This window comes from Urtica dioica, chromosome 7, assembly GCF_054948205.1.
Source record: "Urtica dioica subsp. dioica isolate 48M chromosome 7, U.dioica_male_clone48M_v1_H2, whole genome shotgun sequence".
Classification (NCBI taxonomy): domain Eukaryota; kingdom Viridiplantae; phylum Streptophyta; class Magnoliopsida; order Rosales; family Urticaceae; genus Urtica; species Urtica dioica.
In genome coordinates this window covers 3,102,056-3,173,789 of record NC_142762.1, presented here as the reverse complement: position 1 = coordinate 3,173,789, position 71,734 = coordinate 3,102,056, and the positions used below count along the sequence as shown (strand labels likewise).

The window sequence follows — 71,734 nt, the reverse complement described above, 5'->3', positions numbered from 1 at the left end:
AATCTGGAAAAAGAAAAGGAACGATATTCGTTTGTTGGAATTATTTTCTAGTTTCATTATGGATTAATGATATTAGATTCGTTCAAAAAATACAAGTTTTGGATTTTATAGTCAACTATGTCTTTGAATCCTACGATTCTTTTAAATCGTACGTTTGAGTTTGAGTATTGCGAACTACTCATAGGATTCTGATTCAAGATCGGTTTGATTTATCATGATAGGACTCGAGACTGAAAGTCGTTTAGAGGGTTCACAGAGTAAGTGAACGTCTGGATTCTCGGTTTTAGTGAATGTTCGGGTTCACAGGACGAGCGAACGTCTCGTGGAAGAGCGACATAGACGCGTACTCTCGAGGTAGGTTATTATAACCATTCTCTCCTGATTTTATGGTTTGGCCTCAAGTATATATTATTTTCGAAATGAAAATGTTTCTGAACGTGCCACGAAACCTAGAATCGTTTTCAAAATGTGGCGGAACTTCAACTCGGGATATCCGATTATGAAGTTGAGAATATTTTCGATATAATACATATATCTCGTATTTGCGAAAGAAAATGTTTTGTATATCTTGATAGAGCCGGAAACGTATATATATGAAGCAGAGAGTGCAATCGTATATATATAAGGGTGTGGAGAGTGCACCATTCTGATCAGAGGACTGTCACGGGTTATGTTGACAGGGGCTCAGGAAATAGTATACGTTTAAATGGGCGTAGATGCACATTTAAATTCAATTGCATTTCTTGCATTTACATTTCTAGCATCAGCATCCCGTCATTTACATTTCTGTCATTTGCATTCATGCAATTTACATTCCTGCAAGTTATACTTGTGCGTGTATGGTGATTTACACGTATAAGAATATTATTATACTTGTACGTGTATGGTGATTTACGCGTGACAAGAATATTATTATTATAAAGTAAGTATTATTTTCGAAAATCTTTTTAAAAATCAAACCATTACTATAGCACCTACTAAGCCTCAGGCTCACCTCTATTTCCTCAAATTTTTCTTATAATCAGGATGTGAGAAGGAGAAGGGTTAGGAAGACCTCGTGATTAAGTGTGGTCGAGAGTTTGAAGGTTTTCGCTGGATAGACTATCAAGTGTCGAAGGTTGATTTTATTTTCGTTTTCTTTCCTTTATCTTTGGAATTGTAAAGTAATTAACTAAGTATGCACCGTGGGTTAGTTATGTAAAGTTTATTACTGTTCAGACTATTCTATAATCACACCCCACCTTTCCCGGGGCGTGACACCTCGGGAGCGTGACTGTGCCTGTTGTCGCTCCGGGTGCGATGGTCCGGCCAAGGCGCCATTCGTCCTTTCGGACCGTGATTGGGTGAGGCTAGGAATTACCTCGTCGGTTCTCGACTCCCCCCACATAGTCGGGGTCGGAGTTGCCTCGGGCGAACCTATCCTTGACGTCGTAGCCGAGAAGGTCGGCGATGAGCGTGTCGTCAACCCCGGGACGGTCTAGGAGCTCGGCGAGCCTTCGAGCCGTGTCCTCTCGGAGTGCGGCCTCGGGGTCATTCGCCGGGTTCTGGGGCTGGCTCTCGTTGTCACGAGGCTGCCCTCCTAGACGGTGCGCGAGGCTTCGGAGGCCGTATCTCGAGCTCGTCGCTCGAGTGCCTGCGGAGGTAGCGGGAACTTGACTCATCTCTCGAGAGTCGTAGAAGTAGTAAGAGAAAGGATTGGAAGGGAGAGCGTCGACAAGGTCGGGAGATCCCCTCCTTCTAGCGCCAAAATGTTGTTGCTCGTTTTCGGAGAAACGATTTAGGAACCGAAAGCGGTCAGACCCAAGGCCGGACCAAGTGATCTCGCTTCGGTTCGAGCGTATCGGACTTGGTATCCCAAGTCTTCCCTTAGCTGTTGATGACGTCTATCTCATCCAAACACCTGAAAAGTAGAAAAAGGAGTGTGAACTACAAAGGGCAAACAAAGGGGGTGCCTCTGTTTACCTCTGCGACGCTCAACATTAGTAGGATTGAGGTGGAATATAAAGGGTTTAGGTATTTAGAGGCCAAAGATGAGCGAAACGAGTGAGGTATGAGTTCGACAGCGTTTCGGGACTCAAAATTGGATTACCTGTCTCGAGGGGTCGAGCCTCGTATTTATAGGCGACCAAGGGACATTTTGAAGGCCCCTTAGCCAAGTGAAGTTGAGTCGGCATCGGCCGGGTGAGACTCGATCGGCCGATGGGCGAGTGAAATGTTGGACGCCGGGTGAGGTTCACTCGGCCATTGGCCGAGTGAAATGCTGGACGCCGGATGAGGTTCACTCGGCCATTGGCCGAGTGAAAAGCCTGGGCCGAGAGAGGATTCACTCGGCCATTGGCCGAGTGAACTGTTGGGCCGGCTGGAGGTTTCACTCGGCCCTTGGTCGAGTGAACTTGTTGGGCCGGCAGAGGATTCACTCAGCCATTGGCCGAGTGAACTGTTGGGCCGGCTGGAGGATTCACTCGGCCATTGGCCGAGTGAACTGCTGGGCCGATTGAGGGTTCACTCGGCCATTGGCCGAGTGAGCTGACGGGCCGGCTGAAGGTTCACTCGGCCATTGGCCGAGTGAACTGATGGGCCAGGTGAGATTCACTCGGCCATTGGCCGAGTGAACTGCTTGGGCCGGCCAATGGCCGAGTGAACTGGGCAGGCCATCGGTCGGGTGAGCTCGTCCGGCCGCCCGAAAGGTCGATAGCGTCGTCGGACCTCGTCGGACCGATAACACTCTGGAAAATTTGAGTGGGAGGTCTCTTCGTAGACAAGCCGAAAAATAAAGATGTGTAATCTCAAACTTTCAAGTGTTCGGGTGAGTTGAAGTTCACACTTCCCTCATGCACTTTCCCCGAATAGAAAATAGGAAAAGATCCGAGTATGTACCTTGTGCCTTTATGCACTAACACTACTCTGAACATGAACCTCTAGGATTCTTTTCTAGTTGTCCGCTCTATCGCTCTATAACTAGGAAATCCATTTCCGAACTTATAAGAGTCGATGTACCAACTCCAAAAACTAAGTGGGATGGTTATACTTGTTATTTGTAACCCAAGATCCCCAACACATGAAACAAGCTATTAACGTGAGACTAAGAGTCACTCTTGTGGCCCTCTCTTCAATGGGAGTACTCTATGGCGTTTTTGCTTCGATCATTGCTCAATGAGCTACGTCCGAGAGTGAGACGATGAAGACAAGGCCTCCTATTGGGGGACTGTTTTTTCAAAGTTCATCTTTTGGACTAAGTGGTTGGTTTCACACTTAGACTCAATCCCTAGTAATCCTCCCTTGAGGCTTTGCGAAAGGATATGAGTGATCAAACAAATTTAAAAGGTGGCTGGTCAAAATTGGTGTATTGACATCTTAGCTAAGCATTAATGATGTGTTATTTACTTATAAATGGAGATTTTTTGCGGCCTTCTCTTGAGGGAGTAAATTATCGTTTGGTTTATAACACCTTTGGATTTTATCAAGTCTTAAACAAATACGTAAATCCTAAACCAAAGACTAATCATAAACTTGTTTCAACTTAATTAAGCAACATGTCTCTCAGCCTTCTCTCGATCATCCTTTCACAAACTCGAAAACAAAAACTACGTAGATTCGAAACGTAACCTCGACATCGTCCTTACCATTAACAAGCACAAATGGGTACTCACCACCCCCTGTCCTCAAACAAATGATGATTCGACTTAAGAGGACAAAGATGCCTTAGCGGCCTGGCTTCGATCCGATGAAATTGCGAGATGCTATATCTTTGCATCAATGAACAATGTGTTGCAACAACAACATCGTGACATCAAGACTGCCGCCAACATGCTCTACAATCTCCTTGAGATGTTTGGAGGGCAAAAGCGTCAAGCAAGGCAACATGCAGTCAGACAGTTTATAAATTGTCGCATGAAGGTTGGGACTCCTATCAAGGACCATATGATGCTGATCATTAATTACCTGAATGAGATGGAAATCCTAGGATCTAAGATTGACGAGGAGACCAAAATAGATATGATCTTGGAAACTCTCCCTGAATCTTTCGATACCTTCAAACTGAACTACTCCATGAACAAGCTAAAGTACACTGTTACCGAGCTTATGAAGGAACTTCACACTGCTGAAGGTCTCACTAAGAGAAAGAGGAATCAAGGAGTGGCACATGCTACTGAGCACAAAGCCTCCGCCTCTATATCTAAGAAGATACATCACAAGACCGATAAGAAGAACAGTCATCCCTATCTCAAAGCAAAGGAACATAGTAGTGTACTAATTACCGAAGTATGCTTAGTAGCTGATAATGTATCAATATGGATTCTTGACTCCGCTACTACTAACCATATTTGTTGTTCCTAGACTAGTGTCAAGAAAACCAAAAGCTTAGAGGAAGGCGACTTTTGTTTCGAATGGGGTGATGACAGCCTGGTGTCTGCGAAGAATGTGGGATCTGTGACGCTGTCTTTTGAAGACCGTACTTTAAACTTGAATAATGTTTATTTCGTTCCTTCCTTTGGAAAGAAATTAATATCTGTTGCTCGTCTTCTTGAGCAAGATTATTGTTTAAAGTTCATTAAGAATGGAATTCATATTTCGTTTCCTGATAATTCTTTAGTCACAGATGCATGTATGAAGAATGCTCTTTTTTACATTTATCCCACTCAACCTTCCCTTATAGACACCAAAATAGATAATGATCTAGTTAGGGAGCCAAAGAGGATCAAACTATCTGAATCCTTCGATCTAATAAAATCAACATATCTTTGGCACTTAAGACTTGGTCATATCAGTCTAGATAGGATTAAGAGACTTGTGAGAGACGGTCCACTCCAAGCCTCTGCAATAGGTTCACTACCTACTTGTGAATCCTGCATAGAAGGAAAATGACTAAGCGACCTTTCTCCGATAAGGGTCGAAGAGCCACTGAGTTGCTGGAACTAGTACATTCTGATGTATGTGGTCTGCTCAGTCAACATGCACGTGGTGGATACGAATACTTCGTTACATTCACTGACGATTACTCAAGATACGGTTTTGTCTATTTGCTCAAACACAAATCCGAGACCTTTAATGTATTTAAGGTCCTTAGGACATTAGTGAAAAAGCAAACTAGCAAAGTGATCAAAACCCTTCGATCCGATCGAGGTGGTGAGTATATGTCTGGAGAGTTCGATGACTTTCTTAAAGAAGAAGGTATCGCTTCTCAGCTTACCGCACCTGGCACACCTCAACAAAACGGAGTGTCAGAGAGAAGAAACCAAACTCTTATGGAGATGGTTAGATCAATGATGAGTTACTCATCACTCCCTCTTTCTTTTTGGGGATATGCCCTCGAAACAACCGCTTACATTCTGGACCAAGTTCCGTCCAAAACGGTTCCTGGTACTCCTTATGAACGATGGACTGGCCGTAAAGAAATCTTGGCCACATCAAAATTTGGGGTTGCCCCGCACACGTGCTGAGGCAAAAGAATAGCAAGTTGGCTAGTAGGTCAAAATTGTGTCTGTTCGTTGGATATCCAAAGGAAACCAAAGGTTTTACTTTCTATAGTCCCGAGGATGATAAGACTTTCATTAGCATGAATGCTTGTTTCCTTGAGGAGGACTTTATGAAGGATGCAAAACCTAGAAGCAAAATTGTGCTTGAAGAAAAGTTGGGTGATGAAGCTTCTACCTCATATGTAAGAACTGTTCTTACCCCAACTGAAACACAACCTAACTCATCAAAATCTCGTCAAGTAGTACTTCGACGTAATGGGAGGGCTACTCAAAAGCCTGACTAGTACATGTCCTATGGATACACTCTCGTAGCCGTCTCCGACATGGATGACCCTGTTTCCTATAGCCAAGCAATGGCTTGTTCTGAATCAAACCTTTGGCTTGACGCCATGAAAGTTGAAATGCACTCGATATATGTCAACAAAGTCTGAAAATTGTAGACCTTTCTGAAGGGGTTAAACATGTAGGGTGTAAGTGGATATACAAGAAGAAAAGGGGTCCGGATGGGAACATCGAGACGTTCAAAGCACGACTTGTGGCTAAGGGTTATACCCAACAAGAAGGGATTGACTATGAAGAAACCTTCTCGCCAGTCGTGATGCTTAAATCCATCCGCATACTTCTATCCATAGCTGCAGCTCTCGACTATGAGATCTTGCAAATGGATGTCAAGACGGCCTTCCTGAATGGTAATCTTGACGAACGCATTTACATGGCTCAACCAGACGGTTGCGTGGAAGAAGGTCAAGAGACCAAGGTTTGTGAGTTGCTCAAGTCCATTTATGGATTAAAGCAAGCATCTAGGTCATGGAATATTAGATTGGATGAAACTGTGAAGAGCTTTGGCTTTGAGTAGTCAATAGATGAGCCGTGCGTTTACAAGTTAATGCACGAAGGTAAAATTGTGTTTCTGGTACTATAAGTCGACGATATATTACTCATAGGTAATGATGTGGGTAAATTATTTGAGGTTAAGGTCTGGCTGGCACATCAATTCGATATGAAAGATCTAGGAGAAGCCGCGTACATTCTGGGGATCCAAATCTTTCGAGATCGGAAAAACCGGACCCTATCGCTCTCTCAAGCATCTTATATTGATAAGGTGATGGATCGCTTCTAGATGCAAGACTCCAAGAAGAGCCAAACACCCTTTAGGCATGGAGTCTCACTCTCTAAGACTGCACAAGAGATTGAGGACATGAGAAAAATTCCTTACGCCTCAGCTGTGGGAGGCCTCATGTATGCTATGCTTTGCACTAGACCTGACATCTGTTTCGCAGTTGGCGTAGTTAGCCGTTTCCAGTCCAACATTGCACCCGAGCACTGGAGTGCTGTTAAGCATGTTCTTAAGTATCTTCGAAGAACTAGGAACTTGATGCTTACATACTCAGGTACTAACCTGACTATGACGGGATATATTGACTCCGATTGTCAAGCGGATAAGGATTCCAGGAAATCCACTTCAGGATCTCTGTTCATCCTCAATGGTGGAGCTGTTGTGTGGAGGAGTATTAAGCATTCTTGCATTGCTGACTCCACAATGGAAGCAGAATATGTGGCTGCTTGTGAAGCATCCAAAGAGGCTTTATGGCTTAGAAAATTCCTTAAGTATTTGGAAGTTGTTCCAAACGTTGACGAGCCCATGACCCTTTATTGTGATAATAGTGGGGTTGTCGCTAACTCAAATGAACCTCAAAACCCTAAGGTCTCCAAACATATTGAGAGGAAATACCACTTGATTCGAGAGATCGTGCAGCGCGGAGATGTGGAAGTGAAGAAGATCTCAACGGTGGACAACCTAGCAGATCCATTCACCAAGGCCCTAGCGAACAAGGTCTTCGACCAACATCGAGAGGGATTAGGCATGAAGGACTACACACGTCTTCTTTGAGTCAAGTGGGAGTTTGTTGTCAATGGTTCCCATAAGAAGAGTTGTAGTCTTTATTTTGTACATTTGATGTAATAAAGTCTCACAAAGACTCTTGCTTGTAATTGTTTATTCATTCAATAAAAAGTTGAAACGTTCATTCATTCTTCTTTGTCTGTTTGAAGCTTTATGATAAAACATTAGTTTTTAGTCTAGAAACAAACTTAACAACTTACGAAGAGACAAATGTAGATTTGCATGAACAAACTCTTCGTAGTTTGCTTAAAACGATATATTCGCAATCTAAGGGTCAAAGGACTATTGACCTCAGTACGATTGTTAGAAGAATCTATGATGTCTGGTTATGGGGAATTGAGAGTTGGAGACTCTATAGTTCTTCTAGGTATCTTCCGAAGGTATTGAATTGACCAGTGCACTTCTAGAGACAAGATAAGAACAAACCATTTAACCTCTTATGTCTCGAAGTCACTACGTATGAATTGCATCGTGCTTACCTTAATCCTGAAATGAGACATGCCATTTCACAGCTTACGTATTCTCACTTGAGAAAGTCAGAGTTCGGACTCACTATGTGATTTTGAATAGGACCTATTGGTGAAGTACTAAGTTCTGAAGATGTCATGAGTAACATTGTGAAGTTGTCATAGATATGGAATTCATGTACAAGATCGCTTAAATGCAATGTATATCACCTCATGCTTTGTTCCTTGGAATGTGAATAAATGAACTGGCCAGTGTCCAAATTGAGTCTTGACTCTTTTGGATGAAACAATGTGACTTGTTAGCTCCTCGTCAATACATTATTTCTAACTTATTCACAAGCGACAAAGGAGTTGAGGAAATAACAGCTAGAAGGGTAAAATGGTAATTTAGTAAATCCCGACTAGCTGATGATATTCATGAAGGGTAAACATAGATAATATTCAGTGGATCCTCTCATTACAATTAGGTTGAATTCTTGAGTAGAAAATAAATTCATTTGAACCGAGAGATTTTCAGTGTCAACTCTTTAGTGGAGTCAGTTGTAATTAAGCTAAACTTAGAAAAGGTTTGTAAACTTTTGAGTCCAAGTATTTAGCTCAAGCTTTGTTCATTTGGATCCATGAGGTCACTGTCATAAATCACATGGAGTAGGAATAGTTAAACTAGAAACTAAGTCAAAACAAGAACGAGACAAGTTTTACGAAAATTGTCAAAAGGGTAATTTTGTCTTTTTGGACATAGCATGAAATGAATGTCAATAAATTTTTTGACATGGTCATATGATGACTTAAATCACTCGGCCATGATGTGTTCATTGGGCCTTGTGAATTAATTTCATTTCATAGAATTTTACTTGAAAATTCTTAATGGGTTTTTCTTATGTTGTCATGAACAAGTAAAGAAAAATCTAGAAAGCCTTTCTAGAAGGCGTTTGGCCGTGCAACCCAAGGGAATGGGAGACTAAATTTCGTGCAGCCCTAGTATGAAAGAGAGTTTATTCTATGCATTAATGTATGAAGATACTTGCCAAAAAGACGAAACAAATTTCCTCTATGAGGAAGGAGGGAAATCGGCCAAGGCTAAAGGGGAAGCAAAAGAGGAAACAAATCCAAGCCTTCTAGAAGGTGTATTGGCCGTGTGACTCTAAGGGAGAAGGAGGGAATATTTGCCTATGAATATGTGATATTCTATAGAAGAGGAAACTACCTTATTGAAGATGAAACCTCTCCTATAAATATAGCCCTCATTCTTCACATTTCATTCATCCCAAGTTTTAGAGATTGAGAGCTTCTCTCTCTACCTTGGCCGAACTCCTCTCTCTCTCTCTCTCTCTCTCTCTCTCTCTCTCTCTCTCTCTCTCTCTAGTTTTCTTTCGTTTTTGTTTTGGTACCTAGGTCCTCATTTGACCTAGAGTTTTTAGCTCTTCGACTTTGAGACTTATTCTCGATTCGTCGTGTTTAAAAGTGCCCACTCACTAATTCCTTTTCTTTCGAGTGATCCTTGTGATAGAAACTGTCGTTGTTGCTCGAGTTGCCGAGGAAAGAAGAGAGACGTGCTGCGAGGGGAAACGAACGTTTTCAACCTTCCGAAGGCTCATCAACGTTCAAGCTTCTAAAAAGGTTAGTAAATTTTTAATGCTCATAATAGTTTTTATTTACGTGTACTTGCTCTTTGTCCAGGTTAGTAAAATCGTTTTACTCGTTTAAAAGAAAATTTTTAAATTCCGCCGCTTACCCAAAGTGTTAAATTTTTTCTTAACCCTAGATCAATTCCAACACTTTATGAAACAGTTCTAGCTTTGTGAAGGAATAGTATTTAAACGGCGAATGAGAACCTCATTTCATTTCTTTTTTTGCCATATGCCTTCTTGTACATTCTTTATTTGCGATAATTTAGAAAGGAAAATATTTTAGATTTATTCGGGTGTCCGACATTGTTTTTTCGGGTTGGTGGTGCAGCTTCATGGGATGTACCCCACTTTTTCTTGGTCGCCTGGATCTCCGGGTATAGGATGTTCCTTGGGAGAGCTCCGATTGTAAACAAGATCTTCTCGACGTCGGAGATTGAGGCTTTGATAAGGGAGTTCTTGGGAGGTTCCGCTCCTACGGTGAAGGGCTCTTTTTTCCATCATAGGCGAGGGGTTGAGAGCTCTCTCAGATGTTTTTCCTCCTCCCTTATGATATTTTGAGGGCGCCTTGAGTTTATGGCAGAGACCATCCCTTTAGCCACCTGCTCGTTCATCCCCTGTACATAACATGTCCGAGATATCTTTTAGTTTCATGTGAGGACGCTGATCCCTTGTTCGATCGGGAACTTGATCCGCATATGGTAAGTTGATGTGAAAGATCGCAGCTTGTTGAGCGTTGGTCGCCCAATGATTGCATTGTAAGGCGAGAGCTTGTCAACCACCAAGAATATTTTAGTCCCTTCTCTAATCTAAACGTGACCGGAAGCGTTATTTTTTCCATTCTGTACACCTTTTCTCTAGAGATCCGAAAAGAGGTGTGCAAACAGGAGATGTCCTAGCTCTTTCCAAGTTCATCTTATCGAAGGCCTTTTTGAAAAGGATTTCAGCGGAGCTGCCTTTGTTGATTACGACCAGCTTCATAAGGTTGTTCAGCTTGGATCGACACCACAATCGCATCGTTGTGGGAGTGTACGACCCTTTGCGCCTCCTCCTTCATGAAGTGGATGATATCATGCAGGCGAGATGGCTCGTCGTCGATGTGGGTGGCGAACTTCGCGTAGTGAAAAGACTCTCATTTTAGGATCTATCGAGCGTACTTCTTGCACTCTTTATTGGAGTCCCCCATATGTGGCCCACCGAAGATTTTGCTGACAATGTTCAAGATGGTAGTGTCGTCGTTCACATCTTCCCGATCGATGCTAACATTAAGGGTCCCTTTGGATGTCTGTCCTTTGGTGGGCCCTTTCCTCTTTAAATTTTTGGAGTCGTCGACCATCCATTTGATGAACTCCTTAAGATCACCTTTTTGGATCAGCTCTTATGTCTGCCTCTTGAACTAATAGCAGTCATGGTGATGTGACCGTGGCGATGGAAGTTGCAGAACATGAACCGGTCTTGGTTTACGGGATCTTTTTTAGGGGAGCGGGAGGCGTGAACTTTCTTAGTTAGGGAAATGGGCCCACAGGGATTCAACTGACTCACCCTCATGAGAATAGGCATTTGGAGATTCGTCATCACCTAGATCAACATTTCCAAGGCTACTTGATGACCGTCGGGTTCGTCTCCAATCGCTGCGATCTTCTCGCGACCAAGAAAAAGATCTCCACCACCTCCATCCTGATTGATCTTTTTTTAGAAACTTGAAAATTGTTACCTTTCGGTCTTGTCTCCTATTGCTCTAAGTTCTTTAGAACTAAGGGAAGTTTGCACGACGCGCGTAGCCTTCTGCTCCTACGCTGTGGAATGTTTCCACAACGGTACTCGTCCCGTTGTGGAAAAATTCTATTGTGAAATCTAACATTTGTAGTAGTGATCCAAACATTTTTTGACATACATTTTTGAATTCCGTGCAAACTAATTTATACACCAATACTAGAGGGGAAATTTTAGAAACTATGTTTGAAACTACAAAAAAAAAAAAATAATAATAATAATAATTATGTGCAATATGTTAAATATGAAAATGTAATTTCTTTATTCATTTATAATATTTTGTTTATTTGACAGAGGCATCCTAAAATGAGTTTTGTCCTTGGCGTGATCTTAAACTCAAATTCCGATGGATGGATCACATGAAATCCAGTGTGGGCTAGTAGTGATCAGATTGTACATCCACTACAAAACTGCAGATCGTTTCGCACAAATAAATAAACAAACAGGTGAGATAAGATCGTTAATCAGATCTTTCAATGCACGACATACAACCGCCTCCGATTCAAGCACGTGCCGTTTATTTAAGGTTTTATTGCTTTTCAGCCGAAAAAACGAAGCAAACCTCCATCACATGTGAATTAAGCCAATCAGGGAGTTTTGTTGTCTTACGCATATGATTAGCTTTTCAAAAGCTTTAGGAGATTAAAAAGAAAGTTATTCTCCTTTAAGTTGCAAGGGATTATCACCACAAAAATAAAAAAGTAGATTTAAAAAAATAAATTAATACTCTTATTTTAAAATTGTGGTGATGGCCATCATTTAACGTTAGAGCCGCCTGTACTGTGGTATCCTAAACACGTTTATACTATACTATATATATATATATGTATATATGTGTATATATGTATGTATATGTGTATGCATATATATATGAAATCTATAGATATATTCACAATGCGTATCAATTGTGTATATTTGCGTGTCACATCAGCTTCAACTATGGGTAAGAAGAACTATGACCAAAAAACAAACATTTTTCCGCGTTAATTTATGATGCTTATGTTTTAGTATAAGTAGCATGTAAGAAGAGCTTCCAATTTCCAAGCATACCTCACAGATAGGCGTAGTACATACATTTCTTTTTCTCCTCTCTGGTGTCTTTTTTGGGCACCCCAAAAGAGATTTAGTTACTTAAAATGAAGCCATCGTTGGCATTTGCATAGCTGCTGGTTCTCTTTTACTTGATGGGATCTGATTCTGAATATTTTATTCTTGGGATATTAGGGGACGTCGGTTCGGCTGGCTCTTACGCTCCTCCATGCTTGCGTACGTATATATGTATACATTTGCTTTACGCCCATATTTCATATTTTTTATATTGATATTTTTTCTTATTGTAATAGAATCATATATTTATATTTTTGCTCAATAAGATAAACACAGTTTAATGACATTGACACTCCGCTAAAAAGGTTGTGTGGCAATTACCTGAGCGCCTTGTTATAAAAATGTTTTCCGAGAACACCTTGCTTCTCATTTTTATTCTGAGAATGCCTCATTTTGTTCTGAAAAATACATTGCTTTAGTAATTTTTTCTTGTTCGTTAAAATTTTATGACTTATCCATTTTCTATTTTTTTATAGTTTCATTTCAATTTCTATTAGTTGTTCACATTTTCATTAAAAAATATTGGTAAATCATCTGAAAATAAATTAAACGAGGTATTTATAAAATATTTAAGAATTCGAGGTATTTAAAAATCATCATCTTTAAACGAGGTGGCTGTGAAATTTCCCCTAGTCCTGTTGGTGTTGACGTCATCTTAACGGGTCAGGCCAATCCGGTTCCTGGATTGGGCTTGAAGAATATACAGTGAGTGTGAGTCTGATCCGAGACTCCCAAGAGTCCGAGCATTGGCTCAAGGTTGTTCAACGGGAATATGCATGCCATGATTTTTGTTAATTCTGTAGCTTTTCATGATGATTTTTAATAAATAAATAAATAAATAAAATTAATCCTTGTTTTTGTAATCACTAATATTACTATTTTTTATATTTTCGCCTCACGTAAAAAAAAATTGGTCCATAGTAGTAGGCCCACCCCTAGATCCGAGCGCGTAATCCCGGGCTTAGGCATGTCCTAGCCCTTTTTGACAATCATATTGTGAATTGAATTGGAAATGGTATATGATTAATTATATTGGTATTGTGTAATGAGATGGAAATGGTTTGTAGGGTGTAGCAACAAAGTGCAAGGGGAGAGACCAAGAACAGTTACCGGAGGACGGGTATTTTGTGGCGGTGAGCGAAGGGCTGTGGGATAACGGGGCAGCGTGTGGACGGAGGTACCAAATGCTGTGCATCAGTGGCCCCAAAAGGCCTTGCAAGCTCCCCTCCATCGTCGTTCAGGTCATCGATTTCTGCCGCACAACTCCTTGCCCCGCCACCCTCCACCTCTCCACCAAGGCCTTCAATGCCATCTCCATATCTCCCCATTCCCGAATCAACGTCGAGTACGCTCAGTGAGTCACATCTCTAATTCCCACATTTTTATTACATGTCTTACTATATCTACTTTTTCTTTTTAAAATACTTTTCTTTCATTCCTGTTGTGTAGAATCTTGGGCGATTTCGGAGTATTCCGCATAGAGGACACGTTCTAGCTCGTCTTTTGCTTTTATGATTATTTCTTTCTCATTTTTCCTTACCATGAGAAAACAATTAATCAAAGCTTAATACATTAGATTAAGAAAAGAGAAATGAAGAAAGAGAAATATATAAGCCACGTGAGATTATTCTTGCCACTACCCTGCCTGTTTATTAGCAGAAAATGTATAATGATGGTAATCAAGGTGTAGAATAATAAATAAAAATCTATGATTCGTTGCATTTCGTTCTTCTTTGCTTTATCAGACTAGTGAGTTCTGCTACACAAATCATAGTTCATATTATCTCTACATCTCAGAATCAGGCTCTGAAAGCTTTAGTCAGCAGATGAAACTTCAATTTCTCTTTATTACATCAAATTAATAAAAATAATAGATCCCCCATCAATTTAAATAGTACTATACGACCATAAAATATACCTGAAGACAATTGTAATTGTCATTCTTTATTTGTTGTAATTTCGGTTGATGACTGTCCAAAACAGCTAGCATGAAATGACTTGTTAGTAATTGCACTGCCTCTGGAAATAAGGATGAAGTGTACGGACTTGCTCCAAATACAACGGCGCTTGCATTTCAATCAAACGGGAGACCTGGGAATAGACAATTATATTTCTGGTAATAATGCGTCACACATATACAGTGTCTGAATCACAGTCTTGGTTAGTCTTATTGTTGTATGACAAGTTGGAAAAAATATAACCACTAGTCAGTTTTCATGGATCAAGAAAATAAAAATAATTTCCAAAAATCATAATGTAAAAAAAATATTTGCATTGTCACAAAATTATACTGAAATGTTTTAGTCAGTAGTGGTTAATTACAACTGGCAAGGATTAAAGAACTGCAAAACCCCTGTGAAATTATGCTTTTTCGGTAATTCGTCACCTACTAGCCAGCAAATATCCATTATTTTTTATCGGTGCCATATTAATTTTAGCGAAAACACGGAGTTCCAGAAAAAAAAAATCTTTGGAAAATCCAAATTTCCATCAAATGTCTAAAATAAGAAATTTCGTCGAAAACCGAAGAAATTTTGGATTCTGGAAAAATATTTCTAGTCGACGGTTTATATTTTGGTAAAACTTCTGTTGACATTCCATCGTCCATCAGCACCCACAAAGTAAAACCCTCGGCAATTGGGATATTAATCGTTGATAATGAGATAATTATAAATCAAAGGAGACTTACTGCTCGACGGAAAGCAAACTGTTCTTCTTCACCGGACATCATGGATACAATGCTGGTCGAATGACCTCCTGACCCCACATTTCCGACTGCTAACACATCTCGCCTTAGCTTTGCACCTTCAGTCTCTGTTTCAAATTGGAAACTGCACGCAAACAAATTTACATACTGTTGTCAGTCGTTCTCGAAAAACCCGAAACATTATATTCCACGCGACTTGCGTCAGAAGTCCGAATCATAAGGCCCAACGGACCGGGCCACTAAAAAGCTTATTAAGGCCCACGAAGGCCAAGGCTCACTCAAAACGGCCCATCAAGTTCATTCACGAAGCGAAGCTAACCCACACACCGCGCAGTAAAGCACGCGGCGAAGGGCTTGGCGCACCGCGCCATCCCTTCAGAGCGCCGTGCCCATGCATCAGGGACTTCTCCTCGTGTGCACTCGTGAAATCGCACCGCGCGCGCTCCAAAAATTGTGCGGGCGCGCCAGCGCATTTACACGAGCGCAGATTATCTGCATCCGCGCTCTCAAAATCGCGATGCGACTAGAGGCCCTCTTCGGCCTCCCAAACTACTGTAAATACCCCTCCTTAGAGAGGGTCAAGTACACTCTTTCTCTGGTGAACATATTCATTCACACACAATTCTCTCAAGATAATTCGATTGTAGAGTTGTGAAACATTGCCAAAGACCCTCCATACTCCGTTTCCTCAGTCGAACATACAATCTTCCTAAATATTCACTAACGGATATCGGCCCCCACCTCACATAGCAATCAGACTAATGTTGAGCGTCAAACCGCATGCCAGAAGTACCGTCTCTGCGCCCATCTAAGCTTCATCTCCCTTCTTCTTACTCTCAAGTCTCCAGGAAGAACGAAGAACGCTTGCTCGCTAGAGGAGCGACAACTCGTGACTTTCGAGTTTTCCCCAGTTGGCTCGGGTGCGGCCACTTGGTCCGGCCTTGAGTCGAACTGCCCGAAGCATTAAATAGTTGTTCATTTTCGTGCGACAACACATACTAATAAGCGTGATTTACATACAGAGTCCACTGTAATTGAAAATAATAAAAAAATTAAAGCACAAACAAAAAGAACGCCAACCTTTCCATATCAAAGAGTGTGCCCTCTTCGGTTCCCTGAAATAATTCATCGATGGAAGAAGCCGCCGAACACACCAGACGACAATGGTGATTGTACAACTCATCAATCAGGGTGATGAACCTCCGAGCCTGAAGCGTAATATAACTCATTATAATTATTCAGATTTGTGATATATTCTTGACATTCATAGCAGGTGCACATATAAATTCAATATTTTTTACTGTAATCAAAATATCAAGACTAGGAAGATCACTTGTTAGTATTTGAATTGTTAAAATGAAAAGTAAGAAGCGTAGTCACTTCCTTGTAAAACGCTCATAGCGCAACAGGCTACGGATAAGCTTGTTAATCATGCTTTTACATTATGTAACAGAAATTAATCCACACACATTAATGAATCTCTTATGCTACTGTTACATATGCTTTCCTCGGTAAAACTTACCATCGAAAGCATCCGAACATGCAAGCCTTAGGGGACTAGCAACTTCTTTTTATTTATTGTTTAAGAGAGTATTATTTATTGCTTTATTTAATTTCGTTTTTAATGTCTTTATATAATTAAGTCCATTAGGGTAAGTTAGTCTTTATGTTTCTAAGGCCCAGGCCCAGTTATTTAAACCTAAACGTAACCTCAGACCTACCTATAAATAGGTATTTTCTTTTCAATGAAGATTATCATTCAGCACAAATCTAATTTAGGGTTAGTCTCTAAATTGGAGAGGCTGATCGACTATCAAACACGGCTACACACACGAATTCGGCTTACACATGCCGAATCACGAGATCACGATCCCGGGGTTGTAACAGTTTGGTATCAAAGTTGCTCGTGATGGAGAATCAGTCAAAAGACACTCTGGCTGAAATCAAGGAGCTGCTGGCAACTCAGACAGCGAAGCTTGACATCCGATTCGCTGATTTCGAGGCACGACAAACGGCCACGGACCAGCAGTTGGAAGAATTGGCGAGGGAGAGGAGCCCTTCGAGGGCGGCAAGCGCAGCGGAAAAGGATGACGTCGACATCGAACGGTTTAGTGATCCTGAAGGTGAGCCGTGAGCACCCGGAGTTGGCCGTGGGCGAGGCGAACTCCCAGGAGCAGGGACTGGCGGAGGCTCAAGGCGTGGAAGGGCTCTGGGTAAAAGAGGCATGCTGCGTGAAAGCGTGGACATTCGGAACGGCGACCATCATAGTCACAACCATGGAGGCATCGGTGGCCCGGAATTGAGCGGACTTGGGGGCGGGCATGTGGGGCGAGGCAACGGGATTGTAAACCTTGGATTCGGACTTCAAGGCTGTGGGGTATCGGGCGGGGGTGAAAGTTCTGCCTATCATCCGTAACACGGTGGCGAAACCGGTCCGATCCATCCCGAGCGTGACTGAGATGACTATCGAGGTGATCGGCAAGAAGACTGGTCATAGAGCAATTCAAGGGACGGTGGGCAGAGAGCAGGCGGAGGCTCAGTTCCCCGATTTCGGAAGATGGATTTCCCATCCTACGACGGAAAAGGGTATCTGATTATGTGGTTGCGGCAGTGCGAGGATTTCTTCAAGGATCAAATGACCCCGGAGGACGCGAAGGTGGGCCAAGCCACTTTTAGCTTGATGGGACGAGCACAACTATGGTTCCATACTTTTCGACGAAAGGTAACCCAACTATGCTGGAATGAGTTTGCTAAACGGGTCAACGTTCGATTCGGACCTCCGATGAGCACCAATCCCTTGGGCGAATTAACTCATTTTGCGACAACTTAGGTCGGTGGAAGACTACTGTGACCAATTTGAACTCCTGTTGGGTCGAACAACGGCCGTACCTGTCGAAGCCAAAGTGTGGTACTTCTGCGCCAGGCTATCCGACAATCTCCGTCGACACGTGGACGTACAACGACCTATCGACTTTTGTCACGCCATGAATTTAGCCTGTCAATATGAGCTGGTGTTTTCGGATGACCGTCGAACCCGCACGTTGGGGGGCTTCCACTCCAAGCAGCTCGACAATCAGGTCCTCCGGCGAGCAACGGTCCACGAGGGGGGACCGGAGGGCCTCGACTGACGAGCAATGACCCAAAGTCGTCGTGGAAGAAACTCACAAGTCAAGAGATGGCTGAGAGACGAGTGAAGGGGTTATGCTTTGATTGTGACGAGGCTTTTTTCTGTAGGGCATAACTGCAAGCGGCTTTTCCACATCGTCTTAAGCGAAGAAGACGAAGCCGACGACCTGGACGAGATACTCGAGATATCGTTGAACGCCATTAAGGCGAGCGCATGGCAACCACATACCAAGTCCAGGCGGAAGTGGCAGGAAGTATTATATGGGTGCTACTCCACACCGATAGTACCCCACAACTTCATTCAAAGTAGCGTCGCAACTCGCCTGAGCATTCCGCTCACCTTTCGACCGGGGTTGTGCGTTGCCCTACCCGATGGGGACATGTTGAGCAGCAACGGCGTGTGTCGCAACCTAGCTACGTCGGTCCAAGGGCACACTTTTGGTGCCGATTTATTCCATTCCGTTGAAAGGGTTCGACGCGGTACTTGGGATTCGTTGGATGAACAGAATGGGCCGCATCATGTGGGACTTCATCGCCCGCGAAGTGGAGTTCTCTTTGAACGGAGAAGCTGTAGTATGGAAAGTGGAGGTTCCAAAACCATCGGTCCAGATGGCTGCTCTACTGGGACAAGGCGACCCAGAATCGTCTATGCACCAGCGGGGCTTCTTCAGCCACTTCCGGTCTCATCCTCAATTTGGTCTGACATATCGATGGATTTCGTGGAGGCTTTACCTAAGGTATCGGGCAAAACAGTCATCCTCATCATTGGTAGATCGCTTCTCGAAGTATGGTCATTTCATTCCTCTTGGCTACCCCTACATTGCTTCTTCGGTGGCTAAGGTGTTCTTTTGGAGGTGTTCCGACTCCATGGGCTGCCTAGATCTATTGTCTCAGACCGCGACAAGGTTTTCTAGAGCCAGTTTTGGCGTGAGCTTTTTCGTCACCCAAGTCCGGACTTAGCCTCTTCGTCAACATATCACCCTCAGTCCGACGGTCAAACAGAGGTGGATAATCGCGCATTAGAGATGTATTTGCGGTGCTTGACGGTTGAAAGCCACACCATTTCTATTGGTGTGGCCAAGAACCACCACGATTACTCGATTATGTAACTGGTAGGTCGAGTATTGCGGCGGTCGAGGATGCATTGGAGGAACGCACGTCATTCCTCAACGAAGCACGAGACAGACTGTTACAAAGCCCAACAACGCATGAAGTCGATCAATGATGGGCATCACCGACAACTCAACTTCCAAGTGGGCTATTGGGTTTGGTTGAAGCTACATCCCGATCGACAGTTGACGGTCGCTCGGAAAGCATTGACCAAGCTCTCGCCAAAGTTCTATGGGCCATTCCAGGTGCTCGTGCGAATAGGCGAGGTGGAGTATCATCTTCAGTTGCCAGAGGAGAGACGAATACACGACGTATTTCATGTGTCTCTACTGAAGCCACACCAAGGAACTCCTCCGGAGCAGATCACCGAGCTTCCCCCGACCCATGACGGGCAAACATTGCTCATTCCGCACTCCATCAGACCTCGGTGGAGTCACGGACGGCGTGAGTCTGATCCAGTGGAACGCCGAAGCTGCCGAAAACGCCAAATGGGAAGAATTCAACACCATCAAGGAGGCTTATCCAGAGTTTGAGCTTGAGGACAAGCTCGCAGAGGAGGAGGGGAGTAATGTTACAGATGCTTTCCTCGGTAAAACTTACCATCGAAAGCATCCGAACATGCAAGCCTTAGGGGACTAGCAACGTCTCTTTATTTACTGTTTAAGGGAGTTTTAATTACTGCTTTATTTAATTTCGTTTTTAATATCTTTATATAATTAAGTCCATTAGAGTAAGTTAGTCTTTATGTTTCTAAGGCCCAGGCCCAGTTATTTAAACCTAGATATAATCTCAGACCTACTTATAAATAGGTCTTTTCATTTCAATGGAGATTATCATTCAGGACAAATCTAATTTAGGGTTAGTCTCTAAATTGGAGAAGCTGATCGACTATCAAACACGGCTACACACGAATTCGGCTTACACAGGCCGAATCACGAGATCACGATCCCGGGGTTGTAACAGCTAGCTGCGAAGAAAGAAAAAAAAACCTTGTCACGAATGCGCATACTCATCAATGGAATGTCGGATAGGAAGACTGTGTGATAGTTTTCTGCCACTGCTATGTAATCTGCTGCTCCGAGCTGAATCAATTATGAATAGCAGAGTAAATTAGCAATAGAGTCAGGTTGAAAATCCACGAGCATTGATAAAGAAAATAATCTTCAACAATTTTCCATGATTTCTTCTTTGAGCTGAGGCAAACAATAATAAATAAACAAAACTCATGTATTCAGACATTATTGAGAATGCGTTTTTCCTTTCCAAATATATATATAACAATCCTTTTTACATTTCCCTAAAAAAATCATATGAAGTAAATCTCCCTTTACTTTGGCTCAGGCTGCTGCTACTGAGGTATTTATAAGAGCTTTTACCTTGATCATTTTACACAAAAAGTCAGATAGATTTTTGCAGTAAAGATCGGAAGACTCTATTTTAATCATATACTAACCTACATAAAATCGGCTTGATAAGATCAAAGTGACAATTTATAGAAGATTGAAATAGTACCGGCCGACCGCATAAATATTCAAATGTGAACCTTGCAGCTCCACGACAGCTTTCTGTAACCTCCAGGGTTCTGATTCACAAAAGCAACGTTTGTAATTGGGTAAACATGCAATCAGAAGATTGGAAGCCATCTCGGATTGTCCTTTAGAGTACCTTCCGAACATTACTGATATAGTAGTAGAGACAATTTCTACCCTCACTTGATCTGTGACCTCATGCCACATCTTCTCATAATTCGACAAAGCAACACTATCCAAAGGCCAGAAAAAGTGAACCTGTATGCAGAAATCCCATTTTTTAACCTAACAACCTCAATGCTTATCAATCCAGAAGAGTCTTAATACAAGAGTTGATCCCCAAACCAATTCAGCATATTTAAGTTGTTAGTTTTCTTTCATTTCTCAGGGATACAGATTACAGTATCTCAAAGTGTATACACGTTACAGTGCCTCCTTAAAAATTGTCCAAAAAGGAAACGCATATACTACAACAAGCAACATAAGTAAAGTGCTGAGCTCTTTAAGAAAACAAACATGACGTGATGTGTGAAGAGAACAGTAGAAAAATTTTAAGACTAATCACGTGGTCATTGTCAAATACAAAATGATTAAAAAAATTGCTAATTAAAAGATTTTACGCTAGATCATTCACAAGGAAAAAATGCAATATTTGGAAAACTGGAATTTCTTAACCCACACCTGGTCTAAAGGATTTTGGGCTATTTGACGACGGTAGTCGATCTCACTTCCAATGAAAACAATCTTACAGTGTTTATCCAATTTGGCAAGAAACTTGTCAAAGATCTCCCGCTGCATACCGTCCTGCATTGAGATTCAACTAATCTAAAATCAAACTCCACTCCCATTCATCATTTATCCTCTTATTTTTCTAGCAGTCTCCTTCATGTCCATTTAAGAAATATAACCAAATAACTGTCTTTTCATGTGAGTTGGGGAAAAGCTGCAAACTTACAACATTTGATTTGTTAAACTTTGTGATTTCCTTGATGATGCGTTTACAATCAGGATTTACCAATTAAAAAAAAAAATAATGAATGTTATCGCTGATGGTTGTGCGGTATTAATGTGGCACAATATAACTATACTCTCACCTGATTTAACTCCTTTGGTGCTCGGTTACTGGTGGCCACAAGGACAGTTCCGGTACTCAGTAATCTGCCTAAAATCCCAGATAAAGCCACAATCGCAAATACATCAACAGTCTGTAACAGGAAGCATAAAAGTCTTTTTAAGTCATGAAAGAGGAAACCCATTTTTCTCTACTGCGTCTGTGTGCATGCGTTGACATTTCTAGAAACTCCACCAGAAAGGAATTATAATAACAAAGATATGCAAGATGAAATTAACCACATGACTCGGCAGATTCGGCAGCTATATTGCCAATGGTTCAGCTTAACCTGGATCTCATCAAAGCAAAGTATGCTTGCTCCTTTTCGATTGGCTTTCCAGTCGATAAGAAGCTTATCTGCTACGGCTGGAAGAATGTTTTTCATCTGAATCTCTTGTTTGTATTGTTCCTCTGCCGCCAACCACTTCTTAACTTTTATATCAATCGGAAGATTTACAATCCAATCAGATATAATTGACTGTAATGGCTTTTCTTGCACTTGAATTTTCCAGATCTTGTGCATCTCCTCGTTAATTTTGAGCATAGCCTGTGCATATAAGAAAAGAAAATTAAAAAATTATATATCTTGCAGATATCTTTTGTCTTAACTTTTTATACATTTTAGCCATCAAAATCGAAGAATAAAAAGGCCAACAACTGCAAATTGAAACGCTCTAATTTTTCAATTTAAAGCTCAAAATATCACCTCATGAAAGTGGTACCGCTTTCGATGCCTTACGATTCCTTGGGTGGAACCATAGCACATATCCATAAGCATCGTCTTTCCTGTGTATCGATATCACTCTGTGGGTTACATAAAACTGTGACAACTATAAAATTTACCATTCCATATGTGCCAAGTGGTCGATTTGTGATCATGTGGGAATATACCGCTTCCGACATTTCCCCAAATGTAAAGTCCTTTAGGAGCCGGAGGAGCTTTTGGCCTAGAACCAACAAGTGAATCCAACTTCCTCTCTCGATTAAGGTACGAGACCCATTTTCCAACTCCAGGTTCAACGTGTTTGTTTCTTCTCCTGAGTTTAAACACCCATTTAAGACAGGAAAAAAAATGGAAAGAAATACCTGATGCTGAAACTGATTTGTTTGAAAACTCACACTACCGGTGATAGGTTGAATTGTGATTTACCTGTACATCCATCCTCCGAAGATCGTATTGGAATTCTTTCGATCACCGTTGTCATTTATCTCCTGATTCTCAGCTTCCCCCATCAAAAGTTTTCGACGCTCATTTTCTCTCTTTTCCTCCCAATTCCGCAGTTTCTCCTGAGAAGGAGAAGAAAACTATAAAATTGAAAAAACACACTCACATATCACTCGAAAATCAAGCGAGCGAGTTCGCTCAATCGTACGTGATAACCTTCCATAGCTGTCTCGTAGCGCTCCAATCTCCCGACCAGTTCCTCGAGTTCCGAAGCAACTCTTTCCTGATTCGCATCTTGTTGTAGCTTCCCTTGTTCTACAAGAATCCTATACTGCGCAAGCGGACCTGAATAAGAGCATCCGTATCTCAATCTTGTGCAAAAAAAAAAAAAAAAAATACAAATACAAATTGCATTGTATAATATGTGTATATATATATATATATAGCGAGAGACACCTGGAGGCCTGGTTTGAGAAAAATGGCGCGTATCAGAGTACGAGCGAAGGGCACCGAAACAGAAATGTCCTAAAGAATTTCGACATCGAACAAGCCCTAGACGTAGAAGAGCAGAGATCGAAGACGAAGAAGATCTCCTCAACATTTCTTTTACGTTCCCGAATAGCGTCGTAATTAAGAAAAACAAAAAAACAAATTAATAATAATGTTTTGGACGAAAAAAACGCCGTAGCTCGTAAGTCGATTTATGTGAGATACCAGGTCACGTGGCAAAAAGCGAGCCGTGTGAGAACAGACTGGCTATTAATTTCTTTGGATGACTTTGGATGTTTATGCCAAATTACTCTCTTCTCTCACTCCGTAGTCGCTAAAAACATCTGTAATTTCTAATGCGATTCCAAAACATCAAAACCAAGCTCGTCGTGTGGACAGCAACCCGAGTCGCAGAGCAGAGTTGTATGTCGTTTCTCGACTCGTGCGACTGCATTGCTAAGCTCAAGCAAATCCACGCTTACGTCATCAAGTCTGGCGTGCGAAACAACCCTCTCGTTCTCACCAAATTCGCGACAGTGTCTCACGGCCTGAACTCCATCGACTACGCGTCGTCGTTCATCTTCGAATCCGACGCCGATCACCGCCTCTACGACGCCTTTCTCTACAACACCGTGATCAGGGGTTATGCCCACACGAACGGCTCAAAGGTCAAAGCTTTGACCGTCTACAGAGCAATGCTCGCCAATGGAGTCTCGCCGAACAACTTCACGTACCCGTTCGTCCTCAAAGCTTGCGCCGGGATCGGAAGCCTAAGGCTGGGTCAGTCGGCGCACTGCTCCGCCGTGAAGTTCGGCTTCGGCGACGACGGTCGCGTCGGAAACACGACGGTCCACATGTACGCCTGTTGCGGCGACCGTGGAGGAACTGAGTACGCACGGAAGATGTTCGACGAGATGCCTGAACGAAACCTGGTTTGTTGGAGCGCTATGATCGGCGGTTATGCCCGAGCCGGAATGTCCGCGGAGTCGATCGGACTGTTCCGGGAGATGCAGATCTCCGGGGTGAGCCCCGACGAGATCACGATGGTCTCGGTCCTCTCGGCCTGCACCGACTCGGGAGCGCTTGAGCTCGGGAAATGGATCCAGTCCTACATCGAAAAGAAAGCCATTCCCAATTCCCTAGAGCTTCAAAACGCCATGATCGACATGTTTGCAAAGTGCGGCGAGGTCGAGAAGGCTATGGCCCTCTTCAGAGCCATGGGAGAGAAGAAGACCATAGTCTCGTGGACGTCTGTGATTGCTGGGATGGCGATGAACGGCCACGGCTCGGAGGCGGTCTCTCTGTTTGAGGAGATGGTCAGAGCCGGGATGAAACCCGATGCGGTGGCTTTCATCGGCCTTCTCTCGGCTTGTAGTCACTCGGGCCTCGTCGAGAGAGGGAGATTTTACTTCGAAAGAATGGAAAACGAATACGGAGTTGTGCCGAGGATCGAACACTACGGCTGCGTGGTCGACATGCTTTGCAGGACTGGGCTCGTCCGAGAAGCCCTCGACTTCATCCGGGAAATGCCTGTCGAGCCGAATCCAGTGATACTCCGGACGGTTGTGAGCGCGTGCCGGGCCCACGGAGAGCTTGAGCTCGGAGAGGCGGTCGGGAAGACACTAATCGCCGGAGACCCATCGAGGGATTCGAACTATGTGCTCCTCTCAAACATCTACGCGAAGATGTCACGGTGGGACCTAAAAGCGCGAGTGAGACGTGAGATGGGGCAGAGAGGTGTGAGTAAGAGAGCTGGGAGCACGATGATAGAAATTGGGAACGAGGTCCACGAGTTCGTCTCGGGCGACCGGTCCCACGCGCGGCAACGGGAGATCGAGGAGATGGTGGATGAGATGGGGAGGGAGATGAGGAAAGACGGTTACGTCCCTTCCACGTCCGAGGTCTTGCTCGACATCGACGACGAAGAGAAAGAGAACTCCGTGAACAGGCACAGCGAGAGGCTCGCCATCGCTTTCGCGCTGATAAGCACACCGCCGGGGACCACCATTCGGATCGTCAAGAACTTGAGGGTGTGTGCCGATTGCCATTCCGCCACAAAGCTCGTGTCCAAGATCTATGCCCGGGATATCGTGGTCCGGGACACAAACCGGTTCCACCACTTCAAAAATGGTCTCTGTTCCTGCAGAGATTTTTGGTGACCCCTTTTTACTTGCCTAACTTCGTCTTCAGTAGCAAATACTGGTTGCCGATGCTTTACTTTACTCTTGTTTTTGTTCTCTTTCTAACAAAAACAAAAAAAAGCTTCAATAACTGCCCCATTATATTTATCGACGCATCAGCGTGTATGCGTTTACAATTCACATAGATTCGACTCCCTATAGTGAGATCGTCAGCGTGCTGATGGTGATGAAAATCATTGTTTCGTTTCGAAATTAGGATTCCGATAGGCAAGTCAATAAGCGAGATAACGATGGTGATTCGATTTTACGGAGATATCACCTATGGACGAGTAGATCGATAATTATATTTTTGTTTATTCTATTTCTTATTTTTGTTCTCTCTCTCTCTCAAAAAAAAAATAAAAAAATAAACTGCCCCCATTGTGATTGAGAAATTTCATTAAGTGGACTTAAAAATTGATTAAATATTAAGATTAGACCCTAACTTTTTAAAATATCTAAAAATGGACTTTTGGACCCAAAACGGACAAATATACCCCTGTCCTCTATTTAAACTCATTCGCGCCTCTCTCCCTCTCTATTTCACTCGTTCACTTCCAAAACAAAGAAAAACTGAGAACTCCTACGATATTGTACGACGGCATACGATCTTGTACGAACCAGTACGATATATTACGATAGAGGACGATGGCGTACGATGGAAACGCTTCAATCTTCGGCGGCGGTGAAACACAGAAATCCCGAGCTCAAAAGTCATCTAAAAAGGTAAGTTTTCAACTAATTTGCTGTTAAATGTCTTTGGAAATAGTTAGAATAGGGTTTATGAGTTAGTATTAATCTTATTTGAGTTGATTTGAGTTGATTTGGGTCGGATTTAGAATGTTAGGGTTTGAAATTAGGGCCAGTGTACGATGAGATTGATGCATCGTACGATGTCGTACGATGTTGTACGATGTCGTACGATGAAATGCATAGAGCTGTACGATGCGATACGATGGTGTACGATGGGTTTATGTTTTCTCAAAAAATTGTCGTACGATGCTGTACGATGTCGTACGATGTTGTACGATGCTATACGATGATGTTTTAAAAAAATTTAATTTCTTGTTTTACGATGATATACGATGTTGTACGATGCTGTACGATAGTTTTTAAAAAAAATGAATTTTTTGTTTTACGATGCTATACGAGTCTGTACGATTCCATACGATGAATTGTGATTCTGATCTAATTTTGTTGTTTTTTTAGGACAATTTGAACTACATATACAACGTCTCATTCCCGGGGCGTATCACCTACGGTGGGATGGGGATCTTGAAGCTGGTACGGAGTAGATTCGATGAGCTCGGGATAAAAGAACGAATCCTCGGGACTCCGTTCGAGCAATTTTTTACGGAGAGCGAGCTTGGTTTCTCACCGGTGCTCGTACATACTCTCCTTCAGAAGAAGATCGAGGCGACGGTACGGGGGGAGATACATTTTGGGATCGGAGGCAAACGAGTACGATTTGGACGCCTCGAGTACGCACTCGTCTCGGGGATGAGCTATGAAGACGGTCCGACCAAAGCCGAACAAGACGAGCGAAACAACGATCGATTGATCACGGATCACTTGAACGGCGTTGCCGGAAGCAAGTTGAGCGCGTTGATCAACGCGTTCACCATATATCGAAGCCCTGACGATGCGTTCAAGCTCGGGCTGCTCGTATTCGTCTATGGGTATCTTCTGGGGCAGCCGGCCAACAAAGCCATCGAAGAAAGGTGGCAGAAATTTATATACATCGTTCAAGACCTCCCCTTCTTCTTCAAGATGCCTTGGGGAAATTTGAGTTGGGCAGAGACGTATTCCAGCCTCTCGGTGAACCTACGGCGTTATCACGAGACGCTGCAAAAGAAGTTGAAGGACAAGCCGGACGTGGCACAGAAAGAGGCCAAGTACACATTGACGGGTAATCTCCATACCCTTCATTACTGGGCGTACGAGGCTATCCCAGAAATCGGGATGAGGTTCGGGTCGAACCAGGGGATTCGTGTGCCCAGGATGCACTCGTGGTCTAGTAATGTGATCATCATGGGCAAAGACATCGAGGCCGTCCTGAATAAAAAAAATGGTAACTTTTTATTATTTAACGTTTATTAATGTATTTTACATTATTTTGGAAGGTAACGTTTATTAATGTATTGTAGGTGGGTGTTCTTCAAATGCTGAGACCAAGGGCACCAGAGAAAGAATTTTTCACTCTCCTCGAGACACAGACGAGCAAATGTCTGTATCCCATAGACGTCGAGGGAGAAGATGCGACAGAGCCGCGAGATATCGAAGAAGAAATAGATCGAGTCGCGACTATTGCAGAAGATGTCATCGTCGGAGACTCCGACGACGAACACGTGTCAGACACTCCCGCAATGGGATCATGGTCCACACCGACCACTCCCCCAATGGGATCGAGGCCCACACCGACCTCTCGCGCCGACATTCCCGAGCCCTTTGTCATAACACGGGAAATGTAGGAAGAAATGCGAGCTTCCCAAGAACAACTGCGAGAATCTCAAGAACAACTGCGAGCATCCCAAAAACAAATGATTCAGTCACAAGGGATAGTCTTACGTGCTCTTAGCACGACCGGCCGTAGAGTTGAGTGCATGAGTGTTAACCAGGTTAGATTTTGTGACAAGTTATATTTAAATCAATTTGACGTTTTAGAGTTGAGTTTAAATTTAATTTAACGTTTTAAAGTTGAGTTTAAATTTAATTTAACGTTTTAGAGTTAAGTTTAAATATAATTTAACGTTTTAGAGTTAAGTTTAAATATAATTTAACGTTTTAAAGTTGAGTTTAAAATTTAGAGTTGAGTTTAAATTTTATTTTAACGTTTTAGAGTTAAGTTTAAATTTTTGTGACAAGTTTAAATTTTGTGACATATTTTATTACTTTGACTTTCAGCTTTCTATGTGGAAGAGGCTGAACATTTTGTTCGAGGACGCAACGGGCTTGCCTGGGGGTGATATTCCCACGACCCAAGCTGATGGTCGTAAACGCCGGACCCTTCCTCCTCCTCCTCCTCCGGCGGCTAGTCAAAAGCCGGCGTCTCCATCGCACGAGGCAGAGCCGTCTTCTACGCATCGCGAGTCATTGAAGAAGTCAGAGCCGTCTTCTACGCATCGCGAGTCATCGAAGAAGTCGAAGAAGCAGTCTTCAACGCATCGCGAGTCGTCGAAGCGATCGGAGATCAGGCCGGTGACTTCTCCCAGGTTGTCGACGTCTTTGTCGAGTCCTCGTAGAGAAGACATTTCGGATAAGCTACGCCCGCTCACAACTCCTCTAAGGAAAAGACAGAAGGCACAGCTTACTCCGGCACGTCCAGATCGGTAAGTGCGACAGAAGTCGTCGCGTTGGGCCGAATTCACTGATCCGACGAGGCCCAAGTATTTGGAAAAGCCGATCCCCAAGTTCAAGCCGTTGAAGGACACGAAGCAAAAAGAGTTTGATAATTTCGTTAAGTGGGTGCGGACAAAAAAGTGGGACGGCAAGTTCATGGAGTCTGCTCGACTGAAGACGTGCGACGGAGACACGAATTTCTTCGACACGATATTGACAGAAACCAGATGGCTACATGATTCGGTACGTTATTATATAATTTCACTTTCCCTATCAATTTAAAATAACGCTATATGTTTGTAATGTCTCAGCATATTGATGCTATGATTCACATGATTCGGGCTCGCCAACGAGCTCTCGACGGATATCGGCAAGACGTCCGAATCATGGATTGTCGGTGGGTCCAACACGTGTACGGCCGATTCACAACGGAAGAAGCGAACATCAAGAAGGCCATCGAGCTAGGAGCAGAGCCCGAACCCGTGGACTGGGACATGAGGGCAACTATTAGCCCGATCTCTTTGCATAGAACATACCATCTCTTTTTCGAAGAAGATTTCACTCTAAATTCGAAATTATGTTTCAATGCGTACAGGTGGATATGTTTCTTCAGTTCATGTTTGTTTTCAAATTGCTGCCCAATATATATTTGTTCTGAGCTACCTGTTAGTTTCAAAGGTTAGTTGAACAATAGGTGGTTTCATATTATACTTGAATATCATTTGAATCCACTTAAATTACCTGTAGAAGAATGACTTGGATAATGACTCGGGTTTTCCTTCACAACATCATCGGCGGTGAACTCGGGTGCTTTCCATGAATAAGGAACGATAGGTGATCCGATCATTGGAGGCTCACGCTGACATTGACCCGATGCTTCACAATGACCCCGTTGGTACTGTAAACGTTTCCACAAATTCTTCATATTCTTCGGGATTGGCGAATTCTTCAAATTCTTCACCTTCGCCACCGTCGTTTTCATCACTTTCGCCACCTTCGTTTTCATCACCTTCGCCATCTTCGTATTCATCACCATTGTGTCCATCATATTCATCACTGTTGTGATTAGAATCTCTATCACGCCTGTATACTTCGTCACCGTTTCCGGCACCCTTGTACTCGTTAAACAAGTCATCGTCACAGCCACCGTCTTTGTTTTCAATTATAGGATCATTTTGTCGATCCTCGATAACAAGAGTATTCCGTCTCTTCTTCGGTTCATTGCGAGACACCATTCCAACTTCCACATCTTTCCCTTTACATACTCCTCGATACGCAATAGGTGCATTGACCTCGATCTGTTTCGGTACCAAACTTACACAGAGTGGAAATCTATTACGATATTTGTGCTTCATAAAATGCGAAACATCACCATTGTCCTTCAATACGGCAGGACCTACTGGAATTGTACCGACTGCGTATGGGACTTCGAGTTTTAAGTCGAACGCGAATCTGTCTAACTCGAACTTCTCGTATAAGAAATCTACTAACTCCGTGTACGTTACCTCTTTCGAAATTACGAATGCACGAAATTCTACATTGGTGAAAACCCATTGGTGTCCTTCCTTCTCCCAAGTGCCGTTAATCATGACAAAAACTGCAAAAAACAGTCAAACTATGCAAAATAAGCTTCTATATCGTACATCATCGTACAGAATCGTACAGAATCGTATACCATCGTACACCATCGTACATCATCTTACAGAGAGGCATCGTACGGCATCGTACAGCATCGTACAACATCGTACAGAACGCAATTTTTATTCTAAATTTCATCGTACAAAAATTTAAATTTCATCGTACATCATCGTATACCATCGTACAAACAAGTTAAACCCAGATTTTGGACTTTGTTTTCAGATCTGATCGATTTTTTTTGCTACATTCTATCATATACAATCATAAACTTTGTAAAAATGATTAAGTTAGTAATCTTACCCATGATTCTTTTGAAACCCGCTTAAGTAGAGAGGATTTGAGTGGATTTGAGTGTGATTGAAATGATAAAAATGAAGTGTGAGAGATGTATAGGGTTCAGAGGGGTATTTTTGTCCGATTTTGGGTCAAAAGTCCATATTTATATATTTTTAAACATTAGGGTCTAATCTTGATATTTAATGGCTTATTAAGCCCACTTAATGAAATTTCTCTTGTGATTTTCGAAAGGGGAGTGCTACTCAGTAGCGTGTATGCGTTGGTGCAGTCACACACAATTGTGAGATTGTCAGCCTGCAAAATCATTTTTTTTTGTTCGAAATTGATATTCGAATAAGCAAGCCAATACCCGAGAAACACCAGTGGTTTTTTAATTTTATAAAAATACTAGTTTCGAGTACGCGTTACGCACATATGATTTATGAAATGATAAATAATAATTTTGAGTAAAATTTATAATTTAGCATATAAATTTGGCATGAGTCTTTAAAAACTATTGATGAAAGATAATAATTCTAAGTACTAAAAAAATAGCAGGATAGTTACTTTTTAATAAAATATTGAGACATAAATGTTAAGTAAAATTTCAAAAGATAAATATACACTTTGACATTATGATGATCTAAAATTACTTCAAAATACAATCAACTTTTACATTTTGATTTTTTTTTTCTAGTCTAAATCTCTGCAAAATCTAAATTAATACACATAGTTTCTTAAAAAACGACCTTCAAAAACTTTAAAAATAGCTCACATATTATATATCTATAATCAAAAGAGTGTAGTATATGCCAAATCATTGAAAACAAAATTACTTGGTCTCAACAAAATAAGCATCAAAGCTAGCTAATGCTTTAACGTAAAACAAAGCTGCTTGGTTTTTGATTCATTGACAATTACAAATAGGATGACTTCTTCGCTAAAGTTGACAGAATAACTTGTGTCATAACTTCTTTTGTTGTGAACCTATGATTTCTTTTTCGGGTTTTGTATACGGTAATTGTGTATGTATAGCTTTTGTGTTTGGTCAGAACTTATTCTGGACACAACTGCTTGAAACAATTTCATATTATTATACCTTGTTGAGTTGTTTCCGGTGTCTTAAAAGCACTGTGGGAAGTAATAGCGATGCACTCCGCACGAATTATTTTATGATATTAATTTTTTTAACAATATTAAAAAAAACTTTGTAGAGGTTAAATGGTATTATTAAGCTCCTAAAACAATAGGCACTAAAGAAACCAACAACTAAGAAACTAATAATGATATATGAGACTATAAATATGAGATTGAAGGTTAAATAACAAGGTAATAATAAAAGTTTTATCTGTTTAGCAAGGAAGGCAAGATGTCGTTCACAATGTTGAGTCAATGTGTCCGACAACTTGCTTCAACACAAGTAATGAATAGATAACAAAGAGTATGAAAGAGTAAGAGACATACAAATTGGTTCCCCAGTTCGGTGCAACGTCACCTACGTCTGGGGGCTCACAAACAGTGGAAAGGATTTCACTATAAGGTAGTCAATAGGACAAATACGACTTATATGAATACAACAAATATAAATGCCCTACAAACTATTACCACGAGTGATTACCAAGACCAGGGACTCTCCCCTGAATTTGAGGCCCCTCTCAATTCCACTCTTCAACTACTCGCCTATGCTTGGTCGACTTTAGTCTTCAACGCACGTGAAACTTCAATCACGTAAACATAAAACCCAAATCTCACAAACACTCAGTCTTCTGGAATAGTGTTTGAAGAATAACACCGGTCTTAACCAAAAACAATTAGTTTCCCAATCCGCCAATCGAGCACGTCTAGGAACCCTAATTCTTATTGTTTAGCGTCAAGACTGCTAGGGGGGAGCGCATGGCTTTATAGCAGTTATACATCTTTGTAAGTAAATCTAGGATTTCCTTACCCATACACGCAAGAAGATCACCAAGGAAAGTCTTCTGCAAAGCAATCTGGAAAAACAGGAAACTTGCCAGAAAAACAGTCTGCGCACAAGAAGAAGGATGTCTCGTTAAATGCTGAAACATGAAGACCGACATCTTTCCTCAACGACTTGCACTAAAAAATAATGTCAACTCGAACGTACCAACAATCTCCCCCTTTGATTATTTTTTAGACAAGCACTTCCATAGCAGTTCTCAGTCAGACAACGTCATGAGCAGAATAAGTCAAAATAAATGACCACGAGACTACCTCTCCCCCTGATTGCCTCAAAAACATACCAAAGGCAAGGAAATACAAAAACAAAGGGAGGAACCAAACAGCCTGAGCATAGAGTGAGAACTAAAATAGCAGATAAACAACATGCCACAATTCGAACATAGTCTGAACAAGTACATACCAGAGTAGTGGAGAAAGCTGAACACTAAAAACAGTAAGGGTGTTTCAGCCAGATCACACACCAAAAGAAAATAAAAACCATAATACAAGAGGTTACAAACCACATATAAAACAGACTGGGATTCTCGGTAGAATCATCATCGCCTTGATCTTCAAAACCCTCAGAGTCACTGCCATCATCATCCTCTTCTTCATCATCATGACCATTGTTAGCAGGACTCCCGTCCTGGCTCGGCTGAGAAGAGGAGGCACCATCTGTGTCAAGAGAAGAAGTCATTACCTTGATAAGCCTTTCACATATAGCCTTCCTGCGAGAGGAAGTCTCGATGATTTCCTTGAGGGCAACAACTTCTTCACAAAGCCTCTTGAGAATGTCACTCTGAACTTCTTCAGAAACGGGAGCAACCTTTAGAGTACTACCAAAGGCGACAGATGTCGCGACAGAAGGCATGAAAAGATCTCTGGCATGTTTTCCCTCAAATAAATTGCAATTGAAGGAGAGCTCACTAGGAGGTTTTCCAGCAATGTCATCGGCCCTAAGTAAATCTCTCTTTTGAGCCAGCATCATTCTAGATATAAGAGAGGGAAAGCCAATCGGGAGCTTCACATCATAGGACTTAGCATGCTTGACCAAGTGACTAAAAACGAATTTCCCAAAATCAAAGGCAGAACGCGTACCTATCTGGTAAATGAGGCAGGCCCAGTCAGCCTTGATGCTTGACCCATAAGAGGATGGAGTCCAATTAGCAACCCCAATCTTGTACAGAACATAATATTTTGCCAAGAGGGAACATCTTTTGGGAGTTTTTGACCCCCCACAGATTTCCTGGAAGAAAGGGATAGGCTCTCTAGATGAGCAGGTTCTTCCTCTTCTTCCTCCATGTCTCTCAGACTGTCCGAGACATCTTTCTCAACAGGTTTCGCTTTCAACTTCTTCTTATTCAAACCTATTTTCACACGTTTCTTCTTCTTCTTCTTCTTCTCCAAGACTTTGGTTTTCACTGGTCCTTCTTCTTCCGCGGAAGCTTTGTCCTTCACACGTTTCTGTTGTCAATGGTGCCCACAAGAAGAGTTGTAATCTTTATATTCTACATTTGATGTAATAAAGTCTCATGAAGACTCTTGCTTGTAATTGCTTATTCATTAATAAAAAGTTGAAACGTTCATTCAATCTTCCTTGTTTGAAGCTTTATGATAAAACCTTAGTCTTTAGTCCATAAACAAACTAAACAACTTACGAAGAGACAAATGTAGATTTGCATGAACAAACTCTTCGTAGCTTGCTTAAAACGATATATTCGCAATCTAAGGGTCAAAGGACTATTGACCTCAGTATGATTGTTAGAAGAATCTATGATGTCTGGTTATGGGGCTTTGAGAGTTGGAGACTCTATAGTTCTTCTAGGTATCTTCCGAAGGTACTGAATTGACCAGTGCACTTCTAGAGACAAGATAAGAACAAACCATTTAACCTCTTATGTCTCGAAGTCACTATGTATGAATTGCATCATGCTTACCTTAATCCTGAAATGAGACATGCTATTTCACAGCTTACGTATTCTCATTTGAGAAAGTCAGAGATTCGGACTCACTATGTGATTCCGAACAGGGCCTATTGGTGAAGTACTAAGTTGTGAGAATGTCATGAGTAACTTTGTGAAGTTCTCATAGATATGGAATTCATGTACAAGATTGCTGAAATGCAATGTATGTCACATCATGCTTTGTTCCTTGGAGTGTGAATAAATGAACTGGCCAGTGTCCAAGTTGAGTCCTGACTCTTTTGGATGAAACAATGTGACTTGTTAGCTCCTCGTCAATACATTGTTTCTAACTTATTCACAAGCGACAAAGGAGTTGAGGAAATAACAGCTAGAAGGGTAAAATGGTAATTTAGTAAATCCCGACTAGCTGATGACATTCATGAAGGGTAAACATAGATAATATTCAGTGGATCCGCTCATCATAATTAGGTTGAATTCTTGAGTAGAAAATAAATTCATTTGAACCGAGAGATTTTCAGTTTCAACTCTTTAGTGGAGTCAGTTAGCATTAAGCTAAACTTGGAAAAGGTTTGTGAACTTTTGAGTCCAAGTGTTTAGCTAAAGCTTTGTTCATTTGGGTCCATGAGGTCACTGTCACGAATCACATCGATTAGGAATAGTTAAACTGGAAGCTAAGTCAAAACAAGAACGAGACAAATTTTATGAAAATTGTCTAAAAGGGTACTTTTGTATTTTTGGACATATGATGAAATGAATGTCAATAAATTTTTTGACATTGCCATATGATGACATATAGTCAGTCGGCAAAGTTGAATAATTTGGGCATTGTGAATTAATTTCTTTTCATGGAATTTTATTTGAAAATTCTGAATGGGGTTTTCTTATGTTGTCATGAACAAATGAAGAACAATCTAGAAGCCTTCTAGAAAGTCTTACACGGCCAAACCTAAGAGTAGAGAGACCAAATTTTGTGCATTAATGTATCAAGATACTTGCCAAAAGAAAAAGAGGAAACAAATTTCCTATATTGGGTAAGATAGAATTCGGCCAAACAAGTCAAGGCAAGGCAAGGGAACAAAAGAGGAAACAAATCCAAGCCTTCTAGAAGGCTCCCTTGGCCGTGTGACTCATGAAGGAATAAGGCAATATTTGCTCATGAATATGTGATATTCTATAGAAGAGGAAACTACCTTATTGAAGGTAAAGCCTCTCCTATAAATAGGGGCTTTTTTCTTCTCATTTGATTCATCCCAAGTTTTAGAGATTTGAGAGCTTCTCTCTCTAGCTTGGCCGCCCACTCCTCTCTCTCTCTAAGTTCTTTTCGTTTTTGTTTTGGCACCTAGGTCCTCATTTGACCTAGCGTTTTTAGCTCTTCGACTTTAAGACTTGTTCTTGAGTCGTAGTGTTTAAAAGTGCCTACTCACTAATTCTTTTTCTCTCGAGTGATTCTTTGATAGAAACCATCGTCGTTGCTCGTGTTGCCGAGGAAAGAAGAGAGACGTACTGCGAGGGAGACGAACATTTTCAACCTTCCGAAGGCTCAAAAGGTTAGTAAATTATTAATGCTCATAATAGATTTTATTTACATGTGCTTGCTCTTTGTCTAGGTTAGTAAAATCGTTTTACTTGTCAAAAGAAAATTTTTAAAATTCCGCCGCTTACCTGAAGCGTTAAACTTTTTCTTAAACCCTAGATCAATTCCAACAAATGGTATCAGAGCTATGGTCAAAGATATGCATGTACATGTATTTAAAATTATGAGCTTGAAAATCGTTTTCGAAAGTTTACTAATTTTGTGACAAGTTAGAATTGTTATCTTAGTTTTTTTTTTTAATTTATTGCTCTTGCCTTTAAATTAAAAATCATGATGATTTTCTATGATTTGGGGATGTTATTAAAACACATTAGAATCAGTTCTAAAAGTTTTTATTTTTTATATTGAAAAACGTGTTTTAAAAGTTTGAGAAAATTTCGAGTAAATTTTGTGACTAGTTTTCTTGTCTTACTAGTTTCTTTTATTTGCTTGAATTTTTTTATGGATGTTGTTATTTCTTTTATATCTTGTTATTACCATGTTAATAAAACTAAAATAAAAGGCTTAACAACTTCCTAAAACGTTCTGTTACACTCGATTCTTTTTACGCACTAAAAGACCGAACTTTAATTATTTCTGTTTTCTTCGAGCTGGAGTAAAACCCTCAGTAAAAGGGGCATAACTCTCTGCTCAGAAGTCGAAATTTTAATGATTCTTTAATCAAATTAAAGGTATATCTGTCCTCTTTCAGACGCCACTGGTTTTGGGTCAAATGAACATCGGAGCCACCAGTTATGGCGATTTTACTCCGAGGTGCGCGGCTGTTCCGAAAGTCCAGTTTTTTAGAAATCCGGATTTTCAGCCCCACTACCATGAGTTATAGAACTCTAATGAGAAAATTTTCTTGAGCAAAAATATTTTTTTATAAGATCATAAATATAATGTGAAAGATTAAAATGTTTTGATTTTTGAAAGTTTAATTGAAATTGAATTTTTACAAAACTAGTTTGAATTTTGAAAAACTGTTTTCGTTTTCAAACTTGAAAAAATTTTGTCATCCAAATCAAATAAGTTTTCAAAATGTTTTCAAAACTATATATATATATATATATCACATATGTTCAAAATCTATATGCTCTTGAAAATTTGAGTGGGAGGTCTCTTCGTAGACAAGCCGAAAAATAAAAGATGTGTAATCTCAAACTTTCAAGTGTTCGAGTGAGTTGAAGCTCACACTTCCCTCACGCACTTTCCCCGAATAGAAAATAGGAAAAGATCCGAGTATGTACCTTGTGCCTTTATGCATTAACACTACTCTGAACATGAACCTCTAGGATTCTTTTCTAGTTGTCCTCTCTATCGCTCTATAACTAGAAAATCCGTTTCCGAACTTATAAGAGTCGATGTACCAACTCCAAAAACTAAGTGGGAGGGTTATACTCGTTGTTTGTAACCCACGATCCCCAACACTTATGAAAGAAGTAATTAACGTGAGACCAAGAGTCACTCTTGTGGCCCTCTCTTAAATGAGAGTACTCTATGGCGTTTTTACTTCGATCATTGCTCAATGAGCTACGTCCGAGAGTGAGACGATGAAGAAAAGGCCTCCTCTTGGGGGATTGTTGATCAAAGTTGACCTTTTGGACTAAGTGGTTGGTTGCACACTTAGGCTCAATCCATAGTAATCCTCCCTCGAGGCTATGCGAAAGGATGTGAGTGATCTAACCAGTTTAAAAGGTGGCTAGTCAAAATTGGTGTATTGACATCTTGGCTAAGCATTACTGATGTGTCATTTACTTATAAATGGAGATTTTTTGCGGCCTTCTCTTGAGGGAGTAAATTATCATTTGGTTTATAACACCTTTGGATTTTATCAAGTCTTAAACAAACTTAAAACCTAAACCAAAGACTAATCATAAACTTGTTTTAACTTTTATAGGCAAAATGTCTCTCCACCCTCTCTCAACCATTCTTTCATCGAATAAACTCGAAGGCGACAATTACGTCGACTGGAAACGTAACCTCGACATAGTCCTTACTGTCGACAAGCACAAATGGGTTCTCACCACCCCTTGTCCTCAAGCGAATGAAGATTCGACACAAGAGGAAAAAGACGCGTTGACGGCCTAGCTCCGATCCGATGAGATTGCGAGGTGCTATATTTTAGCATCTATGAACAATGTGTTGAAACTACAACATCGTGACATCGAGACTGCCGCCGACATGCTCTACAATCTCCATGAGATGTTAGGAGGGCAAGGACGTCAAGCTAGGCAACAAGCAGTCCGACAGTTTATGAACTATCGTATGAAGGTTGGAACTCCCGTTAGAGACCATATGATGCTGATCATTAGTTATCTAAACGAAATGGAGATCCTTGGATCTGAAATTGATGGGGAGACTAAAATAGACATCATCTTGGAAACTCTCCCCGAATCCTTCGATACCTTCAAGCTGAACTACTCCATGAACAAGCTAGAGTACACTATTACCGAGCTTATGAAGGAGCTTCACACCGCTAAGGGACTCACTAAGAAAAAGAGGGCTCAAGGAGAGGTACACGCTACTGCCTCCACCTCTGGATCTAAGAAGAGACCCCGCAAGGCCGAGAAGAAGAACCAACCGAAGGTTCAAAAGAAGAAGAAGACGCCAAAGGCTCCGAAGGTGGACAAGTCTAACGACAAGTGCCACCACTGCAATGAGCCTGGTCACTAGCCTAGGAATTGTCCTGCCTACCTCAAGACTAAGGAAAAAGGTATTGTACTTATAACCAAAGCTTGTTTAGTAGCTGATAATGTATCATCGTGGATTATTGACTCCACTGCTACTAACCATATTTGCTGGTCCTTAACTAGTTTTAGGAAAAGCAAAAGCTTAGAGGATGGCGACTTCTGCTTCAAGTGGGGTGATGGGAGCATGGTGTCTACGAAGGCTGTGGGATTCATGATGCTATCTTTTCAAGATCGAACTTTAAATTTGAATAATGTTTAATATGTTTCTTCCTTTGGGAAAAACCTAATATCTGTTGCTCAACTTTTCGAGCAAGATTATTATTTAAAGTTTATAAAGAATGGAATTCGTATTTCTTTTTCAAATTCTTTTGTCACTGATGCATGCATGAAGAATGGTCTTTTTTAAATTTAGCCCACTCAACCTTCTCTTTTAGACACCGAAATAGATAACGATCTAATTAGGGAGCCAAAGAGGATCAAATTTTTTGAATCCTCCGATCTAACAAAATCAACATACCTATGGCACTTAAGACTTGGTCATATCAGTCGAGATAGGATTAAGAGACTTGTGAGGGACGGTCCACTCCAAGCCTCTGCAATAGGTTCACTACCTACTTGTGAATCCTGCATAGAAGGAAAGATGACTAAGCGACCTTTCTCCGATAAGGGTCGAGAGCCACCGAGTTGCTGGAACTAGTACATTCTGATGTATGTGGTCTGCTAAGCCAACAGGCACGTGGAGGATACGAATACTTCGTTACCTTCACTGATGATTACTCGCGATATGAATTTGTCTATTTGCTCAAACACAAATCCGAGACCTTTAACGTATTAAAGGTCTTTAGGGCTTTAGTGGAAAAGCAAATTGGCAAAGTGATCAAAACCCTTCGATCTGATCGAGGTGGTGAGTATATGTCTGGAGAGTTTGATGCCTTTCTTAAAGAAGAAGGTATCGCTTCTCAGCTTACCGCACCTGGCACACCTAAACAAAACGGAGTGTCAGAGAGAAGAAACCACTCTTATGGAGATGGTTAGATCAATGATGAGTTACTCATCACTCCCTCTTTCCTTTTGGGGATATGCCCTCGAAACAGCTGCTTACATGCTGAACCAAGTTCCGTCCAAAACGGTTCCTGGTACTCCTTATGAACGATGGACTGGCCGTAAAGTAAATCTTGGCCGCATCAAAATTTGGGGTTGCCCTGCACACTGCTAAGGCAAAAGACTAGCAAGTTGGCTAGTAGGTCAGAGTTGTGTCTGTTTGTTGGATATCCAAAGGAAACCAAAGGTTTTACTTTCTATAGTCCCGAGGACGATAAGACTTTTGTTAGCACGAGTGCTCGTTTCCTTGAGGAGGACTTTATGAAGGGTGCAAAACCTAGAAGCAAAATTGTTCTTGAAGAAAAGTTGGGTGAGGAAGCTTCTACCTAATCTGTAAGAACTATTCTTATCCCAACTAAAACACAACCTAACTCATCAGAATCTCGTCAAGTAGTACTTCGACGTAGTGGGAGGGCTAGTCAAAAGCCTGACAGGTACATGTCATATGGAGACTCTCTCGTAGCCGTCTCCGACATGGATGACCTTGTTTCCTATAGCCAGGCGATGGCTTGTTCTGAATCAAACCTTTGGCTTGACGCCATGAAAGTTGAAATGCACTCGATGTATGTCAACAAAGTCTGGAAACTTGTAGACCTTCCTGAAGGGATTAAACCCGTAGGGTGTAAGTGGATATACAAGAAGAAAAGGGGTCCGGATGGGAACATCGAGACGTTCAAAGCATGACTTGTGGCTAAGGGTTATACCCAACAAGAAGGGGTTGACTATTAAGAAACCTTTTCGCCAGTCGCAATGCTCAAATCCATCCTCATACTTCTATTCATAGCTGCAGCTCTCGACTATGAGATCTAGCAAATGGATGTCAAGACGGCCTTCCTGAATGGCAATCTTGAAGAGCGCATTTATGGATGTCAACCAGACGGTTTCGTGGAAGAAGGTTAAGAGACCAACGTTTGTGAGTTGCTTAAGTCCATTTATGGATTAAAGCAAGCATCTAGGTCATGGAATATTAGATTCCATGATTCTGTTAAAAGCTTTGGCTTTGAGCATTCAATAGATGAGCCGTGCGTTTACAAGTTAATGCACGAAGGTAAAGTTGTGTTTCTGGTACGGTATGTCGATGATATATTACTCATAGGTAATGATGTGGGGAAGTTATCTGAGGTTAAGGTCTACCTGGCAAAGCAATTCGATATAAAGGATCTAGGAGAAGCCGCGTACATTCTAGGGATGCAAATATTTTGAGATAGGAAGAACCGGACTCTGTCGCTCTCTCAAGCATCTTATATTGATAAGGAGATGGATCGCTTCTCGATGCAAGACTCCAAGAAGGGCCAAACTCCCTTTAGGCATGGAGTCTCACTCTCTAAGGACCAGTCTCCCAAGACTGCACAAGAGATTGAAGATATGAGGAAAATTCATTACTCATCTACCGTAGGAAGCCTCATGTATGCTATGCTTTGCACTAGACCTGACATCTGTTTCGCCGTTGGCGTAGTTAGTCGTTTCCAATCCAACCATGGACCTAAGCACTGGATTGCTGTTAAGCATGTTCTTACGTATCTTAGAAGAACTAGGAACTTGGTGCTTACATACTCAGGTATTGACCTGACTATGATGGGATATACCGACTCCGATTTTCAAGCAGATAAGGATTCCAGGAAATCCACTTCGGGGAATCGTGTTCATCCTTAATGGTGGAGCTCTTGTGTGGAGAAGTATTAAGCAATCTTGCATTGCTGACTCCACAATGGAAGCAGAATATGTGGCTGCTTATGAAGCATCCAAAGAGGCTGTATGGCTTAGAAAATTCCTTAAGTATTTGGAAGTTGTTCCAAACGTCGACGAGCCCATGACCTTTTATTGTGATAATAGTGGGGCTGTTGCTAACTCAAAGGAACCTCGAAACCATAAGCGCTTTAAACATATTGAGAGGAAACACCATTTGATTCGAGAGATCGTGCAGCGCGGAGACGTGGAAGTGAAGAAGATCTCAACGGTGGACAACCTAGCAGATCCATTCACCAAGGCCCTAGCAAACAAGGTCTTCGACCAACATCGAGAGGGATTAGGCATGAAGGACTACACACATCTTCTTTGAGTCAAGTGGGAGTTTGTTGTCAATGGTGCCCACAAGAAGAGTTGTAGCCTTTACTTTCGTACATTTGATTTAATAAAGTCTCACAAAGACTCTTGCTTGTAATTGCTTATTCATTAATAAAAAGTTGAAACGTTCATTCATTCTTCCTTGTCTGTTTGAAGCTTTATGATAAAATATTAGTCTTTAGTCCATAAACAAACTTAACAACTTACGAAGAGACAAATGTAGATTTGCATGAACAAACTCTTCGAAGTTTGCTTAAAACGATATATTCGCAATCTAAGGGTTAAATGACTATTGACCTCAGTACGATTGTAAGGAGAATCTATGATGTCTGGTTATGGGGCATTGAGAGTTAGAGACTCTATAGTTCTTCTAGGTATCTTCCGAAGGTACTGAATTGACCAGTGCACTTCTAGAGACAAAATAATAACAAACCATTTAACCTCTTATGTCTCGAAGTCACTACGTATGAATTGCATCATGCTTACCTTAATCCTGAAATGAGACATGCCATTTCACAGCTTACGTATTCTCATTTGAGAAAGTCAGAGTTCGGACTCACTATGTGATTCTGAACAGGGCCTATTGGTGAAGTACTAAGTTGTGAAGATGTCATGAGTAACTTTGTGAAGTTCTCATAGATATGGAATTCATGTACAAGATTGCTGAAATGCAATGTATATCACCTCATGCTTTGTTCCTTGAAATGTGAATAAATGAACTGGCCAGTGTCCAAATTGAGTCTTGACTCTTTTGGATGAAACAATGTGACTTGTTAGCTCCTCGTCAATACATTGTTTCTAACTTATTCACAAGCGACAAAGGAGTTGAGGAAATAACACTTAGAAGTGTAAAATGGTAATTTTGTAAATCTCGACTAGCTGATGATATTCATGAAGGGTAAACATAGATAATATTCAGTGGATCCACCCATTACAATTAGGTATAATTCTTGAGTAGAAAATAAATTCATTTGAAACGAGAGATTTTCAGTGTCAACTCTTTAGTGGAGTCAGTTGACATTAAGCTAAACTTGGAAAAGGTTTGTGACACTACTACAAATATGGGCATCAGGTGCGACAAAAGTCGCACCTGATGCCCAAGAAGTCGCACCTAATAGTCCGCAGCTAATACTATTGGGTGCGACATGTCGCACCCAATACTATATACTATTAGGTGCGACACTATTGAGTGCGACTTATCGCACCTTACGTCGGACCTATTTTTCCGTGGGAAATCAAGAATAAGGCGGGAATTCGACTTTTGGATGCGACATGTCGCACCCAATAGTCTTCCCACCAAAACACCAAACAGTAGTTTAGACGTCGCTTTTTAAAAAAGCGACGTCAAATCTTTTAAAAGAGCAATTTTTTGGATGTCAGTTTATTTAAAAGTGACTTCATTTCTTATTTCGTTTTTGAAAAAAAAAATCAGCCAAGATTTAATCAAAACTTTTCCTTATAAATCTAGATTTCAGAAATTGATTTCACAAAAGAAGATAGAGTACATGCAACTTATGATAAATTAAAAAAATCACACAGGTAGGAGCTTTAAGTTCACTCAATTAATTATACAAGTGATGTCAAGTATACAACAAATTAAATTAAGCAAGTAATATGCACTATGAATTAGCAATGTCAAAGAATTAGCAAACAGATACTAATCAAATAAATAATAACCTTGTCCTCTTGCTCCTTCTCGGGCTCAGCAACAGGCTCTTCCTTGCTGGCCTCCACAGCTTCACCTTCTCCGGCGGGCTTCTCAGCATCAACAGCCTTCTCGGCTTCCACCACCGGCTCCTCAACATCCCTAAATTTAATAAAAAAATTATGTTTCTTTAAAAAAAAAAAACAATTTTGTATTAATGATTCAACTAGCTAGTATGAAAGCTAGTTCCAAACAGATTCAAATTTCAAACCACACAATCCAACGGGAAATTCAATTCGGTAAATACCTATGTATTCACATTCTGTCCTACATGGAAAAAGACTACGATGGCTGAGAAGAAATTCTCATTCTTATCATAAACTTGCCTACCAAATTGAGCTGGATGCTTGGCTCTACATCAACTATATAAACCACATTAAAATCTAATCTTTTTTACCTATCTTCTAACCATGCATGACTAGTAATTCACCACTAAGTTGGATTAAAAACATTAATCATATGATAAGACAGTCATAACTACATACAAGATTTGGAGCATGCCTCTACCGACCCAATACTCCAACACCTGAAAAAGGGCAAGTGAAAAAAGAAAAAAAAAATCAAATGGCATTGGATATCAAAGCCGATTTTCAAGTCTTGAGATGATCATATCTAAATGGCCTTAACAAAATTCGAAAGCCTTAAACACGAAGGAATTTAGCACAACATTGTTGAATACTTTGCATCAACATTACCATCGATAGAACGAAAAAATCAATGGATAAATAGAAAAATAAATTCTAATTGATTTTCAATCTTGCTTTAAAGTCTCAATCATAGATTGAATAATATAACAATATAAATTCATGTTCTTCCTTAATCACCATCATGCCGACACAATAATATTTTTATTAAAAATATAAAAAAAATTCCAAATGAAGAAACTCAGTGTAAGCCTCATAAAAAAAATGAAAAAAAGGAATTAAGTGTGAAAAGGAAAGAACCTTCCAGAACTTCATGATGAATTCCCATTCTGTCTGAGCGCACGGCGAGGTTCGGAGGGGCTCGGGACGACGACGGAGAAATACCGGTTGATAGCACAACTCACGGCCAAGCACAACTCACGGCCAACATCACAAAATTCAAACCAACCTCGTCCAAAAATCCAAAACGAACACAAACTCAACCTCAAATCAAACCAATAATCATGAAAATAGCCTCAAAATCTCCATACTACGTTCAAAATAAAAAACCCCCAATTTCAAACATTCATAAACCATTAAGTCACAAGAATCGAACGCTCGACAAACATAAACAAGTCAAAAGAATTCCCGACAGCCTGACCCACTAGCGCTTAAGCCATCATAACTCGAGCTACAAAACTTGAAATCAATTGATTCTAGAGGCAAACGAAAGTAGACTCATGTAGCTTTCTAACGAGATATTACAAGCATATATACGACAAGAATAGCTATCTCAAAAACAGCCCGTAATTCACTGTTACAATTCTGGAAATCCCGTTTTACTGCTGCGAAGCACAAACTTTGGAAATTCATAACTCATTCAATACTCAATGGATTTACATGTTCTTGGTCATTTTAGAAAGCTCATACAGTCTACTATCCATGAAAAATATCCAAAAATAAGAACTCAGATCATATTGGTCTGTCCACGTCGATTTACAGAGGCAGTTCAAACAGTTTTTCTTTTTCAAAAATTCGGCCAAATTCAAACCACAACCAAGAAATCCGAAATCAATCACCAATTTCAAGTCCTCAACATCAATAATCGGGTCCAAAGATCAATATTTCATAAATACCTTAAATTTTAAAACATTTCATAAATATCTCTTTTCTAATGAAATTGTGAACAACTAATAATAAGTTATATGAAACTAGGAACTAGAAGAAAAAAAAAATTAGGTCAAATAAATTTGCAAGCAACAAGGGAAAACCTATTTAATGACTTACAAAATAAAAGCGAGGTATTGTCATAATAAAAATGTAACGCAAACTACTAAAAAAAAAAGTTTTCAAAAATGAGACGGCTTGAATAATGTCAACTATATCTACATACAGGCTATTTTGAAAACGTTATTGGAGAGTGCCAAGTTGTTCGTTTTCATTCTGAAAGTGCCTCATTTTATTACAAGAACACCCCCAATTTACTGATTTTTCTTTTGTTTTCATATATTTTTTTTAGCACAAAATGGATCAAAGTTTTATTACCCTCTATGGGGATCGAAAGGCGAGTTGGACTCTACATATGCCTCCCTAGCACAAAATGCATCAAAGTTTTATTACCCTCTATGAAAAGTGCTCGCACCTGAAAGTGCTCGCACCTGAAAGTTTTCAAAACTATTTGGTGCGACAAGTCGCACCCAATACCACTTAAAATCAGCGAAATTATTTTCTTTTCTGGAGCCCTTTGGGTGCGACAAGTCGCACTTGATGCCCAATTAGGTGCGACTTTTAGGTGCAACTTGTCGCACCTAATGCCCCTCCGCACCAGAAAGGCTTATTTGTAGTAGTGTGAACTTTTGAGTCGAAGTATTTAGCTCAAGCTTTGTTCATTTGGATCCATGAGGTCACTATCACAAATCACATCGAGTAGGAATAGTTAAACTAGAAGCTAAGTCAAAACAAGAACGAGACAAATTTTATGAATATTGTCTAAAGGGTATTTTTGTCTTTTTGGACATATGATGAAATAAATGTCAATAATTTTTTTGACATTGTCATATGATGACATATAGTAACTCGGCCAAGTTGAATAATTTGGGCCTTGTGAATTAATTTCATTTCATGGAAGTGTATATGAAAATTCTTAATGGGCTTTTCTTATGTTGTCATGAACAAATGAAGAAAAATCTAGAAGCCTTCTAGAAAGTCTTACACACCAAAACCCAAGAGTAGAGAGACCAATTTTGTGCATTAATGTATCAAGATACTTGCCAAAAGAAAAAGAGGAAACAAATTTCCTATATTGGGTAAGAGAGAATTCGGCCAAACAAGTCAAGGCAAGGCAAGGGAACAAAAGAGGAAACAAATCCAAGCCTTCTAGAAGGCTCCCTTGGCCGTGTGACTCATGAAGGAATACAACAATATTTGCTCATGAATATGTGATATTCTATAGAAGAGGAAACTACCTTATTGAAGGTAAAGCCTCTCCTATAAATAGGGGCCTTATTCTTCTCATTTGATTCATCCCAAGTTTTAGAGATTTGAGAGATTCTCTCTCTAGCTTGGCCGCCCACTCCTCTCTCTCTCTCTCTAAGTTCTTTTTCGTTTTTGTTTTGGCACCTAGGTCCTCATTTGACCTAACGTTTAAAAGTTCCCACTAACTAATTCCTTTTCTCTCGAGTGATTCTTTGATAGAAACCATCGTGGTTGCTCGTGTTGCCGAGGAAAGAAGAGAGACGTGTTGCGAGGGAGACGAACGTTTTCAACCTTGCGAAGGCTCATCCACGTTCAAGCTTCTAAAGAGGTTAGTAAATTATTAATGCTCATAATAGTTTTTATTTACATGTGCTTCCTCTTTGTCTAGGTTAGTAAAATCGTTTTACTTGTCAAAAGAAAATTTTTAAAATTCCGCCGCTTACCCGAAGCATTAAACTTTTTATTAAACTCTAGATCAATTCCAACAGCGACACCCACAGGCTAATGGCCAAGTGGAAGCCGTCAACAAGACGATTAAAAGCAACCTCAAGAAAAAGCTCGAAGCCAAAAAGGGCGCCTAGGCTGAGGAGCTACCATTCATCTTGTGGGCCTACCAAACGACTGTTCGAAATGCCACCGGAGAGACCCCCTTTTCCCTAGCTTTTGGGATTGAGGCTGTGGTCCCCATGGAAACGGAGGTCCCCACCTACCGAGTCGACACTTTCGATGTGAAAGAAAACGACGAGGCCATACGCCTCGAATTGGATCTAATCGACGAGAAAAGATCCGAGGCCCTCACCAGACTCGCTGCACAAAAGCAAAAAGTTGAGAGATACTACAATGCCAAAGTCAAAATGCGGATCTTCGCCGTCGGCAGTCTCGTACTCAGGCGCGTATTCCAAAAAACCCAAGTACAAGGCGCCGGGGTCTTGGGCCCAAACTGGGAAGGACCGTATAGAGTTCGACAAGTCATACATGACGGAACCTATTACATCGAACACACGAACGGAACTCCGATCCGGCACCCATGGAATGCCGAACACTTGAGGCAGTACCACCAGTGACTAAGCCTCCCATTTTACTGCTTTGATTCCCCTTATTCAATAAGGCCCATGTGCCAATGTTTGAGGATGTTATCTGTTAGCAAAAAATAATAAAGTTCGAAGTTTTTTCTCTCTTCAAAAAATCCGCTTTATTAAAGTTTTTAGTCATCAAGGCACGACCTGTAAACTAAAAACTTGGGGGGCTAGTGATTCCTGCAGCGTACACTCAAAAATTCACGGCCAAAAAGAAAAAACCCCTTAAGCCCCCCACTCATGGGATACAGAGGCTTAAGAAGCTCGAACCCCGACGGCTCATCAGGCATACGGGTTTGAGAAAAATCGTCGGCCTAACCCTGCGCAACATATACGTTCGGTCGCTCCATAGCACGAACCCAAAAGACGCCGGCCTAACCCGGTGTAACATATACGTTCGGTCGCTCCATATCACAAACCCAAAAGACGCCAGCCTAACCCGGCGCAACATATACGTTCGGTCGCCAAACATACGTGCTATAGAAAATAAATAAAGAAAGCCGCAAGGCTCACACAGAACCCTCATCTAGTAGGGAAAACAAGGTGTCGAAGAAGTCGAAGGTGACCCCGCGGGCCTCGTTCTCGGCCACGGTCACCTCCCGACACTCCACCGCTCCGGTTCGACGGGCCTCCTCGGTCCCTATGTCGTAGTCATCTTGTAAGTCAGACGCTCTTCACTCCACCTCGGTAAGCTGGGAAGAGAGACGAGCATTCTCCTTCGCCAGAGAGTCACGCTCGCGCTCCGCCCGGACACGTGCCGCTTCACTGGAAGTGAGCTGACAGTGAGACGTCTCCAAGGCGTCGAACCGGGCATCTAGATGTCTCCGAAGGTCGGCAACCTCAGTGCCAAAAACCTCCGCCGATCGGGACGCCACCTCGCAAGCTCGCCTTTCCTCGTTAGCTCCCCCGCCATATTGGCCACCGACATCTGGGCTCCATCGCACTTATCTCGGGCGATCTGGAGTTCCACCTTTGCCTCGCGAAGTAGGTCTCAAAGTATCTCGGGTTCCGCCCCCGGGTGCGAACCTCGCTCGACCTGAACCAGCCAAGACCTCAAACGCCCTTGAGAAATTAAAGTTCACAACTCACACCTCATGAGCCATGAACTTGGGGGGCTAATGTTGTCGATCATTTTCGGTAAACTGGAAATTTAAAAACAATTCGAGGCCGGCCGGGCATCGCCGGCCGGATCACGCGACCGGCCCCGGCCCACTAGGCCCTTGCGTGCCCTAGCGCAAATGCGCCCCTGGCCCAATGGGCCCATGCGCGCCCTAGCGCACCCGAGTACTGGCCCGTACGCCCCGCGCCCTGCCAGATGTTGTCGCACGAAAAAGAACAACGATTAGATACCTTAGGCAGTTGGATCCAATGCCTGACCAAGTGACCGCGCCCGGGCCAAAAATGGGAGCTCGTTAGCCGAGCTGCACCCTCCAGACCCTGAGGTGTGTTTTGGGGGGTGTGACCGTGCAAAAGGTTGGCTGCCTACGTACCCTTTAGTCGGGATCAGGTCAGAACATAGTTCAATTTGTGTATTGAGGGCTATCTTGGGCTCAGAGGCTTTGAGAATCCAAGGCTTTAGAGTAGGACCCGGCTCGTAGCTTCTAGTGAAGACTTTAGAGGGGTCGCTTGCTCGTAGCTCAGAGTTCTAGCTCAAGGGCCAAGAAGCAGGAGAGCAGTGTGTACTGCAGAAGCTCGGGTTAATGAAGAGGAGCCCGCTCCCTCTCGTGGAGGGGGGTCCTTGTGTTTCTGAGCCGAGGGAGGAGGAGTGCGCGCTCTTGGAATATCACAATAGCACGAGAGAGAGTTCTCGAGAGAAGAGAAGTAGAGATGTGTTGGTATGAACCAGGATGATTTTTCCTTCCCCAAGTGGGGGAGGGGTATTTATAGTTGTGGAGAGAGGCCTTGGGCCGGCCCCTTGAGGCCCACCGGGTGGCCGAGAGCGGGGCACGCGAGGCATCACGCCCAGGAGGGCGCAGGGCGCGCGGGACGTGTCGCCTAGATGGGCGCGGGACTTGGCCGGACGCGGTGTGCCCGGCAGCAGGCGTGCCCGGCCGAGGCGTTGGGATTGCTCGGCTGGGGCAGCAAGGATGCTCGGCGAGGGCAGCAGGGGCACCTGGCCGAGGCAGCAGGAATGCTCGGTCGGGGTAGCAGGGGCACCCGACCGAGGCGGCAGGGACACCCGGCCGAGGCTGCAGGGGCGTCCGGCCGGGGCAGGAAGAGCATCCGGCCGAGGCAGCAGGGGCGCTCGGCCGGGGCAGCAGGAATGCTCGGCCGGGGCAGCAGGCGCGCCCGGCCGAGGCGGCAGGGACACCCGACCGAGGCAGCAGGGGCGCTCGGCCGGGGCAGCAGGAGCACCCGGCCGAGGCAGCAGGGGCACTCGGCCGGGGTGCCGGGGCGCGCGCGGGCCGGGAGGCCGGGGGCGCGGGAGCGTGCGCGGGCCGGGAGGCCAGGGGCTTGGGAGCGCACGCGGGCCGGGAAGGCCGGGGCGCGGGAGCACGCGCGGACCGGGACGGCCGGGGCGCAGGGTGTGCGCGAGCCAGGCGCGCTAGGGCGCGCTGAGGCCCATTGGGCCGGGGGCCCCAGGGCCGGGTGCGCGCGCGCCGGCCGTGCCGGGCCGTGGGTGCGTCAAGGCGCTCGGGCCTGGTGGGCCGGGGCCCGTTGGGCTTCCGGCCGGGCCTTGTGTTGCGCGCGCAGAGGGGGGGGGGAAGGAGCAGCGTTTGCTCCTTCCTCTCCTATAAATAGGAGAGCCCCCCTCCATTTCTATTCACACTGGCAGCCTGTGGGTAATAGGAAAATTCCTTTGAGTTTGAAATTTCCCCTGGGCAGCCGACTTTTTTTTTCCTTTTTTAATGGGGAGTGAGCTTGTTTCCCACGTTGATGATCCTGAGGTTGACTCTTCCTGCCCTCTCCCAAATTTTGGGGGGGCGGGCAAGGGTCCCTTTGAGGAACTCGACGGGATTCCCATCTTTGTCGAGGAAGACTCTGGTGCGGCCGACAAATGGCTCGCAGAGTTGGACACGGACGCCGCGGCGATTGCCGAGCTGGCGGGGCCCGGGAGCGGCCTACCTACAAGGTGCGGCCCCGAAGGGGAGGACGAAGGGTCCAAGGACCCGCGTTCGTCACGGTTGGTGATGAACCTGGTTTCCCGCGAGGCGTCCTTTGACGCCACCCTGCTCAAGCAGCGGGGTGAAGCGACGGTGAGTGCTGAGCTCCCCCGGGAGTCTAACTTGGATGCCTCGGGTGTTGAGCTTGCGATAGTGCCGTCTGAATCTTTCCTGGACGAAATTTATTCCGACGATCCCCTAGGGTCGGGCTCAGAGGGCCCTGAAGAGGACTTGGAGGCTCCTCCCGCGAGGGGGAAGGAGAAACGCAACGGGAAAGTGTTGGCGACGGCCTAGTCGGCTTTCGAGTCCGCTGAGGCTTCGGGCTACACTTATGCCAGGTCACTGGAGAGGACTCGTATGTACGGAGTAGGCGACTCTGTCGCCCCCGTCGGCTTAGACTGCATGGGAATCGATGCCGCGAGCACGCTCACTTCTCGAGTCTTCAGCACGCTTTGGGAGACGTATAACATCCCTCCCTCGGTGGGATTGCTTAGACCTGCCCCTGAGGACATGCCCTATAGTCCCAGGGACGGGTATGCGGCCGTGACGATCGGGAGTCTTGTCTGCGGGTTGCGTCTCCCGTTCCCCACGATCGTCCAGCAGATCCTGACCCGACTAGGGGTCCACGCATGTCACATGAGCCCGGCGTTCTACCGCCTGTTGGCTACATGCTTCATGGAGTGGCACTGCCAGACGCAGCGTGCCATGACCGTGGACGACTTCCGTAATCTGGTCACCGTCTTCCCGGTGCCGGGGCAGCCGGGATTTCATATGGCCCGTGCTCAGGGCAACGTGAGGCTGGTCGAAGATTGTGACCCGCCTAGCCGCCGGGCGTGGGTGTGGGTCACCTCGGACGCCTTTGGCGAGGCGCCCCTTCGCTTCAGTCGTCTGGCCGATTTTCCAGCGGATGAGGGGGCAGCGGAGCTCCCTTTTGTGAGAGAAATATCGGGGATGTCGGAAGCCCGCAAGGCTGGCGAGCGGTTTCGTTCCCCCGAGTTGATGGCGCTCACCGGGTGGTTCCTGCCCTTTGCTCCGGGCACTGAGGAGGCGCGCCGGGCGAGCAGGCCCCCGAGTCCCGTGGCTCAACCAGTCGCTCCTGCTTCTCGAGGTAACTTTTCGGTTTTGTAAAAAAAAATTTGTTTTGACAATAACCTGACCTTCGTTGCTTTGTTTTGTGTAGCTGCAAAGAGGTGATCTAGGAGGCTGGCTTCCGCGTCTCGGGACCCTGCGTCGATGGCGGAGATCCGCTCTAGGGTCGGTGACCGCAAGGCGAGGAGGGAGCGTGTCGAGACCGCTACGGTAGCTGAACCAGAGCCCCGTGCTTCTTTGAAGAGGGCTTCAACATCGGCGCCTCCTGAAGAGCGTTCCGAGGTCAAGAGGGCGAACTCGGCGGTGGAGTTGGAGGCGATAGAGGCTCGAGGGGATTGCTTCCACCACCTCGAGGGATCCCCGTTGTCCTGGTGGAAGGGCGTGGTATCGAAGAACGATATTGCCTTCTTCCAGGCGGGGGTTACCGACGCTCAGAGGGTCAGTATTTCTGTTTATTCTGTTGTAAGCGTAGGTTTTAGTTTTGACCCTTGCTTCTTTGTCGTCGCAGGCGTACGCGAGGGCCGTGCGAAGCGACAGGATTTTGCACGACTTCATCCGGCGCTTAGGGGCATCCCAGGAGGAGCTTGCTCGGACGAAGGCTAGGCTGGCTCAGGTCGAGCGAGGTTCGCACCCGGGGGCGGAGACCGAGGCGCTTCGAGACCAGCTTCGCGAGGCTAAGGTGGAACTCGAAATCGCACGGGATCAGCGTGACGGAGCTCACCAAAGAACGGCGAGCTTGCGAGGTGGCGACCCGATCAGCGGAGATCTTTCGCACTGAGGTTACCGACCTTCGGAGGCAACTGGATGCTCGGTCCGATGCTTTGGAGACGTCGCACCGCCAGCTTACTTCGAGCAAAGCGGCGCGTGTTCGGGCGGAGCGCAAGCGCGACTCTCTGGCGGAGGAAAACGCTCGCCTCTCGTCCTAATTTGCTGAAGCGGAACGAAGAGCGTCCGACTTGCAGGATGACTACGACATAAGGACCGAGGAGGCCCGTCGTGCCAGAGCGGTAGAGTGTCAGGATGCGACCGCGACCGAGAACGAGGTCCGGGGGGTCACTTTTGACTTCTTCGACACCTTGTTTCCCCTGCTAGATGAGGGTACTGTTTGAGCTGTGTGGCTTCTTTTTAGCGCGTATGTTTAGCGCTTTGCTTTCTTTTCCTTTTCTAGGATTTTATTTATTTTTCACGCACTTTTGTTCAGCACGTGTTTATTGGATTCAGAGCCGTGGCTCTTTTATTTATGAGATTTTTTTTGTCGCTTTCGTGTTGAATGCTTATCTCAATTTTTGAGGAATTTTACTCGTATATGCCTTCTTTGTGGGCTAACGTGGCCCGAAGGGCTTGCATCCTTACCAATAGTTTTGGCAGGTTTTGCGTCCTTAACTAGGGTTCGTCCTCCGCTCATTTCGTCGTTACGACTCGTCGTCGTTTAAACGTTCGATGTGAGGGGGTGTTTGTGCCCAGTTAGGCGATTGGCCGACCCGTGTTTGAACGGTGGTATCGGCCTGTCGGGTTAGGCCAACGATTCAGCGTGCCTAATGCGGCCGTGGCCCAGTGACTTCGCTTCGTGCTTTTCGGCGATCGAAGAGGTCGTACCGGGTAGTTCCCGGGGGCTCCGTATCCGTGCCATTTGCGACCGGACGTGTATGTCGCGCCGGGTTGGGCCGGCGTCTTTTGAGTTCGCGCCCTAGAGCAAGCGAACGAAAACCGCACCGGAGTTAGGCCAGCGTCTTAGGAGCTCGTGCTTTTGAGCGACGAGCGTAGGTTGCGCCGGGTTAGGCCGGCGTCTTTTTGGGCTCGCTTACCCTGGGGCAAGCGAACGCGGGTGCGTCGGGTTAGGCCGGCGTCTTTTTGGGTCCGCTCACCCTGGAGTAAGCGAACGCGGTTGCGCCGGGTTAGGCTGACGTCTTTTGGGCCCGCTTGCCCTGGAGCAAGCGAACGCGGTTGCGCCAGGTTAGGCCGACGTCTTTTGGGCCCGCTTGCCCTGGAGCAAGCGAACGCGGTTGCGTCGGGTTAGGCCGACGTCTTTTACTCAAACCATATTGCGCCGGGTTAGGCCGGCGTCTTAGGTGTTCGTGCCCTGAAGCTAGCGAACCTTTGTTTGGCTCAAATTTGGCCTTTTCAGGGTTTGAGGCAACGCCTTTACGCGACTTACATGCGTCCCGGAAGACGTCTTTCACCTACGCCTTTACGCGTCTTACGGCACGCCGGGAAGGCCGACGTTTTACTCGAACCCGTATGCACGAAGGGCCGTCGGGATCCGAGCTTCCTAAGTCTGTATCCACGTGGGGGACTTAGGCCTGGGTAGAAGTGTTCGTGTTGTTTGAGCGACCAAAATTTTGCGTCGGGTTAGGCCGACGTCTTTGAGCTCGTGGGTTGAGCGACCGAACTTATGCGTTGCGCCGGGTTAGGCCGGCGTCTTTTCCCGGACCCGTATGCCTGATGAGCTGTCGGGATCCGAGCTTCTTAAGCCTTTGTATCCCGTGAGTGGGGGGCTTAAGGTTTTTTTTTATATGCCGTAATTTTTCGAGTGTACGTCTCAGGACCCATAGCCCCCCGAGTTTTTAGTTTACAGGTCGTGCCATGATGACTAAAAACTGTGATAAAGTGGGTAAAAAGACCGCAAACTTTATTTCTTATTAAGTTTTGCTAACAGGGAACATCCTTGAACAGTGGCGCGTAGGCCTTTTTGAATAAGGGAAATCCGAGCAATAAATGGGGGGACTTGGTCACTGGTGGTACTGCCTCAAGTGCTTGGCGTTCCACGGGTGCCGGATTGGAGTTCCGTCCGTGTGCTCGATGTAGTAGGTTCCGTCGTGTATGACTTGTCGAACTCTATATGGTCCTTCCCAATTTGGGCCCAGGACCCCGGTGCCTTGCACTTGGGTGTTCTGGAACACGCGCCTGAGTACAAGGCTGCCGACGGCGAAGATCCGCCTTTTGACTTTGGCGTTGTAGTATCTCACAACCTTTCGCTTTTGTGCAGCGAGTCTGGTGAGGGCCTCGGATATTTTCTCATCGATTAGATCCAGTTTGAGGCGCATGGCTTCATCATTTTCTTTCTCATGGAAAGTGTCGACCCGGTAGGTGGGGACTTCCGTTTCCACGGGGACCACAGCTTCGATCCCAAAAGCTAGGGAGCAGGGGTTCTCTCCGGTGGCGTTTCGAACGGTCGTTTGATAGGCCCATAGGATGAAAGGCAGTTCTTCAGCCCAGGCGCCTTTTTTGGCTTCGAGCTTTTTCTTGAGGTTGCTTTTAATTGTCTTGTTGACGGCTTCTACTTGGCCATTAGCTTGTGGGTGTCGCGGGGACGAGAATGTCTTGCTTATCCCTAGCTGGGCGCAGATCTCTCTAACCCTCGCGTTGTCGAATTGCGCGCCGTTATCGGTCACGATCGACGCGGGGATGCCATGGCGGCATATTATGGACTTCCAAATGAAGTTTGTAGTGTTGGCCTCGGTGATACTGGCCAGAGGCCCGGCTTCGACCCACTTAGTGAAGTAGTCAATAGCGACGATGGCGTATTCGTATTGCCTCGGGGCTTTGGGAAGTTTGCCGATAATGTCTACGCCCCATTTTGCGAAGGGGCGTGGAACAACGATGCTACTCAGGGGAGATGGCGGCTGTCGTTTAACGTTGGAGAAACGTTGACACTTGTCACACTTTCTCGCCCAGTCGTAGGCGTCTTTTTTCATCGTTGGCCAGAAATAGCCTTGTCGAAGCGCTTTGAGCGCGAGGGAACTCCCAGCAGCGCGGTTCCCGTAGAGGCCTTCATGGATTTCGCGGAGGACCTTAGTCGACTCGACGCTGTTGAGACATCGGAGCAGCGGGGTTGAATACCCGCGCTTGTATAAGGCTTCGCCTCTCAACACGTATTTGGATGCGAGGGCTTTCAGCCTTTCGGCTTCTCTGCGGTCTTCGAGAAGTACCCCTCTTCGCAAGAAGTCCGTAAGCGGGGTCATCCAAGTTGGATGAGCGGCGCTCTCAATCGTTCCAACCTCGTCACGTGAGATGGATGGTCGCGAGAGAGACTCGATTGGGATAGTTCCCAACCCTTCATCGGTGAAACCGGATCCGAGGCGAGCTAGGGCGTCAGCCTCGGAGTTCTCTTCTCATGGGATCTGGATGATCTCGAACCAGGAGAAGGCATCTAGCTTGGCATTTGTCTTAGCCAAGTAGGCGATCATGTTAGGTTCTTTGGCAACGTAATCGCCTTTAACCTGATTTACGATCAACTGCGAGTCACAGTGTATTCGTAAATTCTGTACGTTGAGCTTTTGAGCGAGCTCTAGCGCTACGACGAGGGCTTCGTACTCGGCCTCATTATTGGAGGCCTGGAATCTGTAGTGGAGGGCGTAGCGTAACTTTTCTCGATCGGGATTCGTTAGAATCACGTCGGTGCCAGCTCCCTGGGCATTAGATGCCCCGTCTACGTGTAGTTCCCAGATGGGACCCGTAGGGTCGACCTTTCTCTTTCGAGCCGACAAGTCGTCGGTCGAGTCGTCTTCTGCTCTTCCCATGTCGGGAGTGTAGGAGAATTCTGCTACGAAATCCGCTAAGGCTTGAGCCTTTATTGCTGGTCTCGGGTGAAACTCAATCCCGTACTCGCTCAATTCTTGGGACCAGATCGCCATGCGAGTCGATGTTCCCTTTTGAAGAGCTTTACCGATTGGGTGTCCGGTTCGGACAACGATTGGGTGAGCCTGGAAGTAGGGGCGTAGCTTTTTGGCGGCTACGAGGAGAGCGAGAGAGAGTTTCTCTATCTCCGTGTAACGCGTTTCGGCGTCAAGTAGGGCTTTGCTTATGTAGAAGATAGGCCATTGAGCCTTATCTTCTTCGCGGATTAGCACAACGCTCACGGCTCGTTCGGAGACGGCGAGGTAGATGTAGAGTGTCTCGCCTTCTTTTGGCTTGGAGACGAACGGAGGTGTCCCGAAGTAGGCCTTCATTTCTTGAAAGGCCTTTTCGCACTCGTCCGTCCATTCAAAGCCGTCCGTCTTCTTAATTGCTTTGAAGAACGGTTGACACTTGTCGGTTGCTTTGGCCACAAAACGTGAGAGGGCGGCAACCCGATCGGTCAGACTTTGGACTTCCTTGACACGTCGCGGAGACTTCATGTCAAGGTGTGCGTTGATTTTCTCGGGGTTCGCTTCGATACCTCGACGGCTAACTACGTAGCCTAGGAACTTCCCGGATTCGACCCCGAACACTTCATTTTGTACCGGCGGAGGATTAGTCTACGTGATTAGTAGCTCCTGCATTTTTAAGGCCGAAAGGCATGACCTTGTAGCAGTAGAGGCCGCGATCAGTGAAGAAGGTCGTCTTGATCTGATCAGGCTCGTGCATTCGTATCTGGTTATAGCCCGAGTAGGCGTCCATGAAACTTAGCAGTTCATGTCCTGCCGTGGCGTCGACCAGTTGTTCGATGCGCGGGAGTGGAAAGCAATCTTTTGGGCAGGCTTAGTTAAGATCTTTGTAATCTATGCAAATGCGCCACTTCCCATTAGGCTTTTTTACCATGACCACATTGGCCACCCACTTGGGGTACTTGGCTTCTCGGATGAAACCGGCGGAGAGAAGTTTTTCGACTTCCTCGTTTATTGCTAGGTATCGTTCAGGGTTGAACGCGCGTCTAGCTTGTACCTTTTCAGCGATAGTTTTATCGTCATTCAATCGGTGCACAATCACATCGGGGTCTATACCAGGCATGTCTGCATGTGTCCACGCAAAGACATCCTTAAACTCCCGAAGGAAGGACGCGAGTTGAGTTTTGATGGCGAGAGGGAGTTATGCACCGATCTTCACTACCTGGTCAGGTTTAGCTTCGCCGAGAACGATCGAAGTGAGATCATCGGGGGTGTCAACTTTCAACCTCTCGATATCGTCGCGGGGGTCTAATTCCTCGAGCTGCCGTGCATCTTTTTGATCACACGGGTAGTCGTCATCTAGCTGGTAGACCGTGTTAACCCTTTTTTCAGCGGGCTTGCCGTCCACGCCTTGAACATAGCATATCCTCGCTTGGGTTTGATCACCAGCCATGACGCCGATCCCCTCCTCGGTGGGGAATTTCACCAGTAGGAGATATGTCGATGTGATGGCCCTTAGTCTGTTCAACGTGGGTCGCCCAATGATAACATTGTAGGGTGACTCCTGGTCAACCACAAGGAAGGGGACCATGTGAACGACTTCGATACCCCCGGTAGTCCCGAAGGTGACTGGCAAATCAATGATTCCTTCAGTCATGACCTTTTCTCCCGTGAACCCAAACAGAGGTGTCTGAGTCGGGACAGGGCGGAGCCCCCCGAGCTTCATGCGCTCTAGGGTGGTCTTAAAGATTATATCGGCTGCGCTGCCGTTATCAATAAGAACTCTTTTTACCAAGTTGTTGGCCACCTGGGCCTTAAGGACTATAGCGTCATTGTGCGGGTGCACAACTCGCTTGGCCTCTTCATTGGTGAATTGTATCGTCTCGTGAGGTACGGACGGAGGTTCCTCATAGGTGAGGTTAACCTGCCCGGCAAGGCCTTCTTGAGAGGCAGCTCTGAGGAGCTTTTTCCTTTGTCGGGCCGAGTCCCCGTCTTGCAAGCCACCTAGTATGGTGGTGACGACGTGGAGTTGCGCATCAACCGTAGCTGTGACCGTTGTGCGGTCGATGTTTGCGTTGGCCCCTCCACCTTTCTCAGGCTGCGGCCTGTTGCTGGCGGGGGCTGCCGCTCTTACCATGCGAAGGACAAACTCTTTGAGTTCTCCTTTCTGGATTAATGTCTCAATTTGCTTCCTAAGATGGAAGCATTGAGCGGTCGTGTGACCGTAATCCCGGTGGAACTCACAATAACGGGACCGGTCGCGAGATGCGAGGCTGCCCTTTATCGGAGCCGGAGCGACGAACTTGTCACGCGCCACAGCGTAGATTTGCTCTACCGGGGCGTTCAAGGGAATGTAACCCGAGTAGTCTCTAAAATTGCTCGCAAGACGCGGCTTCTGAGACATAGGGGGTCGGCTATCGGTAGCTTTACCTCCCTTGTTTATCCTCTTACGGGGGTTGCCAGGCTCGTTGCCGGACTCATCCCGACGGCGGGAGCTTTGGTTGCTGCTCCTGCGGCCGTCGAGGTAATCCTCTACCCCCATGAAGGTTTTGGCTCGGTTCATTAGCTCGGCCATCGTAGAAGGGACTCTGCCGACGAAGGACTTTAAGAAGTCTCCGGTGCGCAAGCCCTCGATGATGGCTGTAATTGCGTCACTGTCGTCAAAGCGGTCAACCTTATTTGATTCTGCGGTGAATCGGGTGGGATACCTGATCGACCATAGGTACATCTTGGTCTTCTTTTGGACCATGGATGTAGCAAATCGTGCCAGGAATATGTCTTTCAGGTCTTTGAACGATTGGACGCTCCCTGGTCTTAAATTCTTAAACCACTCAAAACCGGGTCCGGTAAGGGTAAGACTAAAAGCTTGGCATAGAGCCCCAGGTGAAACGCCTTGCATCGTCATCCAAGTTTCGTAATGTTGGATGTGGTACGTGGGATCAGTTTTCCCATTGTATGGAGGGAGATTCGGGAGCTTGAAGTTTCCCGTGCACACCTCAGCAAGGATTTGGGCGGTGAAGGGAGAGGAATGTTCTTCTACGACCCCGTATGTATCACCGGCCAAGCCTCCTTCACGCAGGTCACGTACTTCATTACGAAGATTGTGAATCATGGTGACGACGTCGAGGTCAGTGTTGGGGGTCACTCCTTGTTCAGGAGGAGTCACCTGTCGCTTTTCATTCGACCCTTGAGTCGTGCGAGGGTCCCCATTGATTGGGGCCGCAGGGTTGCGACCCTTGCGAGCACTTAGCCTCTCCCGGAGGTCTTCACCACGGTCGTTCCGTTGGGCGGTAAGTCGATCTCTAAGATCCGGCCCGGCGGTATGGGGGCGTGAGCTTCGAGCCACACGCCTTACTCTCCGAGTTGTTGGACCTTCCCTGACATTGCCTCTTTGACCGAGCCGGTCATGGACTGAACGTCGGGAGGTCTCTTCTTGAGAGGAGACTGGTATTGCTTTTATTTTCGACGGACCGGCTTCGATCTCAACAGGGAGTTCCCCGTCTTTGGTGAGAGAAGTTTCGACGTCCGCCGAAATTTCCAAGCCTTCGTAGTCGGGGTCATAATCATGTCCCTCGTCCATGAGGTCCTCAGACTCCCCGTGGGGGGCACCGTGTGCAGGTGCCTTGCCCGCCAGTTGGCGGTGGTACCTTGCATTGGCTATCTTCAGTTGACGTATTTTCTCCTCCATTTCAAGGATGCGATCGTCCCGACTGTCCTGAAGAGGAGGGGGCGAGGGAGTGTGGCTCTCGTCGTTTAGAGACTCCTCGTCGCCTTGCGCTCGGGAGCGCAAAAAGTATTTCGTCACCGCGGTTGCGTTTTTGGGGTTATTCACGCCCTCAGAACGAATGGGTGGTTGACCACTCATGTCTTTCTCAAGCCGAGAAGAAAGGGGTCGAGCTGTAGAAGGGATTTCGGGCTGTGTAAGTCGGGAAGTCCCCTCCTTCTAGCGCCAAAATGTTGTCGCACGAAAAAGAACAACGATTAGATACCTCGGGCGGTTCGATCCAAGGCCGGACCATGTGACCGCGCCCGGGCCAAAAATGGGAGCTCATTGGCCGAGCTGCACCCTCCAGACCCTGAGGTGTGTTTTGGGGGGTGTGACCGTGCAAAAGGTTGGCTGCCTACGTACCCTTTAGTCGGGATCTGGTCATAACGTAGTTCAATTTGTGTATTGAGGGCTATCTTGGGCTCAGAGGCTTTGAGAATCCAAGGCTTTAGACTAGGACCCGGCTCGTAGCTTCTAGTGAAGACTTTAGAGGGGTCGCTTGCTCATAGCTCGGAGTTCTAGCTCAAGGGCCAAGAAGCAGGAGAGCAGTGTGTACTGCAGAAGCTCGGGTTACAGAAGAGGAGCGCGCTCCCTCTCGTGGAGGGGGGTCCTTGTGTTTCTGAGCCGAGGGAGGAGGAGTGCGCGCTCTTGGAATATCACAAGAGCACGAGAGAGAGTTCTCGAGAGAAGAGAAGTAGAGATGTGTTGGTATGAACCAGGATGATTTTTCCTTCCCCAAGGGGGGGGGGGTATTTATAGTTGTGGAGAGAGGCCTTGGGCCGGCCCCTTGAGGCCCACCGGGTGGCCGGGAGCGGGGCGCGCGAGGCATCACGCCCAGGAGGGCGCAGGGCGCGCGGGACATGTCGCCTGGATGGGCGCGGGGTGCGTCGGGCGCGGGACTTGGCCGGGCGCGGCGTGCCCGGCAGCAGGCGTGCCCAGCCGAGGCGTTGGGATTGCTCGACTGGGGCAGCAAGGATGCTCGGCCGGGGCAGCAGGGGCACCCGGCCGAGGCAGCAGGAATGCTCGGCCGGGGCAGCAGGGGCACCCGGCCGAGGCGGCAGGGACACCCGGCTGAGGCTGCAGGGGCATCCGGCCGGGGCAGCAAGAGCATCCGGCCGAGGCAGCAGGGGCGCCCGGCCGAGGCGGCAGGGACACCCGACCGACGCAGCAGGGGCGCTCGGTCGTGGCAGCAGGAGCACCCGGCCGAGGCAGCAAGGGCGCTCGGCCTAGGAGCCGGGCCGCGCACAGGCCGGGAGGCCGGGGGCGCGGAAGCGCGCGCGGGCCGAGAGGCCGAGGCGCGGGAGCGCGCGCGGGCCGGGAGGCCGGGGCGCGGGAGCGCGCGCGGGCCGGGACGGCCGGGGCGCGGGAGCGCACACGGGCCGGGACGGCTGAGGCGCAGGGTGTGCGCGAGCCGGGCGCGCTAGGGCGCGCTGAGGCCCATTGGGCCGGGGGGCCCAGGGCCGGGGGCGCAGGTGCGCGTGCGCCGGCCGTGCCGGGCCGTGGGTGCGTCAAGGCGCACAGGCCTGGTGGGCCGGGGCCCGTTGGGCTTCCGGCCGGCAAAGTCTGGCCGGCCTTGAATCGTTTTTTAATTTCTGGTGTCCCGAAAACGACCGGTAACACCAGACATGCGCGCCCATGCCCTACCGGCCATGCGCGCCCCGTGCCCTGCCGGACATGCGCGCCCGCGCCGTGCCGTCCATACGCGCCCCGTGCCCTGCCAGACATGCGCGCCCGCGCCCTGCCGGCCATGCACACCCCGCACCCGGCCATGCGTGCCCCGCGCCCTGCCGGCCATGGGCGCCCAGCGCCCTGCCGACCATGCATGCCCCCCGCCTTGCCGGGCACGTGCGCCCCGCTCTCTGATGGCCATGCACGCCCCGCGCCCTGTCCTTCTGCGGGCTTCGAAGAAGGTCGGCCCATGGCCTTCCCCACACCTATAAATACACCCCCTCACTTTAGGGGGGAGGGACACAACTTTCTCTCTGGATTCTCTCCTCCGGCATGCGCGTGCTCACCGAGCACTCCCTGCGCCGCCGGCCGTGCGCGCCCTGCGCCGCCGGTCGTGCGCGTCTCGCGCCCCCGGCCGCGCGCCCTGCGCAGTCGGCCACTCGCGTCCTGCGCCCCGCACAGTTGGCTGCGCGCGCCCTCACGCCCCCGGCTCTCCGGCCCGCGCGCGCTCCCGCACCCCGGCCCTCCGACCCGCGTGCGCTCCTCGCGCCCCGGCCTGTGTGCAGTCCCTCGCCTCTGGCCGCCCCGGCTTGTGCGCGCACCCGGGCCCCCGGGCATCCCGGCCCACGCAAGCTCCCGCGTCCCGGCCTGCGCGCGCTCCCGCGCCCCCGGCTGCCCCGGCCGGTGCGCGACCCGACCTGTGCACGCTTCCGCGCCCCCGGGCATCCCGGCCCGCGCGTGTGCTGCGCTCCCCTCGGTCGAGCGCCCTATTGCCTCGGCCGAGAACTCACGCAGCCCCGGCCGAGCGCCCTGCTGCCTCGGCCGAGCGCCTCTGCAGCCCCGGCCGAGCGCCCTGCTGCCTCGGCCGAGCGCCTCCCCAGCCCTGGCCGAGCGCCTCTACTGCCTCGGTCGGGTGCTCCTGCTGCCCCAGCCGAGCGCCCCTGCTGCCTCGGTTGGACGCTCCTGCTACCCCGGCCAAGCGCCCCTGCCGCCTCGGCCGGGTGCCCCTGCTGCCCCGACCGAGCGCCCTTGCTGCCTTGGCCGGGTGCTCTCGCTGCCCCGGCCGAGAGTTCTTGCTGCCTCGGCCGGGTGCCCCTGCTGCCCTGGCCGAGAGCTCCTGCTGCCTCGGGCGGGTACGCCTGCTGCCTCGATCGGGCACCCCGCGCCCGTCCAGGCATCACGCCATGCGCGCCCTGCCCCCGTCCAGACAGCACGCTCCACGCGCCCTGCGCTCGTCTGGGTGTTGTGTCTCGCACGCCCCGCTCCCGGCCACCCGGTGGGCCTTGAGGGGGCCGGCCCAAGGCCTAATTCAAAGTTATAAATACCCCCCCCCCCGCCTTGGGGGAGGAAAATTCATTCCAAAAAACCATCCAAATTCACACTCATTCATCCCAAAATCCATTCAACACCACACTCTCTCTCGAGAACTCTTTCCTCACCCGTGCTCTTGTGACATTCCAAGAGCACACGCTCCTCCTCCCTTGGCTCAGATATTCAAGGACCCCCATCCACGAGAGGGAGCGCGCTCCTCTTCTGCGGCCCGAGTCTCTGTGGTGTACACACTTCTCTCCCGCTTCTTGGCCCTTGAGCTAGAACTCCGACCTATGAGGCAAGCGACCCCTCTAAAGTCTTCACTAGAAGCTACGAGCCGGTTCCTACTCTAAAGCCTTGGATTCTCAAGCCTCCGAGCCCAAGATAGCCCCCAACATTCAATTTGAACTACGTTCTGACCTGATCCCGGCTTAAAGGTACGTAGGCACCCAACCTTTGGCGCGGTCACACCCTCCAAAACACACATCAGGGTCTGCAGGGTGTAACTCGGTCCACGAGTTCACATTTCTGGCCCGGGTGCGATCACTTGGTCCGGCCTTGGATCGAACCGCCCGAGGTAATTAATTGTTGTTCTTTGTCGTGCGACAACAAAAACCTGTGGTTTCCTTTGGATATCCAATGAACAGACACAATTCTGACCTACTAGCCAATTTGCTAGCCTTTTGCCTCAGCACATGTGCAGGGCAACCCCAAATTATGATGCGGCCAAGATTTACTTTACGACCAATCCATCGTTCATAAGGAGTACCAGGAATCGTTTTGGACGGAACTTGGTTCAGAATGTAAGCGACTGTTTCGAGGGCATATCCCTAAAAGGAAAGAGGGAGTGATGAGTAACTCATCATTGATCTAACCATCTCCATAAGAGTTCGATTTCTTCTCTCTGACACTCCGTTTTGTTGAGGTGTGCCAGGTGCGGTAAGCTGAGAAGCGATACCTTCTTCTTTAAGAAAGTCATCGAAATCTCGAGAGATATACTCACCACCTCGATCAGATCGAAGGGGTTTGATCACTTTGCCAGTTTGCTTTTTCCACTAAAGCCCTATAGACCTTAAATACGTTAAAGGTCTCGGGTTTGTGTTTGAGCAAATAGACAAAACCGTATCTTGAGTAATCATCCGTGAAGGTAACGAAGTATCCGTATCTGTTGTCGCTCGTTTTCGGACAACTATTTAGGAGCCCCAAACGGTTCGACCCAAGGCCGGACTAAGTAGTCGCGTTCGGGCTCGAGCGTGTCGGACTTGGTATCCTAAGTCGTCCCTTAGCTGTGGATGATGTATGCCTCGTCTCAATACCTAAAAAGTAGGAAAAGAATGTGAACTACAAAGAGGAAACAGAGGGGGTGCCTCTGTTTACCTCTCCGATGCTCAACATTAGTAGGATTGAGGTGGGTAAAAGAGATTAGGTGTTTAGAGAGCCGAGACTTGAGAGAAACGAGCGAGTTACGAGTTCGACAGCGTTTCAGTACTCAAACTCGGATTACCTGACTCGAGGGGTCGAGCCTCGTATTTATAGGTGACCTAGGGACGTTTTGGAGATCCCTAGGCCGAGTGAAAATTCAAGACCGGCCGAGCGCCGGCCCTGGGCCAGCCATTGGCCGAGTGACGGCCCAGGGCCGGCCGAGCGACTTCTCAGGCTCGGCCAATGGCCGAGTGCCGGCCCTGGGCCGGCCATTGGCCGAGTGAAGGCACAGGGCCGGCCGAGCGACTTCCCAGGCCCGGCCAATGGCCGAGTGCCGGCCTGGGCCGGCCATTGGCCGAGTGACGGCCCAGGGCCAGCCGAGTGATTTCCCAGACTCGTCCAATGGCCGACTGCCGGCCATTGGCCGAGTGACGGACCAAGGCCGGCCGAGCGCCTTCCCAGGGCCGGCCAACGGCCGAGCGACGGCCCTGGGCCGACCGTGCGCTGAGGGGAGTCCCAAGGGCGACCGCTATCGCGGCCGTCGTCGTTTCACCGGGCCGGGATGGACCGGTAACATTAGCCCCTCGAGTTTATCACCGAGTATAACTCGCGTGGTCAACTCAAGGTCTTTTGTTGTCGTCGCCCCACCGGAACAGCCCACCGCCAAAAGGTACGTTCCGATCGTCTTAAATTATTATTTTTTCTTTTCGTCATTCTATCTTCTACTTTTCGTCTCGTTGTCTGCACCATGGACCACACTGACCACCTATCGGGGTGTGGGACCATCGAAGAAGATTTGTTCTACTTGCTCGGGAACCAACACGTGGATTTGGACATCCCCCCCCAACTATTCCCAATGCATCGCATTCATCAAACTCGATCAATACCGTAGAGATGACCGGGGAAGACCTTTCCTTGGTTGAAGCATGGCTGGCCGGCGAGGGAGAGGTCGTGCATGCCGGAGACAGCCAGCGCCGGCAGGTGGACGCCGGGGACGATGTGCGCGCGGGTTTGTTCGCCCAGGGGGTCGCCGGAGGAGACACGTTGGCCCAGGGTGGCGCAAGTCTCGTTGCAGGCGTCGGGGAGGGCCCCTCCGGCCGGGAGGCGATGCCCGGCCATCCAGAGACGGCCTGGGTGGCGCGCGCGTGCTGGCCGAGGCCGCGCCTGGTGTGGTCGGCGCTGAAGGAGGCGCGTCGGTTGAGGACGGCGCCAGGGAAGGTGCGCCGGCCGGGGGCGGCGTAGTCTGGGTCGACCCCAGCGCCAAGGAGGCCTCCACTCGACTTGGTGGGGCCGTCTAGCTGGCCACTGGTCACGCCCGTGAGGGGGACCGCCTGGGTGGAACGCGCGAGCCCGGGGAGGCCGCGCCCGGCAAGATCAGCGTCGGGAGGGGCACGCCGGCCGACGTTGGCGCCTTCTGGGTCGATCCAGGCGCGGGGAAGGCCCTCACTCGGCCGAGCGAGGCCGCTGGGTCGTCTGCAGATTGCGCCCGGGAGGGGAACGCCCCGGGCCTGGCCGCACCGGAGGAGACGCGCGCCGCTAGGGAGCCACCAGCGCCGAGCGACGTCGTCCACGGAGGAGCCGGCACTGGGCAGGAGGTGGCCCGTCCCGGTGGAGATGGCCGGGGGGCGGCAGCTTGCTGGTCTCCTGGGCGAACCATAGGCCCGAGCGGGCCGAGCCTGCGCGCTGGGGACCCAGCCGGCCAGGAGCTGGGCCGGGCCGCTGGGCCGGGCTTGGGTGCTGAAGACCCAACCGGCCAGGAGCTGGGCCGGGCCTCTGGGCCGGGCTTGGGTGCTGAAGACCCAACCGGCCAGGAGCCGGGCCTGGCCGCTGGGCCAGGCTTGGGCGCCGAAGACTGCGCCGGCCGGGAGTCAGGCCGGGCTGCCGGACTGAACGCGCGTGACGAGGGCGAGGGGCCGCTCGGGCCAGGCCCGCGCATGGAGGTCCCAGCCGGCCGAGAATTGGGCTGGGTCCTTGGACTATATGCGCGCGTATGAGGGAACACGGTCGGTCAGGGGCTGGGCCGGCCCGAAGGAGGTGGCCCGATCGGCCGACAGCCGGACGCGCGCCCGGGCAATCATATCGGGTCCGAGGGGAGCCGACCAGCTCAATCAGGCGAGCGTGAGGGGGTACCACCTTGCTCGGGCAGCGTTCCCGACGTCGAGCGCTCGAGCGATTCGTCGTGCCGCCATACCGCGCCAGCAGCGATCGATGCTTTCCTCAACGGCGCGGGAGGAAGCGCGGGCCTTAGACTTCCCGGTCGGAGAGTCGGCAATACTCGGCGACCTCGATTGCTCGGGTGTTGACGTCCCGAGTTCGCTCTCCCTTGCTAACTTCATGAGCTTGAGGAAGCGCTACTACATCCCAGAGTCGGTGTCGATCCTAAGACCACTACCCGACGATCTCCCAACTCGCCCGCGAAAGGGGTACGCCGGGATTCACGAAGAGAGCCTTCGCGGGGGACTGAGACTGCCCTTCCAACCAGTGATTCAGGATTTGTTGGTTCGATTGGGGGTACACGCTTCGCAGATGTCCCCATTCTTCTACCGGGTGGTCGCGGCGTGCCACATGATGCTCTATCGAGCAAAGAAGAGGGTCGTTACCGCGGACGACATTCAGGACCTCATGGTGGTTCGCGGCATGCCCGGGAAGCCGGGTTCCTACCTAGTAGCTCACCGGAAGCACCTCACCATCCTCACCAAGGTCACTTCGAAGCACCGATACCCTTGGGTATGGGTGTTCGAGTCTGCCTTCGGGGTGGCGCCTCTCGCTTTCGGTCCTACGGCCGACTTCTTACCTGTGGGTGACGTCGAGGGCTCTGAGCTCGAAGCTGTGATCAGGGACGTCCCAGATTTGAGGCGGCAAGGATAGCTCTTCGAGTCCCCAGACTTAATCGCGATGACTGGGTGGTTCATCCCTGGCGACGATGCGCCACGACGCCCAGACCTCAGTGCGGAGGTTACGGAGGGCCCCGAATCTGAGGAGGAGGGTTCCTCCGCTCCTCTCCCTAATGCGGGGGGTATTATAGCATTCCCTTGCTTATGTATATCGCTACACTTTAACTGACTGGCGTCTTTCTCTTCCTCTTTTGGCAGATACCATGGTTCAGCATTGGTCGCGCGCGCGAGTGCCAAGGGTGGAACCTACCGCTGAAGTTGTGGCGGTGACTCGTTCATGAGTTGAGGCTCGTCGCGGGGGGTCGCCAACGCGGGCGAGGAATGAGGCGATCTCTTCAAACAAGCGATCGTCGTCGTCGATTTCCCTCGGTTCACCCTCAGGCCATAAGCATGCCCATACGTCAGCGACGCCAGATGGCATGGATTCGATGCTCCTAGCGGAGGCGACAGAGCAGAGAGACCGTTCCCAAGGGATCCTTGAAACCTCTCTGCGACACTTCAAGGGTCTGCTGACGACGACCGACCTCGAGCACTTCCAGCATGGACTCAGCGACGCTCGAAAGGTATGACCCGTTCGTTTGACTTACGTGCAACCATTATACTTATTTTGATCGTGCGTACACCACCCTTTTTCATAGATGCTCGCGCGTCAAGAACGGAGCGACCGTATTCTCCGGGACTTGGTGCGGCGAATGCAGATTATGCAAAAGGATATGGAGAGCACGGCGATCGACCACGCTGCCGCTCTAGTGGGGGTTCGGACTGCCCAGGAGTTTCAAGGGCTCGAGGAGGAGTCAAAGCGAACCCGCGAGGAGTTGGCGACTGAGAGATCATTGCGCGTAGCTGAGTAGGTGTCTCAGGAGATGGCAAAGTAGGCGGCCGACACTTTCTTGGGGGAGACGAAGAAACTCCAAGCGGCACTCTCGAGCCGAGACGAGGAGCTGAACATCGTCCATGCTCGCCTATCGGCGAGCGAGATTTCTCGGGTCAAGGCTGAGAGGGAGAGGGATTCTCTGCTGGTGGAGATGCAAACCCTCATCAAGGAGAAAGATGATGCCGTGCGATCCAAGGCGGACCTAGAGGACGATAAGGACCTAGCGTTGAAGGAGGCTCGTTACGCGGCAGCCACACGGTTTCGAGACGCGACCGCGAAGGAGAATGCGTCTCGCGGGACCACCTTTTCTTTCTTCGATGCCATGTTCCCTCCTCTGGATAACGCGCCACAGGTGGAAGACTCGCGTCCCCAGGTTCCCGTGGAGGCTGCCCAATCGACGAACCGTCCGTTCGATGGAGAGGCTACCGACGGATCGGGCGCCCCTCTCCCGGAGAATGACGAGTAGCAGATCAATTTTGGTTCCGAGTAGTTGGCTTTATCTTGGTTTCTCGCGCACTTGTTTAGCGCTCGCTTTGTTTTCCCTTTCGGATATTTGTTACGTTTTCTTCGTTGGGTCGTTTATGCGACATTGCTCGCTTTAGTCAAAGCTTTCCTGATTTATTATGCGTCTTCTTTTCTCGATTTACTATGCTTAGCGTAATCGATTTGCGCAACTTGATTAGTGCGTGTCTAACGACCCCCGGTTTACTATGCTTAGCGTAGCCGGTTTGCACGGCTTGGCGCCGCAGCTGGCAGCGAGGTTTTCCGCGGACGCTGGCTAGACTAGTTTTGTCGGGCGGATGCGATTCTTTGCCGTTCATTAGTGACTCACTGCCTATCGGCATGTGCGAGCTGAGTGGCTATCGTGCCCACCTTCCAGCATGTACGCTACCTATCGGCGTACGTGTTATGCGCCAGAATGGGCTTGAGGCGAGCGTAGTTCTCAGCGAGTGTGATACCTGTCGGTACGCGCATCGCATTTTGGGTTTTGGCTGCCAGGATCAACGGTCCCGTGCGCGGACGTGATCGTGCGACGCCCAGCTACCTGTCGGTATGCGAGGCGTGGAATCGTGAGAGAGCGTCGCGCGAAAGATGTGCAGGGTCGGAGGTCCGGTGCGCGGATCCGATTCATCGACATTTCGCTACCTCTCAGTTCGTGAAGTGTCGAGTCGGAGGCCCGGTGCGCAGATCCGAGTTGTTGACATTTCGCTACCTCTCGGTGCGCGAAGTGTCGAGTCGTGCGAGGGCGTCGCATAACAGATGTGTAGGGTCGGAGGCCCGGTGCACGGATCCGACTTGTTGACATTTCGCTACCTCTTTGTGCACGAAGTGTTGAGTCGTGCGAGGGCGTCGCACGAGGAATGTGTACCTGTTACCCTCATTAGCCCCCCGAGTTTCTTGTGTACTCGTAGAGGATACTAGAAATTATAATACTATAGGATAAAGGTTTTGAACTGAAATGTAATCCAATTATCATGTCAAAGTAGTTAAAATTACATTCCCAGGCCGTTGGCCTTATTTGAAATTTGAAATTGTCTTTTTCTAAAACCGGAAATAAGATGAAAACAACAAAACATGGGGAAATCGGGAGCGGGCTTCTTATTGGTAATATTGCCGTAGATGTTCCGCGTTCCATGGGTGTGTGAACACGAGCCCCTCCAGGTTCTCGAGCTCATACGTGCCGTTGTGAATGGCTCGGCGAATGCGGTACGGGCCTTCCCATGTGGGGCCCAGAACTCTCGCTCCCTGCACCTTGGTGTTTTGGAACATCCTTCTAAGGACGAGGCTTCCGTCGGTGAACTTCCGCAGCTTGACCTTGGAATCGTAGTACTTCTCGACCTTTCTCTTCTGCGCGGCAAGGCGGGAGAGTGCGTCCGCCCTCTTCTCATCTATGAGGTCTAGCTCGAGCCTGATTGCTTTGTCATTGGCGGCTTCTTCATACTCCTCGACACGCAAGGTTGGCAGCTTGGTCTCGACAGGTACCACGGCCTCGACGCCGAATGCGAGAGCGAAAGGGATTTCACCGGTCGCGTTTCGCGCGGTGGTTCGGTATGCCCATAAGACTATGGGAAGCTCCTTGGCCCAAGCCCCATTTCTCTCTTCCAGCTTCTTTTTCAGGTTCTCTTTGATTGTCTTGTTGACTGCCTCGACTTGCCCGTTGGCTTGAGGATGATGGGGAGAAGAGAAAGTCTTGTTGTTGCCCAGTTATTCACATACGTCTCGGAGGCGCGCATTATCGAATTGCTTTCCGTTGTCGGTCACAATCAATGCGGGGATCCCGAAGCGGCAGAACATGTTTTTCCAGATGAAGCTCATCGTGTTCGCCTCAGTGATCTTTGCTAGTGGCTCAGCCTCGATGGCCACGATCGCGTGCTTGTACTTCCTTGGGGCCGTGGGTAGCTCACCGATGAGGTCGATTCCCCACTTCGCGAAGGGCCGAGGTACAACGATCGGGCACAACGGGGCCGGTGCTTAGCGCGGGACGTGGGCAAACCTTTGGCATTTGTCGCATTTTTTGGCCCATTCGTGGGAATCCTTTTTCAAGGTAGGCCAAAAGTACCCGAGCCTTAGAAGCTTCAAGGCCAAAGATTGTCCGGCGGCATGGTTTTCGCACACCCCTTCGTGCACCTCGCGGAGCACTTTTTTCGCCTCGACTTCAGTCAAGCAACGGAGAAGGGGCATGGAGTAGCCTCTCTTGAACAAGTTGTCTTCCCTCATCGTATATTTTGGCACCAAGCTTCTCAGCTTTCTAGCCTCTTCTTTGTCTTCGGGGACGACCCTTCGCCTAAGGTACTCCACGA

General features: G+C 46.9%; 1 protein-coding gene and 1 pseudogene across 6 annotated transcripts; one reads left to right on the top strand and one right to left on the bottom strand.

Annotated features, from left to right (window-relative positions):
* Positions 1–13,965: 13,965 nt before the first annotated feature.
* Positions 13,966–23,934, bottom strand: LOC149390137 (AFG1-like ATPase family protein). Of its 6 annotated transcripts, XM_089619201.1 has the most exons (15): positions 23,818–23,934; positions 23,560–23,706; positions 23,312–23,448; positions 23,089–23,225; positions 22,830–22,975; positions 22,645–22,724; positions 22,228–22,485; positions 21,922–22,032; positions 21,509–21,631; positions 20,964–21,085; positions 20,811–20,880; positions 20,288–20,380; positions 16,143–16,270; positions 15,045–15,186; positions 13,966–14,446 (listed from the first exon to the last, which is right to left on the bottom strand). In XM_089619201.1, exons 2-15 carry the CDS (start codon positions 23,702–23,704, stop codon positions 14,357–14,359), a joined length of 1,782 nt encoding a protein of 593 aa, XP_089475327.1. In that variant the 5' UTR covers positions 23,705–23,706; positions 23,818–23,934; the 3' UTR covers positions 13,966–14,356. The 6 variants fall into 6 exon arrangements, 5 of the variants coding, with proteins under 5 accessions (XP_089475327.1, XP_089475326.1, XP_089475328.1 ...); XM_089619200.1 differs by lacking the exon at positions 23,818–23,934 and having other exon boundaries at positions 23,560–23,762; XM_089619202.1 differs by lacking the exon at positions 23,818–23,934 and having other exon boundaries at positions 23,089–23,243; positions 23,320–23,448; positions 23,560–23,754.
* Positions 23,924–26,011, top strand: LOC149390136 (pentatricopeptide repeat-containing protein At4g21065 pseudogene; annotated as a pseudogene).
* The last annotated feature ends 45,723 nt before the right edge of the window (positions 26,012–71,734 follow it).

Coding starts and splice junctions, on each gene's coding strand:
- LOC149390137 (XM_089619201.1), bottom strand. CDS start 23,704: ATGTTGAGGAGATCTTCTTCGTCTTCGATCTCTGCTCTTCTACGTCTA. Junction 22,486..22,644: donor AGCGGTACCACTTTCATGAG/GTGATATTTTGA, acceptor TTATATGCACAG/GCTATGCTCAAAATTAACGA. Junction 15,187..16,142: donor ACACTCTTTGATATGGAAAG/GTTGGCGTTCTT, acceptor GTTTGCGTGCAG/TTTCCAATTTGAAACAGAGA.